This window comes from Silene latifolia, chromosome 5 (assembly GCF_048544455.1).
Source record: "Silene latifolia isolate original U9 population chromosome 5, ASM4854445v1, whole genome shotgun sequence".
Classification (NCBI taxonomy): domain Eukaryota; kingdom Viridiplantae; phylum Streptophyta; class Magnoliopsida; order Caryophyllales; family Caryophyllaceae; genus Silene; species Silene latifolia.
Window position 1 is genome coordinate 78,551,267 of NC_133530.1, and position 72,089 is coordinate 78,623,355.

Consider the following 72,089-nt stretch of genomic DNA (forward strand, 5'->3'; position numbering starts at 1 on the left):
ACAAAGGATAACAATCTTTGGGGCATGCTTTATTAAGATTGGTAAAATCTACACACATTCTCCATGCTCCCGATGATTTCCTTACCATCACAACATTGGCTAGCCACTCAGGATAAGTGCAAGGCATAATAAAACCCGCCGTAAGTAGTTTATCTACCTCGGCTTTGATGGCCTCATCTTTCTCGATTGAGGAGTTCCTCATCCTTTGCTTGACGGGGCGAGCGGTGGGAAGTACGTTTAGCTTGTGAGTAATTACCTCCCGGCTCACACCCGGCATCTCGGCCGCCGAATAGGCGAAGACGTCTTTATTTTCCCTTAGCAGTCCAGGAGTTCGGCCCCGAATTTTGGTTCCAGTTGACACCGACGGTTACGGTGCGGCTGGATCAATCTCCACCTCCTCTGTCTCTGCTCCTTCAACCATGCGATGGTTGGTCGTTCTCGGACCGGGAGTGTCAGATCTGGAAGGATTTTAATTTTGAAGCACGGCTCTCACCCTCTCTAGATACCTTGTCGTCCTATAGTCCCGAGCCTCGTACTCTCCTTTGATCTGGTTGGTCAATAAGAGCGAAACTGTTTTCACCACGACATGCTCCGCCGGCGGTTTCGGCTAGCTTGACTCCCGGTTATCACCGCCTCGTACTTGGATTCGTTGTTTGAGGTCAAGGAGGTAAGCTTCAAGGCGTGCTCAAACACGTCTCCGTTCGGGCTAAAAATAACGATCTTTGGCTTTCGAGCTATCCGTCGTGGAAGGGTCGTTAGTGTGTATCTCCCATACGCCGGGATCCTTCTCGTTCTTCGAGACGAGTTTATGTGCTTCCCCCCGGTCCGAGATGTATATCAATGTCGGGCCGGATGGATATCACGGCGTCGATTTCGCTCAAAGTGACCCGACCTATGAGAACGTTGTAGGCGGACGTGCCGTCGATGACTACGAATTCAGACATAACATTCTTGGCTCGCACCTCCCCGCCGAACCTCACGGCAACTGACCGACCCGTGGGTACCAGGACCGGCCCCAGAAAAGCGTACAACGGGTTGGTGCGGGGGCTCAAATCTTCAACCCTCGGACCGAGGCCGAGAAAGCATTCTTTGTACATAATGTTCGTGTAGGCGCTGTGTCAATCGGGCACCTCTTCACCAAGTGGTTGGCTATGTCCAGGTGGATTTGTAAGTGGGTGGGGTTGTGAAGAGCGATGACTCCCTCGTAGTCCTCCCGCCCGATGGTCATATCGGGGATGTTGGGAGCGGGGGTGGCTGTGTTGGGCACAAAGTTGATGGCCTGATATGGTTCATTCAGGTGCCGTTTGTGCCCATGAGCGGACCCATCGTTCCCGTTGCCCCTGATGACAACATGGATTACTCCTATCCGTTCAAAGACAGACTTGCTATTTGACCGCAAGATCGGTTTTGGCCTCCGGCAACATATTTGCCGAGGCTCCCCTTCCGGATCAGTTCTTCAATGGCATTCTTCAGATGTCGGCAGTCGTTGGTTAAGTGTCCGGTGTGGCCGTGGTACTCACAGTACTGGCTCGTGTCACCGTCACTTCTCGGCCTAGGGGGTCTTTCCCACTTCTGGCCCTCGTTCTTGCTCAAAGCGAAGACCTCGGCGGCCGATACGACTAGGGGGTGTGATCATCGCACCGTTTTTGTAGTACGTTCCCGAGCTCCCCGCATCCGCCGAGTTCTCATTTCTGGCAGACTTGTCCGACCGTGACCTATTATTCTCACGGCGTCTTTCATCGGACCGTGACCCGTTGTTGTCACGGCGTCTTTCATCCGGGTTGTCCTCCCGGCGGCTCTTCTTTTCTGAGTGCTCGGCCTCGCTGGGGCCTACCCAGGTTTTGTGATAGTCCTCTACCTTGATGGCCTGGTCGGCCATCTTCCTAGCGGCATCCAAGCTCAGGCCTCGGCACTTGATGAGCTCATTTTTTAGGTCTCCCCTTGGGAGGCCTTTCATCAGCGCGAAAGCCGCCAGTTCGGGATTAATTTCTCGAATCTGCTGGACCTTGCCGTCGAACCTCTTCACATAGCTTCGTAGAGACTCGCCCCCCTCCTGTTTGATAGTGAGGAGGTCCGACGTCTCCACGGCCCTCCTCTTATTGCAAGAGTACTGGGCTAGAAAGACGTCCCTTAGGTCGGCGTAATAGTATACCGAGCCGTCGGGAAGCCCCTTGTACCAACTTTGAGCCATCCCATGTAGAGTTGTTGGGAAAACTCGGCACCAGACCTCATCGGGCTGCTCCCATACCGACATGTAAGACTCGAAAGCCTCAGCGTGGTCGGCTGGATCACTATCTCCTTTGTATGATAGAGGTGGCAACTTGAGCTTAGTTGGCACCTGGACTTCTAGGACGTAGGCGCCGAGGGGTGTCCGACCACGTGTCGAACGACACGCGGCGATCGCTCCTCGCATTCCTAATCCGGCTCCTCTCCTCGTAGCGGGAAGGACTCCTTCTTCGACTCGGACTTCTCCTCCAACTCGCCGAGTCGGACTCCTCGGCTCCTTTGGGGTAAGCCTCGTTCGTGCTGCGGGGACGCTGTCCTCCCATGAGTGCGGGAAGGACTTAGGTCTACCACGCCCACTTTGGGCTCCCCCGGCGACTTGACTGGGTCAGCTTCTCCTAGTGCTCCGTTCAAATTTCTCGGAGTCACATTTTGGGCCCTGGTCTCCTGGGACGGTTTCGCCGCTCTTGTCGGCGTGATGTGTGAGCGGGCGTATTACTAATTAGGTCCAGGAGCATTTTCAGGTTTGCTACGTCAACCACATGTCCCATGATGGTGACCTGGTTGGTCGGCGTGGCGTGTCTGGTATTATTGGCATCCCGAACTCCGGTTGGATTACTCCGTAGGTGGTGGAGGGCCGCACGACTCGAATTGTTGAAGGTATCATCTTGGTAGAACGCGGTTTCGTCGGTCACGACTGCGTCTTGTTGTTTCGACATCTTCTTAGCTTTTTGGGTGGGTTTTTGTGTGTGTGTTTTTTTTTTTTTTTTTTTTTTTTTTTTTGGGAATGAATGTGACTAGCTTCTAGTAGCGATATCCCCACAGACGGCGCCAATTGTTCCGGGTGTAATTCCAGAGCAGATATTCGTTACCACTCGTAGCTTGTAGAATGTCGTCTTTGGTTGAATCCTTCTTTCCTTAATTGTTCCTCTCGGCCTTTCCTGCAACAATGAACGAACTGAGGGTTTGGCTTTGTGCCAAGCGTACTCACTCCGACGTTCAAGTCAGTAAACTTAAGGGATAAGTTGTTACTTGGCTGAATGTATATTATAGAGAGATAAGGAAGATTATACCAGATGAATAGTGTCTTTTAGGTTAAGTTCCGGATCTTTTCCTCAATGAAGGTTGAGGAGTATTTATAGACTTTCACCTTTTGTCACGTAGTGGCCAAGTGGCCAAGTGGTTAGCAGGTGGAAAGACTGATCTACCCCTCGGCCGAGGGACCTATGGCAAGCCGGCGGGCCCTGTTGACTCACCGCCGAGGGGTCTTGGATATGAGTACGCGGGTATGTGCCCTACCGGCAGCAGTTGTTGTCATGCCGAGACCAGCCGACAGCCGATGGGCTGCATCGGCTAGGCTGTCTAAGCCGTTGACTTGATGTGGATATCTTTGACCTTGCTCAATATGTTGACTTGGTCAGCGGTGCAGAATATGCCCCATCACTTCCCAAACAACTTCATCATAAAACATGGAAGCAGCTCATTCTTCTTCTCTTCTTTCTCATCAATTTTTTCTCATAAGCTTCTTTCTTTTCATATTTGCATCTTTTTCAATTCTTTTCTTTTCCATTTCTTTTACTTCAACATCCACCAAGAGATGGGAATCAACAATCCCATACAACAAACTTAGAAAAGTAACAAATTCTAGCATATCTCAAAAATAAGAGAGAATCCCAACACAAATAGAAAGTAACTAGCTGAACAAAGGTAGGCAATGTTATATGTAGCTAGAAAAGGGACAAGTGTTTTGGGCAAAAGAGTAAGCAAGTAAGTGAATGACTTCAAATGCAATCATGATAGCAAAACTCATACAAAATGGAACAAAACCATACTTGTGCATTTAGTGTAACGCACATCAAGAGGATAAACTACACACACCTAAATGAGACCGAACATAGATGCACCGTCACTTAGAGGCTCTACCTTACAATATATGTAGCTTATTATTTTTTGGTCTTCTTACATTATATTTTTCACCAACTACTGTATATAAAATAAAATGTGAAGACGATTATATTACAGAGGGAATGTAGTTTTCCTTGCTCTAATTAGGAAACAAGTAAGTATTCACACAACAAAAAAAGGCGAATTCGACTCCACATTGTTTGCAAAAATTTATGTCTTATTTTTTTCATTTTATCAATAATTTCTCTAAGTACGATACGCATTTTATCGACCAACTCTCACAGAATAACTTATCCTTTTCGGGTTTATTGGTTTTGTACTGAAACGCATATGATTTTATAACTTTTCCAACTTTATCTCTATTAGGCCGGATTTTGTTGGTCCGTAACTAATACTTTCTCTTATTCAATATAAATTTACCTATTTCCTTTTCCGTCTATTCACAATAACTTCCGTATTTCCATTTTTGGTAAATGTTTGTGTGGTTCAAATGTAATTGTATGGTGAGATAGTGTATTTGTATTGTCCAAATTTATTTACATGGCGGGGTATTGTGTTTTCTTAATTTTTGTGTCAAAATGAAATGAGAAGTTTGTGAATACAGAGAGTACAACGTAATTATTTAGGTGAAATTAACCCAATTTTAAGTTGTTGATGTTTATATTGATTGATTTATACTAGAAGACAAATAGTAATTATCTCGATAAGCTTTCACCCTCTTAGCCCGGAAGTTATTGTCATATATAAATAGATAATATTTTTTTCGAGCCAACGAACGTGGTTTTCAGACCAGGAACTGAAAAAATGAATCTGGAATATTGTCGGGGTTAGGTATTATCTCCTCAATGATTATAATACTAAGTATTTTCAAAACGAGTTAATATGATGACATGATTCATAAGTAGGCGTCTTTTTTTAAAATACACTTAGTTTTATCACAAATTCTCATTATAAACGGGCACTATCCGTCTATAAATATAGACGGACAATGTCCCTCTCACACATAAAAGTGGGTAGTGCAAGTGGTGGGAAATAGATACCCTCACTTGCCCTCCCACTTTATGTAATACTCCGTATTTATGGTCTTGGGGGTACTCTATCGAGTAGCCCTTACTCTGTCGAGTAAGGGTATGTTGCAGAATAAAATAGTTTCTGACCTGTTGGGCACTCGATCGAGTAGCTGGGGCACTCGATCGAGTAGGGGGGGTACTCGATCGAGTACCTTGGGTACTCGATCGAGTGTCCGGTTTACGGGGAGTTTTTCGCGGGTTTTGTTAATTATGCGATTAGGGTATTTAAACTAAATCGTCGTTGTTTTAATTCACTTTTACCAAAACCTAAAACCCTGTTTAAGAGAGAAACGATCATCATCTTCCTAATCGCATCCTTAACAATTCCCGGAGTTCAGACGGTCAGTTCGCATCGTAGTTCGTGTCGTTGGATTCCTTGCGTCGAGGGTAAGCTTTTAATATAATTTATATAATGTTTTGCTAGGTTTGGTCAAACCCTAATTTAGGATTTGGGGGTTTTATGAATAGTAAGTAATTGGTAGCCTTTATGTGTTATTTGTTAGGAGGAGAATTCATAGAAGAGGCGTTTTGAGACAACTGTAGATACCGTCTACGTGTTGTGCTTTCCAGGTAGGATTTCCTACTCAGTATTAGTCCCATAATGGGATCTTGGTGATGTGCGTTGTAGTTAGTTATTTGATATGTTGATTGTGATTGTGATTGTAATTGTGATTGGTTCCTATGGCTCTCGAGATGCGTTCTCGGCTGAGTGGGGTCACTTGCGGGAGTGATCTCACGCCCTAGTTTCGCCCTTCGTGGAACCCGCCACGAAAGGGGATGTGCACATTAATGGACGGGGTTATCGCTCAAACGATGAGCGGGGCTTAGGTGGGAACGGTGCGGTCCCCCATCGTGTGGTCGGGTCCGGTGGACGGTCGATTGAGATGATGGGAGTTGGTGGTGTATGTGTGTGTGTGATGATTGTTGTATGTTTGTCTTATTGTTGTTATCTATATTGATTGTGTGATTAATCGACCCGGTGTTGTTTTGTAAAACTGCGGTGATCCATTCGGGGATGGTGAGCAGATATTGAACAGGTAAAGAGATGATATCTTGGGATAGTGGGATGGCCACGACATGACGATAGAGTCTTCATTTCCGTAGTTTAGCATTTATTTACATTTGATTGAGAAAAGATAGTTTGGAATAATGTATTGTACTTTCAGTTTGGTTTCGAGGATTGTACTTATTCATTAAACTACTTATAATAAATGTTGTTTTCGTTTTGTCTATTTGATTATCATGCCTCGGAGCAACCGAGATGGTGATGTCTTCATACCCGAGTGGTCCTGGTAAGGCACTCGGAGTATGGGGGTGTTACAAATGGTATCGAGCGACGATCCCGAAACCGTAACCAATGAACTTAATGAACATAGGGAGTCAATTAAAATGAACCCGGGGTAAAAGTTGTAGGAGCTAGTGCAAAGGCTTGGGAGACGTCCTAAAGTCGCGGGGGTCGCCCTACAACTTTGAACCGGTCACATGGGGAAAGTGTTTGTCGAGTCATCTGTATGTTTGATTAACGTGTGCAACAAAGTGATGAAGTGTGTTGATTGTTTGGTGTTGAAATAGGAAGTTGAGCAAGTGAAAGGATATGATATGTTGAACATGTTAGTGAGATGATAGCATGTTGAATGATTTACAATGTGGCTTTAATAGCATGATGAATTGATCTTGTTGATAGTATAATAGATGCGTAGCATATGTATTCTGATAGCATGTGATTTTATAAAGTTAGCATGTTAGTATACGACGTAATATGCGGGTAGCTCTTACGTATTCAGTACATGATCGAGTGAGGCCGACTCGATCGGGTAGGTTTTTAGCGATTTTGAGTCCAGAATCGAGTTTTGGGGCACTCGATCGAGTAACTAGGGGTACTCGATCGAGTAGAAAATCACTCGATCGAGTAGCCTAGATACTCGATCGAGTGGGTTAGAGATCGAAGGTCCTGTTTGGTTTGGAGTTTGGGTACTCGATCGAGTACATGGGGGCACTCGATCGAGTAGGCCGTTACTCGATCGAGTGGGTTTGGATACTCGATCGAGTAGGTTAAGGCGCGCGTTTCGTGTTTTGAGGTTTAGTACGCGTGTTTATGTTTATTCCTTTCTTATATAGCTTCAAGATGCCGCCCAAGAGAAATGCTTTGTACGCGAGAGCTGAGGTTATGACTACGGATGACATCGTCAAGATGTTAGAGCACCGGACGCTCTTCGAGACCCGAAGAGAGTGAATGAGGACAAGGATAAGAGTAAGGAGAAGGAGGTTGACCATGCTAAAGTCAGCCTCTATATTGCGAGGTTCAACCCGAAGGAGTACAAGGGAGTTGAGGAGCCTAACCATCTTGATAGTTGGTTGAGGGAGATGGAGAACATCTTGGATTTAGTTATTTGTCCGATGAGATGAGAGTGGATCAGGCTGCATTCTATCCGAGGGAGGCACCGGCAAATGGTGGGATTCGGTAAAAGTGAGTGCCAAGGAGATATATACCAACCAGGGGTTACCCGCTATACCTTGGGAGGAGTTTCGTAGGGTTTGTGAGGAAGGAGTTCGTACGAGAACATGTGAGGAGTAAGTTGAGAGAGGAGTTCGACAAGTTTAAGATGACGGCCGAGATGTCCGTGGTCGAGTACTACTGGCGGTTCAATGAGAAATCCGGATATCCGAGGACATGGGTTTGAGTGAGGAGAATCGGCTTTGAGGTTTGAGAGAGGGCTAACCACGAAAATTATGGATAAGTTACCCGTGGGAGTCCTTGCGATGTGAAGGAAGCGTATGAGAGGGTGGGAGAGCCGAGAGGCTAGTGGAGATGGCTCGGGAGAGGTCGGGTGGAGAGAAGAGGAAGTCGGAGAGCGAGGGTGGTGGCCAATCTAATTTCAAGAAAGGCAACCACAATCAATCTAAGGGATTTTCTTCTGGGTCTGGGTTTAGTGCTGGAACTTCCTTTGGGCGAGGTCGTGGGAGTGTGAGCAACAGCTGGGGAGTGACCTGCTTTGGTTGTGGTGGCGTAGGCCACAAGAGACATGAGTGCACGAGCGCACCGGGATCTTTTCGAGACCCGCACGAGCTTTGCAAAAGCAGAGGACCGGTGGATCATGGCCAAACCGGGAGGTCGAGCTATCGAGTGGAGGCAACCGCAACGGCGGTAATTCTTATCGAAGACACCGATGAACAACAACAACAATCAAGGGTCGGGTGCTAAGCCGACCGCATCGCCTAGTCTTGTCCAGGGAGGTGGGCGGAAGACCGATGGCAAGTTGTTCATGATGGACAAGAAGGCGGTGAGGAGGATGCGCACGTTATCATAGGTACATTCCTTGTTAATGGTATTCCTACGTTTGTTTTGTTTGATTCGGGGGCTTCTCAATCGTTTGTGTCTTCGAGTCATGTAAAACAGTTGGGTTTGAGAGTATATGAGTCTGTTAGGGAGCAAGTTTTCATACCTTCAGGTGAGTCTGTATCGTGTGGGAGGTTGTTTAGAGATGTATCTTTGATAGTTGGGCAAGTCGATTTCCCTGTAGACTTGCTAGAGTTTCCTTTTAATGGTTTTGAGATGATAGTTGGGATGGATTGGTTAGGAAAGTATAAGGCTAAGATAGACTGTCATCAAAAGAGAGTGTCCCTAAGAGGTCCTAAGGGTGTAAGTGTGTCTTATCGTGGGTTTCTAGTCAAACCCAAAGTTAAGTTGATTGCAGCTGTCACTTTGAAGTCGTATCTGAGGAAGGGATGTCCTCTGATTTTGTGCCATGTGAGAGATGACCGGATAGAGAGCCCGACAGTTGACGAGATACCAGTGGTGGGAGAGTATGCAGATGTTTTTCCGAGAGGAGATTAGGGGTTGCCACCGAAGAGGGAGATAGATTTCACCGTTGAGTTGAAGCCGGGGACGGGGCCAATCTCTAAGGCACCGTACCGTATGGGTCCTAAGGAGATGGAGGAGCTTAGGAAGCAGTTGGATGATTTGATAGAGAAGGGATACATTAGACCAAGTGTATCGCCTTGGGGAGCACCGGTTCTTTTCGTGAAGAAGAAGGATGGAACTTTGAGGTTATGCATAGATTACGGGGAGCTGAACCGTGTGACGATAAAGAACAAGTATCCTTTGCCAAGGATAGATGACCTGTTTGATCAGTTGAGTGGTGCAACGGTCTTTTCTAAGATCGACTTGAGGTCGGGATACCATCAGGTGAAGATTAGAGATGTGGACATACCGAAGACAGCTTTCACGTCGAGATATGGCCATTATGAGTATGTGGTGATGCCATTTGGGCTGTCCAATGCGCCGGCAGTGTTTATGGATTTGATGAATAAGATCTTCAGACAGTTCTTGGATTAGTTTGTAGTGGTGTTTATCGATGACATCTTAGTCTACTCTAAGACTAAGGAGGAGCATGAGGAGCATCTGAGGATCGTGTTGCAGACTTTGAGAGATCATGAGTTGTATGCTAAGCTGTCCAAGTGTGAGTTCTGGTTAGAGAAAGTTGCTTTTCTGGGGCATGTAATCTCTAAAGATGGGGTAGCTGTGGATCCGGCGAAGATTGAGGCAGTGACAAAGTGGGAAGCACCGAAGAATGTTGCTGAGGTTAGGAGTTTCTTGGGTTTAGCTGGATACTACAGACGGTTCGTGAAAGATTTCTCCAAGATAGCTAGACCGATGACGGCGTTGATGAGGAAAGAAAACAGGTTTCGTTGGGATGAGAGTTGTGAGACGGCGTTCCAAACCTTAAAGGAGCGTTTGACCACAACTCCTGTCTTGGCATTGCCTGAAGGGAGCGAGAATTTTGAAGTTTATATAGATGCCTCGAAGAATGGGTTGGGATGTGTGTTGATGCAGAATGGTAAAGTGATCGCCTATGCTTCTAGGCAGTTGAAGCCTTATGAGGAGAATTACCCTACTCATGACCTGGAGTTGGGTGCAGTGGTGTTTGCTCTCAAGATTTGGAGACATTACCTTTATGGAGCAATCTTTAAGGTATTTTCTGATCATAAGAGTCTCAAGTACATCTTCACGCAGAAGGAGTTGAACATGAGACAGAGGAGGTGGATGGAGCTGATTGGTGATTACGACATGGAAATCATCTACCATGAAGGGAAGGCCAATGTTGTTGCTGATGCTTTGAGTAGAAAGAGTGTACATTCCTTGTGTACAGCTCTATCTTTGATGAGGCTGAGAGATGAAGTAGCGAGGTTCGGGATTCATATGATGCAGAAAGGAGATGCTATGGGTGATATGACAGTACACATGGAGTTTTATGATGATATTCGGGATAAGCAGGCTTTGGATCCTAAGATAGTGGAGTGGAGAGCTGGAGTAGAGAAAGGGACAGTGTCCCGGTTTTCCATTCATACAGATGGTAGCTTGAGGTTTGATGGTAGGTGGTGTGTTCCTAATGACGAGGAGTTGAAAAAGACAATCATGACAGAAGCGCATTGCACACCATATTCAGTTCATCCGGGTGGAGACAAGCTTTACAAAGATTTGAAGAAAACGTTTTGGTGGCACAGGATGAAGAAAGAGATATTTGAGTTTGTGTCCGTTGTTTGACATGCCGAGAGTTAAAGGGGAACAGAGAAGACCACAAGGTAAGGTTCGGTCTTTGGAGGTGCTCGAATGGAAGTGGGAATCCATTTCCATGGATTTCATTGTGGGTTTGCCTAAGAGTCAACAAGGTAACAACATGATTTGGGTGATAGTGGATCGTCGACCAAGTCGACTCACTTTGTTCAATGAAAGATACATGGACTAAGGCACAATTGGCTATGGCCTATCGAAAGAACGTGCTTAAGTTACATGGAGTCCCTAAGGACATAGTGTCCGGAGAGATGCGAGGTTTATATCAAGGTTTTGGAAGGAGTTGCAGGAATCGTTGGGAACGACCTTGAAGATGAGTACAAACATTTCATCCTGCGACAGAGGGCAGGCGGATCGAGAGAACAATCAAGACTCTTGAAGATATGTTGCGAGCTTGTGTGATGGATTTTGGTGGTAGCTGGGAGCAGAGGTTGGACTTGATAGAGTTTTCTTACAACAACAGCTATCACACTAGTATTGGTATGGCACCATTTGAGGCTTTGTATGGGAGGAGATGCAGGAGTCCGATCTGTTGGGACGATAGTCTTTGAGGCAAAGTGGTTTTAGGACCGAGAGATGGTACATGAGATGGTGGAACAGATTAAGATGATCAGAGAACGTATGAGAGCGACCCAGGATCGACGTAAGAGTTATGCGGATCTACATCGTCGAGACATAGAGTTTCGAGTTGGGGACAAGGTTCTTCGAAAGTGTCTCCTATGCGAGGAGTTATGAGATTTGGGAAGAAAGGCAAGCTAAGCCAGAAGTTTATAGGGCCTTATGAGATCTTAGAGCGAGTTGGGGAAGTGGCTTATCGTTTGGCTTTACCGGTACGCTTTGGAGAGAGTGCATAATGTGTTTCATGTATCGCAGTTGCGGAAGTATGTGAGTGACCCGTCACATGTGTTGGAGGCAGAGAGCTTAGAGTTGGATGAGTCTTTATCATACCTTGAGATGCCTAAGCGGATCCTAGACCGAAAAGTTAGAAAGACCAGGAGTGGTGAGACAGTTTTGCTTAAGATCCTTTGGTCTAACCATGAGACCGAGGAAGCTACATGGGAGGCGGAGGATATCATGAAAGAGCGTTACCCTTTCCTTTTTGATCAGGTATGTATGGTTACGGGGACGTAACCTTGTTTCTTTAGGGGGGTAGGAGATGATCGCGAGAGTTTTTAAGAGTTTTTACACCCTTTTTATATGTTGTGTCGGTATGTTTGTCGGGATAAGTTGGGTTAGTAGCATGTTTTACGTTGTGTTTATTTTGACCTTGGAGTCGGGAAGCTTATGGGAGTACCTTTGTTTGGTAGTGGTTTGAACTTCGGGGACGAAGTTCCTTTTAAGGAGGGAAGACTGTAATACTCCGTATTTATGGTCTTGGGGTACTCTATCAGTAGCCCTTACTCTGTCGAGTAAGGGTATGTTGCGAATAAAATAGTTTCGACTGTTGGGCACTCGATCGAGTAGTGGGGCACTCGATCGAGTAGGTACTCGATCGAGTACCTTGGGTACTCGATCGAGTGTCCGGTTCTGACGGGGAGTTTTTCGCGGGTTTTGTTAATTATGCGATTAGGGTATTTAAACTAAATCGTCGTTGTTTTAATTCACTTTTACCAAAACCTAAAACCTGTTTAAGAGAGAAAGCGATCGATCATCTTCCTAATCGCATCCTTAACAATTCCGGAGTTCGGACGGTCGGTTCGCATCGTAGTTCGTGTCGTTGGATTCCTTGCGTCGAGGGTAAGCTTTTAATATAATTTATATAATGTTTTGCTAGGTTTGGTCAAACCCTAATTTAGGATTTGGGGGTTTTATGAATAGTAAGTAATTGGTAGCCTTTATGTGTTATTTGTTAGGAGGAGAATTCATAGAAGAGGCGTTTTGAGACAACTGTAGATACCGTCTACGTGTTGTGCTTTCCAGGTAGGATTTCCTACTCAGTATTAGTCCCATAATGGGATCTTGGTGATGTGTTGTAGTTAGTTATTTGATATGTTGATTGTGATTGTGATTGTAATTGTGATTGGTTCCTATGGCTCTCGAGATGCGTTCTCGGCTGAGTGGGGTCACTATGGGAGTGATCTCACGCCCTAGTTTCGCCCTTCGTGGAACCCGCCACGAAAGGGGATGTGCACATTAATGGACGGGGTTATCGCTCGTACGATGAGCGGGGCTTAGGTGGGAACGGCCTGCGGTCCCCATGGTGGTGGGGGTCCAAAGTGGACGGTCAAGTATTGAGATGATGGGAGTTGGTGGTGTATGTGTGTGTGTGTGGTTCATTGTATGTTTGTCTTATTGTTGTTATCTATATTGATTGTGTGATTAGTAATCGACCGGTGTTGTTTTGTAAAAACTGCGGTGATCCATTCGGGGATGGTGAGCAGATATTGAACAGGTAAAGAGATGATATGGGATAGTGGGATGGCCACGACATGACGATAGAGTCTTCCATTTGTAGTTTAGCATTTATTTACATTTCAGTTGAGAACAGATAGTTTGGAATAATGTATTGTACTTTCAGTTTGGTTTCGAGGATTGTACTTATTCATTAAACTACTTATAATAAATGTTGTTTCTGTTTTGTCTATTTGAATATCATGCCTCGGGCAACCGAGATGGTGATGTCTTCATACCTGAGTGGTCCTGGTAAGGCACTCGGAGTATGGGGGTGTTACACTTTAATTTTGTGAGAGGGCCACTAGACAAATAGTGGTCGTCTATATTGAGATGGACCGTAGTTTTTATAGCCCAAATTTCCATTTATGCTAACGCTTTTTTTCCTTAATTTCCGTCTCCTCTAAACGGTTTTCGCATAAGAAGGACATAATGTCCACTAAAACATCCGTAGATTTTGTCATCAACTTTATAAATTAATTTCGATATACAAAGATATCATGTTATAATAGCAGGCTACTAAAAAGTATTTCATAATTTAATATTTTTGTTTTCTGATGGAGAAGTCGAACCTAAGACCTATTATTAATGATACATCAATCTTAATCACTAGACTAAGGCCCTGTTCTCTTGGACTTAATTTCAGTTCTAATAAGTTCGATTCGATTGATTCAATTCCATTAAGTTGATTTAGTTCGGATTCAACTTCATTCGATTCGATTCGATTCACCTTCGATTCGAGATCGATTCGATTGAGTTGAGTTCATATTAGTTTATTTCAACATTAATATTTTTATTTTATATTCCCATTATTATTACTATTATTATTATATTATTATTATTATTATTATTATTTACTATTGCTATTATTACTATTATATTATTTTTATTTATTATATTACTATTATATTTATTAATAATTAATTTGTATTGTTTATATATTATATTTATATTTAATATATTTATTATTATTATTATATTTTATTTATTATTATTAATATTATCCATAACATATTTATTATTATTATTATTATTATTATATTTAATATTATTATATTAATAAGTTATTATATTATATTAATTGTTTTATTAATATATTCATTATTATTAATATTATTAATCACATATTTATTATTATTATTATTATTATATTTAATTTTATTATATTAATAAGTTACTATATTATACCTATTATTTTTATTATTATATTATTTATTTATTAGTTATTATTATTAATATATTATATTATTATTATTATTATTTTTATCATTTTTATTAATAATATAGTATTATTAATAATATATTTATTATTATATTACTATTTTATTTTTTTATTTATCTTATTAGATTATTATTATTATTATTATTATTATTATTATATTATATTAATATATTAATATATTATTATTATTATTAACGAATATTATTATTATAATATTTATTATTATTATTATTGGTATTATTATTATTATTATTTCAATTCAGTTCAGTTTGGATCAGTTCAGTTCAATTCAGTTAAGCTGCATTAATTCAGTTCAATTCAGTTACATTCAGTTCAATTCAGTTCAGTTCAAGGCCTAAGACATTTCATTATGAATGCTAAACAATTGAAAACAAACAATACTCCTAAATAATCCAAAAATCTTAACAATTACAATTATTATGATTATACAAAATCAATCCTATAAGCATACCAAGTTGGCAAATCCATTAATTAATAACCCAAAAATCCTACTCTCAATTTGTCAACAAAAGAAAGCAATAATAAAACAATCAACACAAACCCTCCTTCTTTCCTTTTTTTTTTAATAAAAATAAATAAATTCAGAAAGCGGCACGCCAGCTAATAATGACGAAATCTCCCACGTCGATCAAACCTCTTCCTTACGTGTCATCCTGTCATTGGCCAGCACTTACCAAAGAACAACCTGGCTCCACACTTAAAATACCGAAACTACCCTTCCGAACCACACTTAGCCCACACCGAACCTAAAAAACAAACCTACTGGTTAGGATAACAAGAGGGAAAGAACAGCTGGAGACAGCCTGTCAACAACCTTTCTCTCTCCTATCTCTACCTCCTCCTTTCTCTCTCGTCCTACAGTTTTATGCGCTTCCACTCTCTCCCTTTCTCTCTCTACAACTTCGCACTTTCTCTCTCATCAACTGCGAACGACGAACGACGAACAAACTTCGATCGCTCGCCAGAAATCGCCGTCTCGGTATATATTTTTTGTGATTTTTTTTGTATATATTTTTTTTCAGATTTATGATCTTTAATTATGTAATTTCGTCAATATTTGTGTACTTTATTGTGTAATTTTTGCTTAAGAATGTCTAATTTTAGGTTTTTGTTAGTACTGATTGTAATATGCTGATCTGTGTCTGTTAGAACTGATTGCCGTTGATGTGTTAGTTTTTTTATATTTGTTTTATTGAGGTTTTGTTGTAGATTTGGATTTTTTATGGTTAATAATTTACATTACAAGTTGTAATGAAAATTTGGAGGAATTTTTGTGACATTGATGTAACATTGAAAGAGGCGTTAATTTGGAGTGATTTTATCGTCTCAGAGTTATGAGTGAGGAAGTATTTGTTGTTTTGAGTGAGATTAGATGTTTAGGTTTGTGAAGTCGTGTCGAAATTCGTGGTGTGCGACTAATTGCTCTTAAAATTGTTGATTTTAGACTTTTTGCTTCATGCTGCGGAGCTTAATGACTTTTGTGATATGGAAGTTTTTAGTTTTGGTGATGAGTAGGAGTGACTCACCAAGTAATGTAGCATAAGCGAGATTCATTCGAAACCAGTAAGCTTATTTAGTGCTTTCTTCAGGTTTTGGGGGAATAGGAGAGGTAGTTAATGTTTGGCTGGTAGTACGGCCTCAGCCTGGTTGTTTAGTTAAGGTAGGGAGTCTCATCTCTTAGTGGTTATCTGATGTGTACAAGAATTCACTTGCTAATGGCCTTCCGCATCGTTCATAGTACACCACATGGGTAAAAGCTCGAGTGTCTATAAGACTAAAGAAAAGACTTGAGAGTTTGATTAAACTAGCCTCGAGCCTTTTTGTGCTCGGAAAAGCTGTGTGTTCATTTATTTTGGGTAGGGTGACTATATATACTCTGCTGGTTTCTCACGTCCTTGCTTATGTATCAGCTCTTTATCATGATAGTATAATTTGAATGGTACTGGCTTCTAAGGGTGGCATGTGTTCTGTATAAGGCAAAACGTTTGTTTCAACAAAGTTTGTGGAAAGCCGAAAAGCATAGGATTTTGCTTATGAAACAAATCGGAACTATATTCAGGGGTCCCTGTCTCTAGTGTATGTGATGGCGTTATAATTAGCCTTTTAAATGTATTGATGTATATGTCTCAAGTTTCTTTACATTATAAGGAAATACTTTGTTGAACAACGATACAATACATCTGCCCACGGCCTCATTTACATGCTCCCCTTTCTTAGCCTGAAGGCTCTATACTTTAAGTGGAAGAGCAATGATATATTTTAATATTTCAAACTCAAGTATATTTATATTTTTTAATGTCTGCAGGAGTAATATTTGATTATTGAGAGCCTGTGTGATCAATCAAGTCTATTACAATTAGAAGTTGTCTGCAATTAACTTGTTTGTTGGTTAGGAAGATCCTTCTTTGTTGTTGCTGTATACAATCTGAGATCTGCAAATTCCGTTCATTACGTTGCTGGTGACCAAATAAAAAGGTTGTATGTCTCTTGATGCTGCCAGGGCTGCTCATTCTCATATTGGGAACAGAGCTTTGGCTTTATCATAGGCCCATTTTCTTTCTCCATGCTGGCAGAGAGCATGCTTGGAATTCTTTCTTCGGGTAATGCCCCTGACCAATCTATTCGTCGATGTGCTCGGTGTGGTGACAATCTCTTTGGTGGTTCTCTTGGTACTTATTGGCCTATTATGCATAATTTACACGCTGTATTTCTCTGCTCGTATTCGAAGTTCAGCCTACGCTCAACTTGGTTACTTTAACGGGCCTTGGGTTGTTCGAATCATTTTCATCTTGTTTGGAATATTTTGGGGTGCTGGTGAGGTGTTCAGATTAAAGTTTTTTAGGCAGGACGGTAAAGTGTTTCGATCCTTAGGTCAAGGATGGCAGGACGACATTTGCAAGATATACATCCTAACAAATCTGGGGTTCACAGAACCATGCTTGTTCCTCATCATGGCCTTTCTCTTACGTGCATCCCTGAAATGGCGGGAATCCGGGCTATTAAACCCCAAATGGAACTTCAGGACAATCAGCTACGTCTTGCTTTATTGCTTCCCCATTTTCGTGTTGAATCTTATTGTTGTGATGGTGGCCCCTAAACTAATCGGGAAGGGTAAATTGTTGAAAGTAACAGTTCTATTTGCTCAAACATATATGTCAACAACTTTATCAGGTCGGCGCGTGATTACTTGCACATACCCTTTGTTGAGTACAATACTTCATGGACTCTTCGCTGCTGTTTTAACTACTTACCTGTTGTTACTTATGAGGCGGATGGCCAAGTCAGTCATCAACAAAGGGTTGCAGAAAAGAGTTTACATATTGATGTCCCTTGTTTCCAGTTTCCTCCCTTTGAGGGTTCTTTTGCTGGGACTATCAGTTTTGACGAGGCCGCAGCATTTTCTTTTTGAAGTTCTTGTCTTTTGTGGTTTTCTTGTGCTTTTATCTTGTATTGTGGTGGGCATTCTTATACTTGTTTACTTACCGGTTGCTAATTCACTAGCCCTCAATCTGGATCGAGGGTTGCGAGATCTAGAGGCTGGTGGTCGGGGAAGTTTATATGCATCCGGTGAGGACATTACTGATTCTAGCTCTCTAATTGCTGACAACCAAAGCCATCTGGGGAGAGACTCGGATGCCTCGACTAAAGGGGGTTCTATTTCTTTCCGAACTATCATCAAAGATGAAGGCACTTCAACAAGCGTAAACGAGGAGGAAAAAAGCAGTTTCCCACAGGGTTTCAGGCGGTTGTCAGCCTCATCCCAGCTGCCTTCGTAATCAAATGCGATTTAATTGGTTGGGAAAGATTAAGGAGAAGAGAAGTTTGTTTTTTTCGTTAGTTCTCTTGTCTTGAAAATGTTTAAAAGGTGCAAATGTGGATCAATGTTTCGATCAATAAGGCTGTATCTGTTTATAGAACAAGGAAATGCTTACCCCGTTAGTGTTACCCACCACTTTCAACTTTCAACCTTGTGGTCATTGTTTTGATTCCTTGATTAAGTTGTTGAGCTCAACCAAAATTCTTAAGATCTTAAGCATGAAAAGTTTTTGTATGGAATGTTTTTATCGCAAAGTTTATAATGGTTTGTTTCAAATTCAGGTCTCGTAGAAGCGCTTTGAAAAACAGAAGATCTTGTGCATCAAAACAAAATTCGTTGAAGGACTATAATTTACAGTATGTTCTTGGAATGCACATGCTTTTAAAAAGAGAATTATTTGTAGAATCGAAATCAAGCTCCAAAGCACCAAACTCCCACTCCCTATTCACGTTGGTCATTGTTCATAGCACACTAAACAATCAAATACCTATCACCATAATAATGTGGCCATCCAATACGCTAATAGGATCTCTCATCTCTCATTTGGTCGCTCAATACAAAATCAAGTTGGAGATAGGCTCAAACAAAAAAGAAAAACAAATTCTCACTTTAGACGGACACTTCCGTCTAAAGTTGTAGATGGGTCAAATATTACACTACTTTCATAATAAGACAAACAACAAGTGAGATGTCACCACTTTGTCTTATTATGTAAGTGGTGACATATTTGACCTGTCTACACTTTAGACGGATATACCCGTCTAAAGTGAGACTAATTGGTTTCTAACTTCATCTTGACCCCCTAGAACCACATACATCCTTTTTCCCCAAATGTCAATTAGTGCGCCATGCTTTATTACATTTATATTTATGATGGCTTTAGAAATCAATAATGTAATTTGGAAATAATGAGGCGCCGCCCAAATTAAGAGGCCTTGTTCTCTGACTCAGCCGGCGAAGGGCTTGAGGTAACAAGCGATCCTTACAAAGACTCTCAATGATGGTGCTATAAAGGACGGCATTGGGCTTAAAAGGGCCTTTAGACTCCCATCCTATTTATTAAAAGAACAACCACAGAGCTGAGGTGTCGCTCTATGGTTGAAAGTCAGCAAGTCAAAATTCTTTTGCATTTGCTAAAAATCAGGGGCCACGATCAGAGTACCCTTTAATTAGATTGTAAGTCTATTTTGTTCTCTCAGTATTTAAGTTGGGTTATGCCCAACATATAATGGGCTCATTTTGTATTTTTAGATTGTTTTAAATTTAGTCGCCATTATAAGATACTATAAAATCCAGGTTATTTTTGTTGTCTTTAGTTTTGACAAAGATCAAAAAATGGTAGGATGTCAATTATTAAATGACAAGTGAAATAAATTGAGTATAAATGATCAAATTACTCATCAAATTCATTTTTAAAATAGAAATGACAACAAATGACTGAGACACCCCCAAAGTGGAAAATGACAACAAATGACCGGAACAGAGAAGTAGTTGATATGCCTTAGTATTAGTCATTTAATGATTTTAGTACAAAAATCAAGAAAATAGCTCCTATTATTATTATTATTAACAAGTAGATAATAAGTTATGCGGACTTAATTAACTTTTAAAAATATTCTCTATATAAAAAAGTAAGCATATGTATAAGACACTCATAAATGGAAAAGATAAATAAATGATTGAGACGGAGTAAGAACTTCGTATTAATTTGTGTTAACAAGTATTTTCTCTTATAAATTTTGCGTTAGGAGTTTTAACAAATTGATATAAGAGTGTAACACAATATTATTGAGTAACAATTTAATGTCACTTTTGATTAAATTATTTAATAGACAAATAACATAACGTTCTATTTTGATATCTTTTACAAAATATTTTATATTGGTAAACTATTATGTTAAAATATGTTAATTTTCATTATAAAATCGTTTTATATGATACTCCTTCCAAAAAAGGCAAATTGTAAATTGCTTAATTAAGATTTTTATTTATTTTGTTTTTAGTTTTAATGAACGAGTTTTACAACTAAATAGTGGTAAAAGTATTTAAATATACAAAATCAAACTTAAGCTTATATTCCCTTTATTTCGGTTGTTTGTTTGCCTTTGGTTTTGACACAAAGACTAAGGAAAGAGGATCAATTACTAGATGTAAGTGAACCAAATTGAGAGTGGATGATTTAGTTATCCATCATATGCATTCCTAAACTGGAAAGGCAAAAAAATGACTGAGCGAGCGGTGCGGATCCTATGTCCCATTTGGTGTCCCATTGTGTGTGTCACACCACTTAGCTTCTAACACCTCAATAAATTAGTATATATTGTAGTATTTTATTTTACCACAAGTGATGTGTCGAAATGTATGTGGTATGACACACACAATGAGACACAAAAGTGGGACAAAGGTTCATCACTGATGACTGAGTCATCCCAAAATAAAATAAGAAAACAAATTATTCAAGTCAAATCAAGTACCGAGTCAATTATACAACTAACTCCACCATAACTCTCAACTGAGTCGGGGAATCAAGTTGATCAGGTACCGGGTATGTTATACATATGTCAATATCATAATACTGGTAAAAAATTCAATGAAACGCCTTTTTTCCTTTGCCATTTTTTAAATTTAAATTTTATTTGAAAAAAAAAACATCAATGTTATATTGGGTTTTCTAACGTGTACCCTCAGGACACACATTAATAACGACCCATGTTATAATACTTATACGGTAAGTAGTACAAAAACTACATTATTTTAATAAGTTTTTCTTTTAAATGATACTCCATCAGATGTAACTCTTATTCCCTTCAATTCAATTGATTGGAAATATTACCTTTTATAAAACTTTTTAGGTGGAAGAAAAAGTAAAGAGTGAAATCATAAATTCTCATTTGTGAGGATTAATATTCGTCATAAAATTGTGACAGATCAAATAAAACCTACATGAGTAGATAAAGACAAGTCATTTGTGACTCCCTAATTAGTATTTTGATTTTTGTCGTATTTACCAATGATATTCGACCCGTCACAAGGGAGACTCATTGGGGTGAAATAGGTAAAACATGAAAGAAAATAATGGATAAATAAGTCAATTTTCTTACCAAATAAGAAATGTTACTTCGGTTTAAATTGTCTAAAAAATAATGGATAAATAAGTTAATTTTCGTATCAAATAAAAAATGTTACCTTTTATTTAAATTGTGTCAAAATGAAAGGTGCATGTACTAATCTATGAATTGCATTGAGTATAAAATTGACCCTAAAAAATGGATCAAATTTACGGAACGAGTCAATTTTGATGGTCGGTTAAAACTCTAATCTGTATGATGGATCAATTTACGGAACGGGTCAATTTTGATGGATCAAATTTACAGAACGGGTCAATTTCGTTTCAATTTTGACCATATTTGTATAGGCTAATTAACATCTTCATAGACGAATACATTTGTGGAAAAAGCACTGGTTAAAAGTTTTTGCGATTTAAAATTATATCACTGGTTCGTATATTAAATTTTGCATATTTGTATAATTATACGACGGATTTGTATATTTAACAATTCGACAAAATTGTTCTAAAATATGCACGGGTCACAATTTTCATTTTGTCCTATTTTCATTGGTTAATACTACATGATTTGTACTAGATGATAAACGGGCCAAAAGTTCTCATTTTAGTGCACCGGATCTCCAAACATGCACGTACAAGTTTGACTAAATTAAAAACGAGTATAACAATTTGCACGGGTGACTCGTGCAATTTGACTAATTATGTGTTTTTTTTTTTATCTAAGTACTTTTGTTTCATACGCCGCTTTATATCATATACGCTAATTGTAATTGAAATTTATAATCCAAATATAAAAACATAATATGACTATGCGAAACTCATCTATTACTTAGCTTTTTTTTTTGGTGAAATGTAAGAAATCTCATTAAGCACAAAGACTATTACAAGATAAATAATTAGGTTTTATAGGATCAAACTACATGAAAATTATACAGTGATAAGTGCATTGATCCAATTCAACTCTTGCTCATAATTCTTCACATTCAGTTTCACCCTTGCATGAGCCTGCATCAATCTGATTATTTGAGTAGTCAATGTAGCAGGTTTCAGTAGAACACCGTCTGTTCTGGCACTGTTGCGTTGCTGCCATATTGAATAGTACACTGCCATGAATGCAAGTGTACAGACATTCTTCTTATAAGCCGACCAATTCCTTCTCCCTATCCAAACAATACCATTCCCAGTTGGAACTAGTATTTGCAGGGATAAACATATAGCCTCTAACACCATTTTAGTATACCTGCAATCTTGAAAGAGATGACTGAAATCCTCCTTCCCATTGTCACAGATGCAGTACTGGTCATTAACAGTAACACCATACCTAAACAGTTTTTCTTTGACATTCTGAGCCTTCCGAGCATAAGCCAAATGAAGAAGAAGTGTGTTTAGGTACCATCCAGCTCTTCCAAATTAACCTTGCCCATCCAACTGTTGATTTTTTACGCCTTAGCCATTCATAACCTGAATCGATGTGTAACCTCTCATGTATGCATAAGCCAACACCCATTCTTTGTACCAGCAGAGAACACATCTCTAACTGAGCAAATGGTCTTCCAGTTTCCACCCATGTGAGTCCTAGGATTGTGATTAACCCACTCACTGCCTTTCATATAAATTTGGTGCACCCATTTAACCCACAAACTGTCAGGCTTGCTATATATCCACCATACCAACTTCCCCATTGTAGCTGTGTTCCAAGTAAAGCTATTTTTAAGTCCAAGTCCACCCTCCTTTTTAGGGGAACAAACCTGGTCCCAATTAACCAAGGGGGTTCTCACATATATACAAGATCCATCCCAAAGATAGTTCCTACAAATGCTATCAATCTTCCTCAGAACTCCTTTAGGAATTAAGAAAATACTAGTCCAGTAGGTGTAGAGAGAGGTAAGCACAGCTTGAACCATCACCAACCTTCCTGCATAAGATAATTTTCTAGCACCAAACGATCTAATCCTGTCCACAATTTTATCAACTAATATTTGACAGTCCTTCTTCCCCATTTTCCCTGCAACAATTGGAATGCCAAGATACTTAAAAGGAATGTTACCCTCCACACAACCAGAAGCACTAATGATATGATCCCTATCAGTCTTTGGGACTCCATTAAAGTAGATATTTGATTTGAGCTTGTTCATATGCAAACCAGAAGATTATGAAAAGGTGGCAAAAGATCTCAACAGCACCATTACAGACTGAGTATACCCTCTGGAGAATAACAACAAGTCGTCTGCAAACATAAGATGACTTAATTGCATTCTTCCACACAAAGGGTGGAACCTGAACTTCATGTTGGCAGTTGTAAAGTGCAGAATTCTAGAGAAATATTCCATGGCAATTGTAAACAAAAGGGGAGATAAGGGATCCCCTTGTCTCAATCCCTTCTTCCCTTTGAAAAACCCAAAAGGCTCACCATTCAGAACAAGTGAGTATGAAGCAGTAGTGATGCACTCCATAATCATTAGCACCAAATGAGGAGGAAAATTCAAAGCAGTTAGCATCTGTTGAATGAAGCTCCAATTAACTGAGTCATATGCTTTTTTGAGATCTACTTTGATGAGACATCTGGGAGATACAGAAGCTCTCTTGTATAACCTGATGAGATCTTGGCACACTAAGATATTCTCAATAATGTTCCTTCCTTTAATAAAGCCACCTTGATTGGGACTGATAATGTTGGGAAGGACAGTAGCCAACCTTGCACACAACAATTTAGAGATGACCTTATAGATCACATTACAGCATGAAATGGGTCTAAACTGTGTGACATTCTCAGGCATTTCAACTTTAGGAAGAAGAGAAACAATAGTATGGTTAGCTTGCTTTAAGAGCTTACCATTTTTAAAGAAATCTTTAACCACAGTGCAAACATCCTCTCCCACTATACTCCAGGCTGTCTTATAAAAACCACTAGAGAACCCATCTGGCCCAGGTGCTTTATGGTCAGGAATGGAGAAGACAACAGTTTTTATCTCCAAGTCAGATACAGGTGCCAACATGATATCCCAATGTTCAGCAGTACATACAGGGCCTTTTTGCACTACCTGAACATTAACCTGCTTCACAGAATCCTCCGTACCCAGTAAACCTTGATAGAATCTCAAGAAGGCTTGCTGAATCTGGCCAGGTTCAGTCCACACACCCTGATCATCAGCAACTTTGAAAATTTTGTTTCTAGCTTGTCTCCCTTTAATGCAACTGTGGAAATAACTAGAATTTGAGTCCCCTTCTTTCAACCAAGTTGCCTTTGATTTCTGAAGCAGGAAACTATCACAAGCTTTCTGAAGCTCCTGAAAATCTTTAGCAGCTTGCCTCTTAATGTCCATAAGATCAACATTACTATGATCCCTTCTCAACTGATCCTGAACATATTCAAGATGCTTGCGAGCTCTCATAGCATTATTCTCAACATCCTCAAAAAGAGCACTATTCAATTCCTTCAAGGGTTTCTTAAGCATTTTCAATCTCCTCACAAAACAAAACATGGGAGTACCATAGACAGGACAGTCCCAAACCTTACTAACACATGGGAGAAAATCATCCACCCCACTCCACATATTAAAAAATTTGAAGCTCTTCCTACTTCTAGAGCCAAATTTGGTATCCTGTATAATACAAGGAGTATGGTCAAAGTAGCCTTCCACATGGAAGTGGGCAGCATAATCAGGCTTCTTCATAACCCACTCATGATTGACTAAGGCCCTATCCAACCTGCTATAAACTCTAGTATTTGCTTCCTCCTTGTTATTCCAAGTAAAGTAAGATCCAATAGCAGGCATATCAAGAACATTGCAATGATCCACACAATGTTGAAAGTCCTCCATTTCTTCATCTGTTGTTTGCCCCCCAAGCCTTTCAGAAGGTCTTAACACTGTATTAAAATCTCCACACAGCAGCCAAGGACCCCTGATTTGGTTTGAGAACTGCTCAAGTTTTAACCACAGAATTTTCCTTTCCTGAACTCCATTAAAAGCATAGATCATGGTGAGGTGATAAGACTCACCAGTAGCTAGCTCATCAACACAAACATGGATAAATTGAGCATTATACTCAATGAAGTTAATTTGATACATATGAGGTTTCCATAATAACCATACTCTTCCTCCTTTATGGCAATGAGAATTAGTAGAAATACACCAGCCATCACATATATTCTGCCTGATTTGATTTAGAGACGAAGGTTTTACCTTCGTCTCAAGGAGACCAAATAGTCCAATGTCATGATGGTGCAGGAACCACTTGATGTGTTTCTGTTTTGTTGGACTATTGAGCCCCCTAACATTCCAGAAGCCTATCATTGACCCTTGCCCCCCTCTGGGGGCAAGATGGGAGTTCTAGTACCAATTCTTACTTTGGGAGTAGCATTGTTTAGGGCATCAAGGAAGGAATGATTCCCAAATCTAGTCGAGCTACATCCACGGTCCAGAAGTTCTGCCTGCTCAATCTTATGATGCCCTTCTTGCCGGAGTAGCAATATGGTGAGTCCCTTTCTGAGTCCATGTCACCTGAGATGGATTAGGCAACACAGCAGGAGTTTTATCAATTGGTATTGGTGGTGACCCAGCAGTAGTCTTAGGGGTGGGATTAGGAGTGGGCACCTTTGGTGTAGACACCCTAGGACTGATCTTAAGGCTAGGTCCAGGAACCTGAGGGGCCTGCACTTTAGGTTGCCATTTCTGAAACACCTTTTTTCTCTGCTGAACTTTTCCTTTAGATTTCTTACAAGCTTGATCGATATGTCCAACTCCACCACACATTTTACACAGGATGGGGTTCCACTCAAACTCTACAGAGATCACAACAAGTTTCCCATCCTCATCAAGGAACTGAACCTCTTTAGGCGTAGCTTTGCCAAAGGGGACATCAATGAGCACTCTAGCATAGGCTAGCCTAGTTCTATCCTCTGTTGCTCCATCACATCTAATAAAATCACCCATCAATGCAGCAATTCGGGGAATACACTTGCCCCAGAATTTGAGAGGGAGATTAAGCAGCTTAGCCCAAACTGGGACAACTGTCACATCAGCTTTAGTAAGGGGTTCAGAGGCAGACCATGGTCGCACAATCAAAGGTTTGTTTTCAAATAAAAAATGTCCCTGTTTTAACACAGCCTCTTGATCTTTTTGTCGACCAAATCTAACCAAAAACACCCCAGAAGGTAGGAAAGAAACCCTATCCACCCCATAATCCGCCCATAACCTTTGAATAAAACCCTCCACCACATCCCATGGAGGATTCGCACCAAGTATGAAACAAATTACAGAGTTTTTCCAGAAGTTTAATTCCGCCTTAACATCAGCATCAGAAAATTGAAGCAAACCTGTGGGCTCTTCCAAGATAGTATCCAACTTCTTCTTGCCTTTATCACGAGTCTGCACAAGCCATTCTTCCGTCTCATCATCCACAAGGTCATCCAAGTCTAACGGCTCCACGTCGACAGGAACCGCAGTCAATTTAACGGAAGAAGATGGACCTGCAACAGTGAAATCTAAAGGGGAGAAACGATTTTTATTTGAGTTTTTGTTATTTTTATGCGAAGAAATTGATAAAGTTCGTTGCTTTTTTGCAGCCGTCATTGTAGAAAGCTAGGGATCTGCACAAACTTTTTTGTTGATTTTTTTGGATTTTTTTAGGTTTTTTCTCTCTCTAGCTCTAACATCTCTCTAAACAAGTTTTATTACTTAGCTTTTGTTATATAAAATTTTCTAAAAAAAAGGCAAAGAGCTATTATTGCTTTATTTTTAAATTTTATTTCTAAAGATAATTAACTTTAACGGAAAGATTATTAATCAATGTAAGACGCAGCTTAAAAATTCACATTTTTGTATAGTAACAAATTTAAAAGAGCATACCCGTGCATTTTGCATGGGTTTAAGATTAATATAATTAATATTAATATTGCACGGATTATACAACAATTCACATTGCTACAACATTTACTTTTGTTATGCTTTGATATATGACTATATAAATTGTAACTTTATTATTGCCATATTTTAGATACCCTCGATAGATACAATTTTGGTAATTGCAAACGAAATTAAGATACACATTGAGAACATGAAATATGAGTTCAGTTAAAGACCAACCACTATTAACACATCTTGCTATAACATTCTAAATAACAAACCCGTGCAATTTGCACGGGTTTAAGACTAGTCTTTCTCAGCAAGCGAAGAGCACCAGCATTGTCACTAGACCGGCAGAGGCCTTTGAACATAGAACCGTATGTAACAAGGGTTGGTTGTATCCCAAGCTTGACGATTTTATCCAGCAATTATTCATTCTTAACTTGTCTTGGTTGTTTAAGTTTTATACGGAGTATTTTCTTTTTCTACGAGTATCTTGGATTTGTAAGATTAATTATAAAGTGGACCAGTATGATTGTGATGCCTCCACAGTTCACTCGTATGAAGAATTATCAAGGAGCCTTAACTGTTTTTGGCGAAATGATCGTTCTAGAAGGCATTTTGCCTAATGAAGTACGTATCATTACTAACAATTAATTTGAGTGCAATTGCAAATCTCGGAGATCTTAAGAACTGTCAGGTGCTGAGGTGCTTCACGCCTACAGTGAGAAATGCGGTTTCAACCTGAGATACGGAGTATGTTGGTGTCACAAACTGTTTTATTGACACGTATGCCAAGTCTGGTTGCATTGAGACTTGAGAGTGCATCAGGATTATTCGAAGGGACGATCCCGACAAAAAGAAGAAAATAAGCTAAAAAGAGATTTGAAGAAATGCAAAAATTGGGCATTAGACCAAATCGAATTACTATCTCAAGTGTTCTTAATGCTTATAGCCATTGCGGTTTAGCTCAAGAAGGGGTCAAATTATTTGAAAGAATGGTAAATGAGGGTTCTATCAGTCCTCCGGACTTGAAACATTATGGAGCTGTGGTTGATATGTTGAGCCGAGCAGGGAGATTGAAAGATGCAGAAGAAGCCGCATTCGAAATCACAGAGATGGTGTTGTAATTTGGCAGACAATGTTCATGGTCAAGCAGAGGTAACTACTCAAAAGAAAACGACATAAATTCAATACAGGTTAATTTCAGAGGCAACACATTTTCATCCCCAAAAAAGAAAAACTGATACAGTACTATAAGAGTAGAATACATGGTATATACATGAATGATCTTTCTCACCGAACCTGAGTAACATAGATAGATGTTACATGCACCTGAAGTAACTACTCAAAAGAAAAAAAAAAAAAAAAAAAAAACAATTTACAACTGGTATAATGGCAAAATTGGCAGTTTCTAAGAACCCGAGGTAAGTATAAAGATTAATAAAAAAAGATTAAGAAATTGTGCAAAACAAAGTATAATGGCCTAAACATCTACTCTATAACTGATGAGTACGTCCATCACCGGTTTCAAAGTTGTTCCCATTGGAATGACATATTCTGGGCAATAACAGCTCACCAATTTTGCAGTTGAGAAGTTACGCTTTTCACTACCGGGTGATATTGTGTGTGGACGTACCGCTTAGCATTCTCTGAACCAGGTTGGCCAAGCCACTCAGCATATAGCCCTTTCACTATTGGGTTTTGGAAAGGATCAGCTACTATAACCTGTAACACAGTAAAGAACATTCAATCAGATAATTACCGAGTTTCTTCTAACTGCAGTATCACAATGATGAAACTCAAATCAAATGCTCAAGAAATTCTCGTAACGTGCCCCTACTTTTCCACGCATAGGAGGTACGTGACTCTAAACAATTCCCAGGCTACAAGGGGAAGCCATAAAGCCAACCAATAAACTCATGTAGAGTCAAAAAAAGATCGGAAAAACAAAGTGCCCTGATAATCTAACCAAGACTCAGACTCAACCGAGTTACCGAACACAACAAAAAAAACAATTTTAGGACAATTCTAAAAGAGAGCAAATAAGTTCCAAAACCAACACGAAGATACAGGACCAAATTCAGTATGTCAACTGAATCTTAAGCATAAAAGATGGCATTTCCCTTCCTCTTATTAAAACCTTTACAAATGCCTTCTAAGATCAGGATGAGTTTGCCCATATCTATTCTCAAATCTCACCCTTTCTTGGAATGCACATACCCTTCTAAAGATATACGGAGTATTAATTATTTGTAGAATCAAAATCAAGCCCCAAAGTACCAAGCACCCATTCCCTATTCATGTTAGCCATTGTTCACAAAGACTATAGCACACTGCACAATCAAAGACCTATCACCATAATAATTTGGCAATCCAATACGCTAATAGGATCTCCTCTCACTTGGTCGCTCAATACATTCATCAGCAGAAAATTAAGTTGGAGATAGGCTTAACAAAGAAAAGTGGGTTGTTTTGAGTTCATACCATCAGAACATAATAACAACAAATAAAATCCCTTGAAGAAGCTGACTCTATGCAACATTAACGGAGTTATTTTGAAATGGATTTGGGATCCATTCCATTGTTTAGTCAGACTATTTTGAAATGGAGTTTCTAACTTCATCTTAACCCTCTAAAACCTCATACATCCTTTTCCCCCAAGTTTCTAACTCAACCTCTCTAACGCTAGCATTATCAAACCAAACAGGTCGAACAAGGTATGGGGTTCTAAATACATAACTTCATGGTATCATATTCCAATTCATTTCATTTCAACACCGTGAATTTAATGATCCGTTGAAAAACTTGATAAGCAATCAAAGCGCGTTATTTAGCTCTATGAAAAAAGAACGTGCGCAGGAACTTTTTCACTAACATAGTTTATCATATATTCATATGGCATAACGACAGATCAACGCAGTTAATAAAACTTTCACCATTGCAATTAAATCCTCACATTGCTCATGGAGACATTTTCTAAATGCTGAATCAAATCCTTTGCAGACTGTCCAGCCTTTGGCTTAATTTGTCCACCACCATTTAAGCAGCCTGCATGACAACATTCCACTAATAAACAATCCATCTTTAAGTTTGAATAATAATATAAATATGAGATGACTAAGAGACACCGTTTTAACCTGAAGGGCATGCCATAATTTCGAGAAAATGATAATCACAGTTTCCATTTTTTATTTTCCTTACAACGTTCTGCAAATTCCGAAATCCATAACATAAGGCAAACCGCAAGACAGTTTTACCCTCAACCTGCAATAGGAAACATATATCAGGTTTTTTCTTTTCATCTGAAAAGTTAACATCCAAAATAATCGATCTAAATCTAATAGAACTTAATCTCATCAGCAAGTACAAGAGTGAAAAACATTGATTGAATAGTTGAAAAGGCTAGACAATGAAATAGCAATAAGGCAATATATGTTCCAGGGTGAGAGATAGAAGAACTGGTTGATGTCAAACTACTACAAATTTTACTCTGTGTCCCATTTCTATTGTCCCCATTTGACTTCGGCAGTCAATGATAATGTTTCTTACAATATACAATTGTTGAAAATTTTGACAAATATTATGTGAGAATAGTTGACTTCATAAATCAAACGTGACAAATTTCCTGGTATCTATGCTTATATTTGGAATCAGGAGATACTAATGTTCAGAGTTGATATCAGTAGACGACCAGAATCAAATGGCAATGAAATAATTCGCAAGGAGGTACTAAATTTTTGTTACTATACCCAGGAAGTTGGAAATTTTGAGCAAGAACTCGGAGGGGTCACTTCCACAGGCAGTCCGATGTACTACATGTATTGCACCAGAAGCTAAAAAACTTGCAATCCATTTTATCATTCCGAAGCAAATATTTTCCGCCTACTTCAAACAACTTATATAAAGACTATACAAAGAAAGAAAAAAAAGCAAGCACTTACTTCCAAACTGACTTCGCGGAAGTCTGAATTTCTTAAAGTTCTAAAGTCGACAGGTCCTTCTATGTCCCTGCCATAAAGGGATTTAGCAGCATGCCTGAAAACAGTTTCAGCATACCCTCCAGAACTTCCACTAACCCCATAAAGATGTCCATCATCTGTAGCATTAGTCAACCTGAGGTTTGCAGAGCAGATTGTCAGTCAACATTCAAATAAATTCAAATACCAGGCACTAGAGTTAATTTTCTTACAGTTTATCTAAAGGAGATTCGTCCAAGGTACTAAAATCAACTGACTGAGACTGCAAAACAACCAATAAGTGATTTGGTGATTGATTTACTAGGCTGAAAAACACAGTTACATGCAATGAGCACTCGTTAGTTACCTGTATTAGTTCTAAAACCTCCCCAGATGTCAACACAGAATCCACCTCAGTAACCTGTAAATCGCCATTTACGACATCTCCATCTTGATATTCCATTTCAAATACGAAATCGTCTCTAGCGGCCTCAAGCTTCTTGTCATAACAAGGCATCACAGTGACATGATACACTTCATCCGGCCTGTTAAATCATTAATGACAGAGAAAATGACTAAGGAAACCAATTCACCAAGTCTCATATAATATACGTCTAAGAACCACAAGTGTTTGTGACTGTAGTCTGAAAACTTCAATCAGACAGTGTGGTGCTATCAATATTACCTGAGAGACATTTTCTTGCAAAGGTAGTGCTTTATTACAGCCCCAATAGTTTGCTGAGGACTTTTTACAGATGAAATATATGGCAAGATGTAGGATCCAAGAGTCTTTTCTGCGTAGCAGATCCACCCTAACATAAACAAGGAAAGGAAAAGGAAGTGAGTTAATTAGTAATTTTCTGAAGGAGAGAGAGGAACGCGTCCAAAACTAGGTAGAAAAAGGAGCTAACAAATTTATACCTGGACACGCAGATGAAATCATGGGTAATGCAGTTTTGCATATTGCGCCACTGAGAGGCTGATTTTGCTTGTACTGTGCAATAAATTCATTACATGCTTCAATAAGTGCCAAATCTCTACTACAGCTTGTGTCAAAAACAGCCTTCACTCCCAGTGACTTAAAAAATGTCGTGAGCTTTCTCAAAACCTGAAGGAAATATGATATTCAATCCCAGTCAGAAAGAGAACAAAGAAGGGTCTATGCAGAATAGGACCATTTACCTTAATCACACGCCTAGCATAACAGACAAAGCAATATCAGAAGCATGACTAGACAGACTCATAGTCAACTTCAAATTATAAGGTAATTTGCATTCCATGTGTGTCTCAGCCGACCAAATGCATTCCCGAACTCATGATAGATGTACAGAGCCATGTGCATTTACCTTGCCGTGAACCCATACTAGTTAGTTCTCAAATCTTTACCTATCTCACATATGACATGGCCACATCTAAAATCTTCAATCAAAATTCCGTATCTATGTTTATAATAACATTTCACCTAAACTAGGACTATAATCATCAAATTAATCTTTATCGTCTTCTCTTGCAAAGTCACAAGCTATGTTACTTCGACACTTCACCTAATCTGTGTGTCGGTGTCCGTGTCTGGCATTCATCTTGTGCCAACATGTCTATATGAGGCACTAGCCAAAACTCCCAATTGCAATTTAGGTGCGCCTTATAAATAAGAGTCACCCAATGAGGCTCACTAAAATTGACACAATTTAGGTGCCCCCCATTGCAATTTAGTACGCACTTTCCTTTTAAAACATTACTTAAACTCTAAAACTAAAATCTTCTTCCTATAATAATCAACCTTGATTTAACAAACCCCAATCAATTGATACAAATGGCAATTCCTTCAACATAACCTTCTTGTTTGTAATAGACCACCTCCTTTTTCAAAACCCTAGTTCTAGGAACACATCTAATCAGAAAAGCTAGCTCTTAGGACTTAATCAATTGATTAAAACATAGTTCTTGTAGCATGCCAAACACCAACAACCATATTATCAACAATATAAAGCATCAAGAGAACAGAGAAATTTGAGATTATTCCCATACTACAAACAAGAGATGTGCCCAGACGACTATGTAGCCCTTAGATATTTGATCCTTGTGACCTGGTCTAAGTTGTTATGCATAAATGTGGCCTATATTAGAGCTACAATGGAGCTCACTTTATGTCATGAAAGCTAAAATCAACAACTCAAAGTTCAGATACCTCTACGACAAAATTTTCGGTATTCTGTCAGAGCATATAGCTAAAGGCTTGAGAAACCTAATTCCTGTAACTAACATTTAATAAAACCATTTTCTACATAGCGAAACGCCGAAACCATGGTAATTTGTTTGAACATAAACCCTTTACAAACTGTAAAACATGGTGCCTACAAGGTTTAGAGTTCTCAACTGGTCATGGATTATGGATGACTACCTTTCATACAACTTACAAAGTTTTAAAAAAATAATCAATTATATAAGCACGATGTCACACCTGAACAGGAGAGAGGCCAAAGTGAGCAGCAAGAGACGCCCTGGACTGTGGAGAGACAGAAACTATTACAGCCTTGCCTTTGTTGATATTGGATAGGAACTCATCTAAACTTTGCTTCTCAAGCATCACAGTTTCTGCTGAAGTGATGCAACCGCTGCATAAGCACAGAGCCAACAAGGAAAACGATTAACAGATCTGAGAAAAGTCTGGAAAATGATAGAAAGTCATCAATATCCTGCAGTCATGAAACACGGTCAAACAACAGATGTAGAGTGGAGACTGGAGAGTGACAGTATTAAGATTATTCTAAGTGTAGCGTTTAGAAAGAAAAAGAAAGAGTGAACCATCAGACCTCAATTATTTTCCACACTTCTTCATTGCCTCAAACAGAAGTTAAAATCCCCATCCGACATTCACATTGATCAGTCATGGTTAGAATTATAAGGCCTTGTTTGGATAGAAGAATTTGGAAGGAAAGGGAGGGGAGGGATTTGAAGGGAGACAATTTCCATTGTTTGGATAGCAAAATGGAGGTGGAGGAAATTGGAAGGGAGGGATAATGAATCCCTCTTGTTCCCTCCTCCAAGCCAAAATGTTTCCCCTCCAACATAGGAAAGATTTGGAGGGAAAACTCTCACCCACCATTCCACTCCCCTTCCCTTCCCTCTTTCTTTCCCCTTTTCCTCCATTTTTTTTTTTTTTTTTTTTTTTTTTTTTTTTTTGTGACAAGGGGTTTAATCCCCCTGGCCCAGGCATTCCGGCGTCACCACCTGGACCATGTAAACCACCCCAATTGGAGCCGCCGAGATAACCGCATGCAATTGCTCATCCGTGGGTTCGAACACGGGACCTCGCAATTCTTGCCTTTGCAAGCTTTGAGGTTATCCAAGTCTACCACTAGACTGCAAGCCTCCATTTTTGGTATCCAAACAAGGCGTAAATCTAAGGCTTGAAACATTCACCATTCAACCATTAAGCGAGCACAGACGCATGACACATGGCAGATGGCAGGGGACAAGCCTAGTTTCCATCTAGGCTATAATCCTCGACTGAATTTGATGGTAAAACCTAATAGGCAATCGTCGTCAGAACCTATGTTACTCTCCAATTCAACTAAAAAACCTCAGCAAGATTCTCGAACATGATTATACATACACACTTGACACTTGATTCAAGTCCAACAACATAAAAACAAGTCTAATAATAGTGGCGCTGCAAAGACGCATACCTCCGTCTAATGAATTAAAAAAGGTAAACAAATGATTGGGACGGAATGAGTATGAAGAGTAGTAACCTAACCTGCAAGCAAGGCAGTCCTTGAGGGATATTTTAACCGGTTTCGCTTCAACTGGACGTTCAATCTTGACCTCATTCTAACCTCAACAAAAACACAATTCTAATTAATTGACCTAATAATCAATTACTCCCTCCGTTCCGATCGCTTTGATTAAAACAGTCGTAACAAAAACAGGGATAATAAAGAAGATGAAATCGAAAAAATAGAAAACAAACCCTGGGATTAGGAGGTGAAGGTTTAACTTGACCGATAATACAAGCTTGAGAAGGTGCAATGAAATCGTTCAAGTCGCTTATCCTCAACGTCGCCGAAAACCGTTCTGACATTTTTCTTACTTTTATTTACTCTAATGCTGATCCAGCTGCTCGATTCTACTAATTTCCGAGCATATATTTATTTCTTAATATTTCTTAATTAAATTGTTCACTTCTTTAACAACTAGTCCGTACTCCTCTCTTCTGATCATTTATTTGTTTCCTTACTAAGTTTTTCTAGGGAAACCGTTTAGATAGACTTTTTTTTTTTTTTTTTTTAAAAAAAAAAAAAAAAAACCATAAAGGCTTTACCTTACAACCACAAAAAACAACACAACTACGGCCTACCTTACACTCCCCGCTACCTACATACCAATTTTCAGACCAAACAAAGCAGCATAACCTCTTTAAAAGACCCACTAAAAATCCCAGACCACTTGCTAATCTCTCCGACCAGCCTTATTTTACACAACAATAGACCCCACATAAGTCCGCCTTTGACCATCGTATTGATAACCCCTGGAAAGCTTGTATTTCCACCTTTCCAACGAGTCCAAAAACGCCTCAAACCGACATCGTTTGCTATCTCAAACATCGACTGAAAGTTACCCCATTACAAAATGTTAAGTCCTTCGGCCAAAAAGTCGTGTTTGACAACAAAAAATTTATTAAAGGTTGTGTTTTACAAACTTTTTTTTTAAAGGCGGTGTTTGGAAGAATTTTTTTTTTAAAGGTTGTGTTTGACAAAAAACCCTAAATTATATTACTAATATCAGTGACAGCTACAACACCAAACTCTGCCGGCAAATCAGTCGTCCAAAATCGCCTACCATGAGACCATGACATAGCATGTGCTAACTTATGTGCTAACTTATTTAAATTCCTACTAATATGCTTAAAAACAATCGACTCAAAAAATAAACTAATCTGTTTAATTTCCTCATAAATCGCAAATAATTCACTTCTACCATTTCTATTCTTCGTCAAGTCTTCAACCACGATCAGACAATCGCTCTCAATAACGACTTTCCTTGATTCCATCCTTCTTGCTTCTCGCAGACTCAACAATATCGCTTCAGCTTCCGCCATTGCTACTTCACACCCCGTGCCTCGCTGCAACACCACAGCCCACTCAATCTCACCATTCGAGTTCCGACAAACCGCACCCAACCCCACTCCTACCCCCTCCATGACCCCTGCATCCGTGTTGACCTTACACACACCCAAATCCGGCGGCTCCCAGCTCCCCTGTCGAATCCCCTCCACACTACTCGTCATCTTTTCTTCCTGCACCGACTCCATCTCCCAGACAATACCCCAAATTCTTTTAGTTATACGGGAAAGTTGGGATTTTAAGCCTATTGATCTACCCAAATTCTGGTTTTTCAAAATTTAACTAGTTCGAGTATCACTAAACTTGACAAACATATCGAACATGCAGATTATGGGTAGGGTTGTTTAGGGTTCGTTAAAAAAGGATCGGGTGAAGACTATACAGGTTTCGGGTAAAAAAAAGGGTTGATCAATAACCTTTTCTAATACGGTGAGAGTGATGGCATTGCACGCACTTCGAGATGATTAGATGGCATATGGTTCGAGGTGATGACATGACATAAATACTTATTTTTCTTTAAAATGTTACTCTATATAAATCAATACCCTCTCCCTCCTATTCTCAATAACTCTCCCTATTTCCTTTTTTGTCTATTCACAATACTCTCCATATTTCCTTATTTTGCAAACTTTTATACTTATTTTAATCACCCCACCCCACAACAATACCCCTACTTTATCTTATTTTAATCACTTTACCCCACAACAATACTTATTTTAATCACCTCACCTCAGCTCACAATAATATCACATAATACCTTCTCTCTCTCCAATCTCCTACCCCACTACAATACTTTACCATATAATACTCCTTCCCTTAATTCTCGTGCCTCCATAAAATAGGGAGAATTATTGAGAATAGGAGAGAGTATTTAACATAAATTGTTTTAAGAAAGATATATTGTCTTTGACTTAACGGTCAACCTTCTACGGATAGTGTTTGGGCCATTATTTACGGATCAAAATAGGTTCAAGTATCTTTCGGATTTGGGTTGAAAAAATCGGATTATTTGCGGGTTATTTACAGGTCAGATTAGGGTCGGTTTTCGAGAAGGAACATGTTTCGTCATTTTGACAGGCCTAGGTGTCATTCTAGTTCGATTTTTGGCCATTTCATATTTACTTTTCTCATTCCACCATCATATTTACTCTCTCTTCGTCCTGGTTATTTGTTCACCATTCCATTTAAGAACGTCTCATCAGTTATTTACCTTTCTATTTTGGGAATGTCTTTGATGTGCAATTTGATCATCCATTCATCCATACTCAGTTTGATCAACTTGTCCTCCAATAATTGGTCCTCTAATCTTTCCTTGGTCTTTGTCTAAAATTAAAGGTAAACAAATGACCAACACCGAGGGAGAAATAAATATTCACCTTGAAGTTGTTACTTTCTTAGGTCAATTTTTGAGACAATGTTAGATCTATCATATTTTAGACCTATTGTCATTCAAGACGGATATAGTCTTAAACTTAAGACGGGTCAAACATGTTCATATGGAGGGAATAAGACAAATGCACTCATATAAGATAATATTTGATCATATTTTATTTTCATCACCCTTCTCAAAATTTTAAGGTAATAATTGGCAACTAAGATTTCATTTTGATTACATGATTCTAACTCAAAAAATTGAAACAGAGATATTCAGTTCTAACTTCAATTCTTTGGTGTAGTTGCATTATCCACTATATGCTCTCTCTAGAAAATCCTATGTTATTCACTCTCTAGGATATGCTCTCTCTAGAAAATCCTTCACAATCATCTGTTGCAGAAGACGACCAAATTAAACGTTCCACAAAAAAATTCAAAATGAATCAAATCCCTAATACAGGGATAACTGACTCACAGAGCACACCTCCTGTTCGTCATGAAACTAGTATCAATGTCAACCAAATGGGGGTACCTCGGTTATCATACAAAGAATTACTTAATAGGGGCGGTTCTCCATCTTTTGCTCTTAACCAAGGATTGGGGTTCAACATTACTAACAATGAAGTTTATGAAGATGAGTCAGATGATGATACAGAGGAAAGTGAGTTTGCTAATGACTCGACTTGTCCAACCATCCTTCTGACTAAGGAGGAGAAAATCAAGATTAGAAGGCACTGGAAAGATACTCTTATCATCAAAATGTTTGATAAGAATATTGGGTATTTTACTTTGTTGCGACCGGTTAAGAAGAAGTGGGCAATCAAAGGGGGTTTAACCCTAATGGACGTTGGTCATTCATTTTGTTCCGGGTGTAATTCCAGAGTAAGTATGGTTACCACCCGTGGCTTGTAGAATGATGTCTTGAGTTGAATCCTTCTTGTCTTTATCGTTCCTCTCGGCCTCTCCTGCAACAATGAACGAACTGAGGGCTTGGCTTTGTGCCAAGCGTACTCACTCCGACGCCCAAGTCAGTAACTTAGAGAGGTAAGTTGTTACTTGACTGAATGTATATTGTAGAGAGATAAGGAAGATAATACCAGATGAATAGTGTTTCTTAGGTTAAGTTCTGGATCCTTTCCTCAATGAGGGTTGAGGAGTATTTATAGACTTTCGCCTTTTGTCACGTAGTGGCCAAGTGGCTAACAGGCGGAAAGACCGTTCTACCCTCGGCCGATGGACCTATGGCAGGCCGACCGAGGGGTCTTGGATATGAGTACGCGGATATGTGCCCTACTGGTTGGTTGCCCGGCGGAGACCCAGAGACAGCCGATGGGTCATCGGCTAGGTGTCCGATATGTCGAATTGTTGTGGATGTCTTTGACCTTGGTCAATATGTTGACTTGGTCACGGTGCGAGAATATGCCCCATCAATTTGCCCCAGCCGTAGTCTATGCCGTGGTATGGGCTCCGATGTATGTTGAGCGTATATTCGCGCAAGTAAAAATTTTCTCGCCTCGGCTTGGTTCTCGCTTAGGCCGCACCCTATCCCCCTCCACATGGATGTGTAATGGACATCCGATGTGGAAAAGAGAGAGACGTTGGCCGAGACCAGGGTTGAGAGTGGACCGTTTGGCAAGTAGATACCAAGGAGCGTGTTGAAGAAGATACGTCGATTGGCATTCTGTCAAGGAGCGTGTCCCAACCGCCGCTGTAAACATGTTAGCGTATCGGTCGTTGTGGCCCCGCTGCTTCCCGGCCTTGGCCGAGGGAATCGGGGTTACGGCGCAACAGCGTTCGTATCTATAGACCATTATTGATTGCGTCCTCGTTCACGCTCGGTCTTAATTTGCCGAGGTGTCAGATTTGTGTCTCAACGGTACTTATACATTCTTAAGCTCGGTCTTAATTAGCCGAGGGCAAGTCGTGGTTCCCTCGTCACTCTCGGTCTTAGTTAGCCGAGGTGATCGAGTTTACGCTCCGACCGCCGTTGTAAATATCTAGGCATATCGGCTCGTTCCCCCGTCGCCCTCGGTTTTAATTAGCCGAGGTGATCGAGGTTTTGGCTTGATTGCATTTACCGGCTCGTTCCCCCGTCACTCCCGGCTTTGGCCGAGGTGATCGAGGTTTTGGCTCGATTGCATCTTTCGGCTCGTTCCTCCGTCACTCCCGGCTTTAGCCGAGGTGATCGAGGTTTTGGCTCGATTGCATCTTTCGGCTCGTTCCCCCGTCACTCCCGGCTTTGGCCGAGGTGATCGAGGTTTTGGCTCGATTGCATCTTTCGGCTCGTTCCCCCCGTCACTCCCGGCTTCGGCCGAGGTGATCGAGGTTTTGCTCGATTGCATTCTGGCTCGTTCCCCGTCACTCCCGGCTTTAGCTGATCGAGGTTTTGGCTCGATTGCATTTCTAAACTCGTTCCCCGTCACTCCCGGCTTTAGCCGAGGTGATCGAGGTTTTGGCTCGATTGCATTTACGGCTCGTTCCCGTCACTCCGGCCGGCCGAGGTGATCGAGTTTTGGCTCGATTGCATCTTTCGGCTCGTTCCCCGTCACTCCGGCTTGGCCGAGGTGATCGAGGTTTTGGCTCGATTGCATTTACGGCTCGTTCCCCGTCACTCCGGCTTTAGCCGAGGTGATCGAGGTTTTGGCTCGATTGCATTTACCGGCTCGTTCCCCCGTCACTCCCGGCTTTGGCCGAGGTGATCGAGGTTTTGGCTCGATTGCAACTTTCGGCTCGTTCCCCCGTCACTCCCGGCTTCGGCCGAGGTGATCGAGGTTTTGGCTCGATTGCATTTACCGGCTCGTTCCCCCGTCACTCCCGGCTTTGGCCGAGGTGATCGAGGTTTTGGCTCGATTGCATCTTTCGGCTCGTTCCCCCGTCACTCCCGGCTTGGGTGGCCTCTCCCACTTCTGACCCTCGTTCTTGCTCAGGGCGAAAACCTCAGCGGCAGACACGGCCAGTGGGGTGTGATCATTGTACCGCTTCTGGCGGTTCGTTCCCGAACTCCACCCGGCGTCCGCCGAGTTCGTCTCCGGGTGGACTGTCGGACCGTGACCTATTATCGTCACGGCGTCTTTCATCCGGGTTGTCCTCCCGGCTTTTTATTTCGAGTGCTCGGCCTCGCTGGGCTCCGCCCGGGTTTTGTGGTAGTCCTCCACCTTAATGGCTTGATCGGCCATTTTCCTGGTGAGTCTAATCTTTGGCCGCCGCACTTGATGAGCTCATTCTTTAGGTCTCCTCTCGGGAGACCTTTCATCGCCGCGAAGGTCGCCGGTTCATTGTTCACTCACGAATCTGCCTTGAACCTTGGCGTCGAACCTCTTCACATAACTTCGGAGAGATTCGCCTCCTTCCTGTCGATAGTCGGAGGTCCGAGGTCTCCACGGCCCTCCTCTTGTTGCGGGAAGAATACGGGCTAGGAACGTGCCCTTTAGGTCGGCGTAAAAGATACCGACCCATCGGGTAGCCCCTTGTACCAACTTTGTGCCATCCCATGCAAAGTGTCGTTGGGAAGATTCGGCACCAAACTTCATCAGTTGCTCCCATACCGACATGTGAGACTCGTAAGCCTCGACGTGGTCGGTTGGGTCGCCTTCTCCTTTGTATGCTATAGGTGGCAACTTCAGATTAGTCGGCACCGGGGTATCTAGGACGAGGCGCGAGGGGTGTCGACCACGTGCCGAACGACACGCGGCGATCGGCTCCTCACATCCCTAGTCCGGCTCCTCTCCCCGTGGCGGGAAGGGCTTCTTCTCCGACTCTGGTGAGTCGGGCTTCTTCTCCGACTCTGGCGAGTCGGACTTCTTTCACTCCTCTGGGGGGTGCCTCGTCGGCGCTGCGGCGACGCTGTCCTCCCTCGAGTGCGGGAAGGACTAAGGTCTGCCACTAGCGCTCCGGGGCTCCCCGGCGTCTTGACAGGGCCGGCCTCTTCCGGTGCTCCATTCAAGTCTCTTGGAGTCACATTTTGGGCCCCGGTCTCTGGACGAGTTCCGCCGCTCTTGTCGATGTGACGGTGTGAGCCGGCGTACTAGCAATTATGTCCAGGAGTAGCTTCAGCTTTGCTGCATCAACCACATGCCCCAGGACGGTGACTTGGTCGGCGGGCAGCGGCATATCTTGTTCCTTTGGCGTCCCGTTCATCGTATCAGTGATACGGCCGGTGGGGGACTGCCCGATTTCTGAGTTGTGGAATGTGTCGTCTTGGTAGAATTTGTTCTCCACCAACACCTTCTCTGGTTGTTTCGACATCTTCTTAGCTTTTTGGGTGGGTTTTTGTTTTGTTTTGTTTTTTTTTTGTTTGGGAATGAATGTGACTAGCTTCTAGTATCTTTCCCCACAGACGGCGCCAATTGTTCCGGGTGTAATTCCAGAGTAAGTATGGTTACCACCCGTGGCTTGTAGAATGATGTCTTGAGTTGAATCCTTCTTGTCTTTATCGTTCCTCTCGGCCTCTCCTGCAACAATGAACGAACTGAGGGCTTGGTTTTGTGCCAAGCGTACTCACTCCGACGCCCAAGTCAGTAACTTAGAGAGGTAAGTTGTTACTTGACTGAATGTATATTGTAGAGAGATAAGGAAGATAATACCAGATGAATAGTGTTTATTAGGTTAAGTTCTGGATCCTTTCCTCAATGAGGGTTGAGGAGTATTTATAGACTTTCGCCTTTTGTCACGTAGTGGCCAAGTGGCCAAGTGGCTAACAGGCGGAAAGACCGTTCTACCCTCGGTCGATGGACCTATGGCAGGCCGGCCGAGGGGCCTTGGATATGAGTACGCGAATATGTGCCCCCCGGTCAAGGTGGTTGCCGGCGGAGACCCAAGAGACAGGCCGATGGGCTGCATCGGCTAGGCTGTCTGATATGTCGAATTGTTGTGGATGTCTTTGACCTTGGTCAATATGTTGACTTGGTCAGCGGGTGCAGAATATGCCCCATCACATTTTATGTGGCTAGATTTACGAATAAGGAAGACTATGACCATGTTCTGACTCAGGGGCCCTGGATGATAGGAGATCACTATCTCACAATTCGCAAGTGGGTACCTAATTTTATTGCTACGGATGAACCGATACGTTATTTAACTACGTGGATTCGTATCCCTCGCCTATCAGTCGAGTACTATTACGAGGACATTCTGCGCAAAATTGGTGATAAGGTTGGAAAAGTCATTCGCATTGATGAACCTACTGCTTTAATTAGCTGAGCGGGGTCAGTTTATACGAATGAGCGTGGAGGTTGACCTTACGAAGCCACTTCTTTCGAAATTCCGTTTGAATGGAAAAGTATGGATAATCCAATATGAGGGTCTTCGTTTGATATGTTACAAATGTGGGAGGTTGGGGCATACTAATTTGAATTGTCCTCTTTTCAATGATAATGTAACAGTTGATAATCAGAATGGAGACACTGATGGGGTCGGTTTGAGAGGAAAAGCTCATGAAGGGGGCGCTGTGGAAGAGTTGGTCCAGTATGAAGCTTATGGGTCTTGGATGCATGTTAAGAAACCGGTTCGTCATAAGACCACTCGTACTGAGAAAGCTAAGGGCACGGAGGAAAGGGTCCAACATAAGTCGACTGGGCAAGGTACAAAGATAACAAAGCAATCCGGGTCCATATTTGATGCACTAGAGTTTGACACTAGTGTGGCCAATGGACTAGAGTCTCTGCAAATCCTCTCGAATCCTATGGTAGGGGAGCAACAGGCTAATAGTCCGGCAACGGGCAGTCCGGCTGTGATGGCCACTGATGGAAGTTTGGGTAATAAGGAAAGTTCTAAGATTCCTACAGTTTTGGAAATTGGAAAATCTGTTACTCAAAATAAAAATGTAATTAAGGGAATTATTGAGGGGAAGGAAAATCCCATTTTGGTAGAGAGTAATCCCTTAAAATCAGCAATTAAGAAAGATAGTTTCCCTCTGAGAGCGTCAAGTTTTAAGGAAAAAAAGTCTAATACCTCAACTCCTCTGGGGTCCCCGAATCAGCGTATTTTTGTTAATACGGAAAGTTCCTTAGGTGGGAAAGATTTAGACAGAGTCCAATCAATTCCTGAAGATTCTACTCCAATAATTCCTCCTAATTTTCAGGAAAAGATCTCTAATGCCACAATTACTTGTGATTCCTCTGTAGCAGAAAGTTGTCAGATCATTTATGATATTCCCTCGTCTTTGATTTTGCCAGCTGCAAATATTCATCAAAAAAAAGCAATATCTTAAAAGTTCCAAAAATACACAAATTCTACCAGTAGGTAAAGAGAATCAAATAAAAGCGGCTTTAGCTTGCAAAATCCCTCGGAATAGTCACAAAAAAATCTGCTCGTTCTCCTTTCATCCCCACACACTCCCAATATGACCTCAACCTCCTTCCCTTACCTGATCCCCGTCATCAAACAAATAGCAATCCCCCCAACTCTTCACCTCTCCTTAACATCTCAAATGGACGTCCCAATTCTGGGAGCAGTGGTACCGTTAGCCAATTCGGTACTTCTATCCCTATGGAAACGACGGTTTCGAACAATGAATCCAGAACTTTATTTGGAAATGACGATTCATCCGCAGGAGTTGAACGTGTTAATGAGACTCTCTGAGGCGTTTCTGTCCTCGTTATCTTACTATCCTGATAATTTTATGGATCGTTTTCCTAACCAACTAACTCGTCAATCAGCCTTGAGGTTGCTGACGTGGAATGTGCAGGGTACGGGAAGTAATGAATTTCTTTCGACGCTTAAGGAATTAATTCGAATCAATAAACCTCAGGTTGTTGTGCTAGTTGAGACACACATTAGTGGAGCTACTGCACAACGTGTTTGTGATAGAATTAATTTCAGAGGTAGGACTCGAGTTGATGCAGCTGGTTTCAGTGGTGGAATTTGGTTGTTCTGGCATCCTGAAGAGGTCACGATTACTCCCATTATCCATCATTCTCAACATGTCACGGTTGAAATCTCCAGGAATGGGGAAATCCCTTGGTATTATTCGGTTATTTATGCAAGTCCTGTGTATGCTAAGAAAGAGGAATTATGGCGGGAGCTTGAAGCATTTGCTAGGACGCATGACAGACCTTGGTTAATCATGGGTGATTTCAATGATACTCGCTACTTACATGAGCGTAATGGAAATAGCGAGGGTATGAGAAGGCGGTGCAATAAGTTTAATGCTTGGTGCGAAAGTAATAATTGGATTGATCTTGACTATTCGGGGCCGGATTATACTTGGTCACGTGGGTCTTCTTGGAGCACAAGGCAATGGGATATATTAGACAGAGCTATGTGTAACCAAGATTGGAGAATGATGTTTTCGGAAGGATCGCTTCGACACCTTTTTCAGAACCAATCTGACCATTGCCCGATAATTGTAAGTATTAATGGTTTTGCCCCAATTCCAAAAGTTCTTAGACCTTTTCGATTTCAAGCTGCGTGGATGTGTCATAGTCGGTTCTCGGAATTTGTTGAATCTAATTGGTGCAATAATCAGCCTTTCTTCCCTTTTGTCCATAATTTCGCTGATAAACTTCAAGAATGGAATAAAAATGTTTTTCATAATATTTTTGCAAATAAGAGGAGTTTGGAGCGAAGACTTTTGGGAGTACAACAAAAGCTCTCGAATCATGGAGCGGATTATCTTTTTAGATATGAGCTGAAATTAAAAAAAACAGCTCGATGAGGTGTTACGTGAGGAGGAACTTATGTGGTTTCAAAAGTCACGTATGGAGGTTATATGTGATGGAGATCGGAACACTCGCTTCTTTCATCTAAGTACAATAATCCGGAGGAAATTCAATAGGATTGAAGGTCTCCAAGACCCGTCGGGAACGTGGGTTTGGGATGCTGACTGTATCAAAAATATGGTGCTTGAATATTTCCATGGTCTGTTTGCAGGCCCGAATACTGTAATTAATCTTGAAGGGCTCACGTATGGTCTGTTCCCTCAATTAACAGGTTAGGAACGTGAGAAACTCGATCGGGATTATGTTATTGCTGATATACAATGCGCTCTTAATCAAATGTCCCCGTTTAAGGCCCCAGGACCGGATGGATTTCAAGCCTTATTCTATCAAACTCAGTGGGAAACGGTTTCTCCAAGTTTATGCCGAATGATTCTTGGAGTGCTTCATGATAATGTATTACCGGAAGGGTTGGGTGAAACATTTATCTCTTTAATTCCGAAGGTGGATCATCCCCATCAGGTTTCACAATTCCGACCTATAGGATTGTGTAATGTGGCCTATAAAATCATCACTAAAATGATTGTGAATCGGTTAAAGCCAGTCCTGCCTATTCTCATCAATCCGGTGCAGAGTAGTTTTGTCCCGAAACGCCAAATCACTGATAATATTATTATCGTTCAGGAGGCATTACATTCTATGAGGGGGAAGAAAGGAAAAACGGGTATCATGGCGTTGAAACTTGACCTCGAGAAGGCGTATGACAAATTGGAATGGCTCTTTATCCAATTTACTTTACGCGATATGGGACTTCCGGATAGGATGGTTCGGACCATTATGTCTTGTATAACGGCTGCAAAACTCAGTGTGTTGTGGAATGGGGAGAGGACGGAGTCTTTTGCCCCAACTCGAGGTATTCGGCAAGGGGATCCTCTTTCTCCTTACATTTTTACGATTTGTATGGAGAAATTAAGCCAGTTAATTGAAGAGCATAGCCGTGGAGATCAATGGAAGGGGTTCAATATATGTCGTGGAGGGCCTACCTTAACTCACTTGTTTTTCGCCGACGATATAATCCTCTTTGGTGAAGCAACTTTGGCGCAGGCGCGGACTATCAATAAATGTCTGGAAGCGTTTTACACGACGTCAGGTCAGAGAGTAAGTAGAGCGAAATCGAAGGTTTTCTTCTCACCGAATGTGGATGGTGAGGTTATGGCAAACATTTCGAATGAGCTACAAATTGAAAGCACTGATGATTTGGGAATGTATCTGGGTATGCCAACCTTAAATGGTCGGGTGACAAGAGAATCCTTCGAGTTCATAACACAAAAGGTCGATAAAAGATTAACGGGCTGGAAGTCGAAAAATTTATCCTTGGCTGGCCGTGCTACGTTAGTCCAAGCCACTCTATCTTCAATCCCATCTTATGCTATGCAATCAGCCAAGTTGCCAAGATCGCTGTGTGATGATCTTGATAAAAAATCAAGACGATTTTTATGGGGTGGAGATGAAGACAACCGTGCTACTAGCCTAGTTTCCTGGGAGACGGTAACTAAGGAGAAAGGTAATGGTGGCCTTGGACTTAGATCGATGCGACAAGTGAACACCGCTTTCATGGCTAAACTTGGATAGCGATTATTGTCGGAACCGAATGCGCTGTGGGCACGGGTCCTTCGTCACAAATACTGCAAGGGTAGATGTGATGTTGATATGTTTAAAAATAAGCCTGTATGCTCTAATGTGTGGAAAGGAGTAGTCGAGGGGTTCAATACTTTAAAATCGGGTTTTAGTTCATCTATTGGTAATGGGAAGAAGACTCTGTTTTGGAAACATTCTTGGGCCATGAATGTCCCTCTGGAGTCGCTAACACCGCTGCCTATTCTTACTAATTTGGAAAATGCATCCGTGGAAGATATGTGGGATCCTTTGTTGGGTTGGAGATGGGAATTGTTCGCCGATTTTTTCACGTCTGAAGTACTCCAAACCATAGCTGCCTATGAGGTTTATCCAGGGGAGGAGAACGAGGATAAAGTTTTCTGGGCAGCTACACCGTCAGGCTTCTTCTCGGTCAAATCTGCCATCAATATTATTCGGAATGAACAACAGGTGGAGGGTTCTTCGATCTGGCACTTGCCTTGGAAAACCTGGGTTCCACAGCGAATAAGGATTTTCTTATGGCTAGTTTTACATGACAGAGTTATGTCAAATTCGAACCGTGTTAGACGCGGGATGACGGAGGATCCTTGTTGTGGTGTATGTAATGGCGTTGAGGAATCTACGTTACATGCCCTACGAGATTGTTCGATGGCAAGGAAGGTATGAAGCCTCTTCTCAATTTTATTACCCCCAACGTTTTATGCTACTGCAAAGGTGAAAAATTGGGTGTCGGAAAATCTGTTGAAAGGAAGGGTGCAGGGGGCAGACGGGTGGCCAACTATGTTCTCGGTTATTGTGTGGTGGATTTGGAGGTGGCGGAACTGCCGAGTGTTCAATAAGGCAGAGGACATACCGGGGAATTGCTACTCGTTCTTGATGCAACGAGTATGGGATATCCGTAATGCAAAAGAGAGCACTGATGTTTGCATTAAGGCTCGAGGGAATTCGTATCATGAAATTTTTGTACGATGGGTAGCACCACCAGCAGGATGGATAGTTCTTAACATAGATGGGGCATTCAAGGGTAACCCGGGATTAGCGGGTGCAGGCGGGATTTTTAGAGACTTGGCTGGGCAGGTCCGCAAAGCTTTCTCTGAGAGACTTGGAATTGCGACGGTAACACGGGCAGAAATTATGGCTTTACGGAGGGGGTTAATTCTGGCGTTGGAGCTTGGGTTTACTCATCTTATCATTCAGACGGATTCTAAGGTGGTTAGAACCTTAATGGGGAAGGAGGTCGAGTTCACCACGGCTCATTCGCATATGATTCAGATATGTCAGGCTTTCATACGTGACAATCCATGGAGGGTGGAGATGCAGCATATTTATCGGGAAGCAAATGCGTGTTCCGACTGGTTGGCTAATCAAGGAGTGGTGCAAGGACAACAATTGATCACCTATGATTACAACACGATTCCGGATCCTTTATTCCAGCTGATGGAGCAGGACATTGGAGGCGTGTCGTGGCCGCGAGTGGTCCCTTTTTACTCGTCCTAGTCTTTGTTTTTATGGTTCAGTAGTGTAGTGTGTCTTTTTTGTTTTGCTGTTCTTCTTTTGCTCTGTTTTGTTCTTTGTTTTCAAGGGTAATCACCTTGCTTTTCCACACCAAAAAACTTCAATCCTTTGGTAAACCCATGGAATTCATTTATAAATTTCAAATTTCATACTAGTGTTTGGAAAACTCTTGGAATTCATTTGTTTTTCGAAAATGCAAACATTAATCTCAAACTTCAAAATTAATCATCCGATCAATCCCAATGACTGATCTATTAAGTGAAACTTTGAAATTTCTAATTACATAGTCGGAAATTGACAAGTCTAATTTAAAATTTCTATCTCGCTTTTGCTTCTTAGACCTCATGGTAGATATTGACTTGTTTGAACTAGCCCCTTCACTCTCAAGTTCAAATAACCAGATAAAATCAGATGATAATAAGTTAAAAAAATGATAATAAAACACAGGAACGAAAACAATCTAGCAAAATATCTTTCAACCATTCAAATAGAATTCAATGAACCCTAATTTACGAAAAAAGAGTCTACATTTGACGGAGATTGTTGACCGAAATGTACCGTGATTAAAAATCGAGAGAAAATCCGAACTATTGAACTATCGATTGAAGGATTTTTGGCCGAAATTTAAAACCTTAGGATTTATGAGCAATATCCATGAAAATGGGGAGGTATCGTGAAACGAGAGAGGGGGGTGGAAATCAAATGACTATTGTGTAGAAGACATTTGAGTGTGTTACTTTTTACCTGTCATGGAATTGGTTTGGATTTAGGCTAATTCCATGTCTAAATTCTTTGGGTTGCCAAACATAAGAATTAGGCTAATTTTAGAATTCGTTTCCAAATCAGCGTTGTCAAACAGGACATTACATAATTTGAGAAATGAGAACAAATAAATACTTTCAGTTTGATAATTTCCGTTTCATCAGTTCCCATTATCAATGAAGGGCAAGGAAACCAAAGTTGACTGATGAGAGTGGTAAGAACTCTCATCCCTTAAACAAGTGGTTAGGGGTTCGATTTCTGACTCTTACGAATGAAAAAGCCAAACTTGGGAGGGATTACTGGTCAACACCCAAAAAAAAATGAAAGGCAAGGAAGAATAATATTCACACAAAAAATGACTAATATTTTCAGTTTGATAACTTTAATACCACTTCTAAAACAAAAATAAAGAGCTAAATCGCTTTTGTTGAACTTGGTTTCGTACTGAAGGTCCATGCAAGCAAGGCAGCGAGTCAGCGACTACTATTGTATTACAGTCTAGAGAGATTTGGCAGGTAAGCTTCCTTCTACTCTCATTGTTTCACAAGCTGTTAGGAAGTCTAAAGTTGCACTAAAACGAACACGGACACGTAATACGTTAATCTATGATCTTTAGCACACGGGATACGTTATTTAAATTTAATAAAATATATATTTTATAGTTATAATTAACTCATCATTTTACTTTTTAAATGTATTTGATATTAAATTTAAGTAATTGAAGATAAAATTTGACTTTGATTACAACTTATTCTCATTTCCCGCTCAAATCCGACTTTGATTAATGTCTTTCAGTGTTTCGACATCTTATTCCTCGTTTATAGATATTCAACGCATTTAGGTGTGTCCGACGAGTGTCATACTTCTTGCATAAAACTCGAATCATTTGAACATTTTCTATGCCAAGCAGGTTAAAAGAAATAGTATAGGAACCATACTCCTTCCTCCTATATACTAAGAGAATAAAAGTCTCCTATATCAATTCAATAGAAGAGGCAACTTCTTTAAACTCCCATATCAATTCAACAGTGGCTAACGACCTCCAAATATCAATTCACAAGTAGCTCTTCATGTGAGCAAGATATATTACTCATGCAAGCCAAGCCCCGAGGGCGAAAGCTTGATCTAGAAACATCTTATAGCACCTGATACTATTATGGTAAGGTCAGGCACCTGATACTCCTATATCAATTCAACAGTGGCACCTGATACTATTATGGTAAGATCTAAAAATAAGGAGTACTTGAACGAAGAATTGTATCAAGTGAGTCTCACTGTCAATAGCAAAATACAGTTTTCTCTTAACACTAATTCATCCAACTTTCGTGAAGTTGCTGCAAAATCGGAACAATGCCAAAGTTAATCTCACTACAACATTAAATACAGAACAAACATAGGCACCAAAATTGTGAGTTCTTGCACTAACAAGTTTCAGCCTCGCCTCTCCATTTATACTTCTGGTCAGAATTATAGAATGAATCAGTCATGGGAATCATCTCTGTCGTTCTCTTTATGATTGGACCACTGAATGTATTTCTCCCTTTCTAAACTATTCGTAGCAATAATTTGAAAACTGAGCACCGAGTAACCGTTTGTTGTCATGTTCCTTGACGAGTTATTCTTCGCTTGAACATGAAACATCTGAGTTACCTTGTACTACTTCCTTGAGTTCCTTCACTTGGCTATACTTGACAGAAAAACTCTATAATCAATCAGCGACTCAACTATGCCTATGTTTCAGAGAGCTGTATAGGCACTTAGATTCAATTCATATACATGAAAAAAAATAATACCATTTTTATTGCCCATAATATCCACCAAAACTATACATACACACTACAAAGGTATCCCAAGATAATGACATCGCAAAAAATCAAAGAAAAAAACTACCTGTGCTCTAAATTCAGTATAGGGTTGTTAGTTGTTACATCAAAGGCCTAATGCCTAGTGCCTCAAGGATTCCGGGATTTCTACAAATTGCAGCGGGGGATATCGGTTGCTTTAGTGTTGGCAACCGAAAAAGGTAGTTTCTGAAACCTCAAACACAAAACTACCCATGTAGTGAGTTCACCATATACTCCCAAAAATCAATACTCAGTGTCAGGTTACAAATATATTACGTATGCTACGACCATTGCCGCTTCTGCCCTCCGATTTCTCTCCTAGCGCCTCATGATGCACATGATTTTCTTCCACATTTAGCAAATTTTCGGGTAAAGTAATGAATTCACACATTTTCACTGAAAAATTAGTGACAGTAAAACCCAGAAAACATTGACCTTTTATCTAAATACAATAAATGAAGCATCTTCACAATCAAAATTATGGACCAAGTGTTAATCTCCCTAAGTCACGCCGGAGTTACCCTCTTAAGCAACAAAATACGGGGCGGTTGGTTTGAGGGGTAGGAATAGAATTGAATGTCATACTAGTAAGGTATGAGGTATAAATTTAGAACCCGATACCTATCTGTATTTATTTGGTTTGATCTTGGAAAAAGAAATGTAATAATAGTAAGGAATGGAGTTTCAATATTGGGATAAAGGTTGGATATGAGATTCTATGGGGTTGGGAGGGATTTAGCGTCCGTCTAGTTTCTAACTTCATTCCAAATTGGTTTAACCAAACACCCCCACCTTCTTTATCAAAATGTTTATATCTTGGACAATTAGCCAAATAAATCAAAGCAAGCAGTTAAGGAAGAAGAAAGATCAAAGAATTTAAGATTTATTGAGAACGGGAAAAAGCACAGTTGTATGAGCACAAGAGGAAACTTGAGGAAAGTATAACCCTTGCAAAATTAGTTTAGCAGCACAAAAGCACTTAAAAAAGTAAATTTTATAGATTAGTTTAAAAGCACTAAAACAAAGAGCACCAACCAAACCAAAGACCGGTGGACTATAAACCTTTAAAGTATAAATAGCTACAGATGTAAAACAAAGGAATGAACAATTGTCCCTAAACTGGTTGAAACTCTCACAACTATTGATGAGCTCCCATTTCTACTACTTATTGGCACTATTTTGAGCTCATTTGGTAACATTTAGGGGTGGTTTGTGACGATTTTTACATTGTTTGACCAATTCCGAGTGCTTTGCCATTTAGCATGGTTCAAGTGAAGATCAAGAAGCCAATAGATAGAAGAGGAATGTCCGAGGAAGAGCCAAGGATAGGCTTGAAGAAACGCACCAAGGAGGCCTTCCAAAGGAGCAAAGGAATCAAGAAAGAAAGGCGGACTACGAGAGTAAACTCGCACCGTGCGAGTTTTTTTCCTGACTCGAACTCGCACGGTGCGATTTTTCTGGGTTTGACAGTTTTTGATTAGCGTTTGTATTACGGGCCTGTCTTTTGTTAAGCCCATAAGTTTTAGGTTACGGGATGTTATAAATACAATGTTTTGCAATTAGGTTTGGATCATCTTGTCACTTTTATTAATCAAGTTTGTAATTTGGGAATTTCATCTTTAACTTGGGTATTAGATCTAATTATGGAGAACTAATCTCCAATCTTAATCCGGCTCAAGGCTTAAACTTTGGTTGTAAGATCCTTTAATCCTTCTTTAATTTTAATTATCATTGTTAATCCTTTTGTGTTTATTGATTGAATTTTGGAATCCTTGTTTATGTTGAGTAATTAAGTGTGATTTCCTTGTTGCTTAATTAATCAAGTTCCTTAATTTATTGTTGTTGAGATTATTAAGTGTGATTTCCTTGTAATCTCATCTTAGCAACACCTTGTTATTAAGTTAATGAATGTGATTTCTTCTTGGCTTAATTAGCAAGCAAAGGATTAACTTGTAATTGGGCATTAATTGTGATTTCATTGTGTCTAATTACCCCTATTGAATCTCTTATGCTCACATCTTCTTATTAATTTGTCCAATGTATGTGATTTCTACTTGGTAGAATTGATAAGTTGGGTTATTTGATTAAGTGTGATTTCCTTGTCATTTGGCCATTTTTAAGGAGATTTAGAAGATTTATCTTCACAATAGGGTGATAATATATAATTGAAGGATTAATTGAAGGATTTTGTCAACTAAAGTGCCTAGCTTTGAGTCGGGTTAAGTCTTCCCTAATATTGATTAATTTCCATCTTAAATTCTTGGTTGTTTGCTTGTTCTACACTCTTGTTTGAATTCCCTTGCTTTGGTTACAATTGAAAACTCAACCCAAAACCCCCCTTTTTATTTACTTGTTATTGTTGTCACAATTGTTCTAAATACTCTTTTAATTTCACTTTGGCAAAACCCATCTTCTCTTGGGTTCGATCCCTAGCTTGCTATTATACTAGTTTATAATTAGTGCTAATTAGTGTGTTTAGTGGTATATAAATTGTTAATTTGGCCGTCTTTAAGTGCGACATTTTAGGCGTGTCAAATTTTGGCGCCGTTGCCGGGGAAGGTAACGGTTTTGCTAGTGTTTGTTATTTGTGTTTTTAGGATAGTTGTGTTAGTTAGTCTTTGTTTCTTGTTGATAGTGTCTTGTTCGTTACTTTTGTGAACCTTTTGATTGTGTGCACTTGTGTAGAATTGTTTATGGTCAATACTAGGAATTCAAGAGAACCACTTTTTCCTTTCGACCCGGAGATTCAAAGATCACTTGCTTGGATAGGAGGAGGTATTAGAAGAGACAACCCGGTTTTTGAAGAAATTGATCCCGGTTTTCAACAAGACCAGAGAGAAGATAACAACATCCCTTTTGAACAACCCATACCCATTCAAATCATCATGGAGGAACAACCAAATGGTGATGGAGAGAGGCCACCGAGGCCTAGAACCATTAAGGAACTTACCGCCCCGGATCTCACACAAGTGCCCTTGTGTATCTCCTTTCCGGCCTTGGCGGAAAATGCCACCTTTGAGTTGAAGTCCGGGCTAATTCACCAATTGCCCCAATTCCATGGGCTTAGCACGGAAGATCCCAACAAGCATCTCAACAAATTTCATGTTGTTTGCTCAAGCATGAAGCCTAATGGGGTTACCGATGAACAACTTCAACTAAGGGCCTTCCCTTTCTCACTCAAGGACGCGGCAAATGATTGGCTTTATTATCTCCCTACCGGGAGCATCACCACTTGGAATCAAATGAAGAGGGCTTTCTTAGAAAAGTATTTTCCCGCTAGTCTCTCATCTCAATTGAAGAAAGAAATAAGTAATGTTGAGCAATTGGATGGAGAGAACTTGTATGAGTATTGGGAGAGGTTTAAACAACTTCTTGCTAGTTGCCCATACCATGGGTATACCGACCACGACCTTCTCTTGAACTTTTGTGGTGGTTTACTTGAGGATGATGCTAGGATGATTAAAGCCGCCACCCAAGGTGGAATTGAATACATGTCGGTCCAAGAAGCAAATGAGTTGATTGAAAGGTTGGTAGGAAGCTCTAGGAATTTTGGGAGGAGAATTAAGAAGACAAGTGGAACATTCTCTTCAAGGCAAGGTTCAAACCATATGGAGGAGAAAGTTGACTTTCTCACTAATTTGGTGAAGGAACTTACAAAAGGTGGTGGGAGTACTTCTCATGTGAAATTTTGTGGTCTTTGTAATGACCCAACTCATCCCACCGATGGGTGTCCATCTTTGCAAACGGAGGAAGCAATTGAAGCGGTGAAGGCTATTGGTTTTAGGAAGTTTGACCCCTATTCTAACACTTACAATGAAGGTTGGAAATCTCATCCAAATATGGGGTGGGGTGGAAACCAAAATCAAAACCAAAATCAAAGTCAAAAAGGGGCTTCAAACTCTTCATTTCAAAAGCCAAATCAAAGCCAAAACCAATCTCAAAATTCCTTGGAAGAAATGATGAAAACACTTACTATGAATCAAATGGCAATGCAAAACAATACCAAGGAATTTCAAAACGCCGTGCTTCAACAAAACCGACTCACCGACTCTAGGTTTGTTAACCTTGAGACCCAAGTTGGTCAAATCCTCACTACACTCAATTCCCAACCCAACCAAGGAGGGAGTCTCCCTTCTCACACCATTCCTCCACCGAACAAGGAACAAGCAAAAGCGGTCTCTTTGAGGAATGGTAGAGAGTTGGAAGAGGCACCCAAAGCTCCTAAGAAGACAAGACCACTTCCTATTGTTCATGAAGTGGAAGATGTGGTTGAAGATGAAATTGAAGTGGTAGTGGAACAAGGGGAAGCATCTTCACCCCCAACAAGTAAGGGTACATGAACTCTTCTTAGGAATATGAGCCACAAGCTCCATTTCCAAGTGCTTTGAATGATACAAGGATAGTTGACAAGAAGACTTCAAGCCTTTATGATATCTTTCGTAAAGTAGAGGTAAACATTCCTCTTCTTGATCTTCTTAGTAGTGTACCCAAGCATGCAAAATTTTTGAAAGAGTTGTGCACTACTAAGAGGACCAACAAGGCTAAGAGCATGAAAAAGGTAAGGGCTAGTGAACATGTGTCGGCAATGTTTCAAAAACGGTTGCCACAAAAATGTAGTGACCCGGGCATGTTCACCATCCCTTGTAAAATTGGTGATTTGGATTGTCAACATGCTATGCTTGATTTAGGTGCATCCATTAATGTCTTGCCCAACTACCTTTATGAGTCACTTAAGTTAGGACCTTTGAAACCGACTCGTACGGTCATTTCTTTGGCCGATAGGTCCAATATCTATCCTAAAGGGGTTGTGGAGGATGTCTTGGTGAAGGTGGGGGGAATGCTTTTCCCCGCCGACTTCTATGTGATTGAAATGGAACCCGAGAAAGGCTCCACTCCCATTCTATTGGGAAGGCCTTTCATGAGAACTTCTAACACCAAGATTGATGTATCTAGTGGCCGCCTCACAATGGAATTTGAGGGGGAAAAGATTGAGTATAGCATACATGAGGCCATGAAATACCCATCCGAGACTTCATCTTTGTGTTTTCTTGAAATTTTTGAGCCAATTGTGCAAACCGTGTATGAATTGTGCAAAGTTGATCCATTAAATGTTGTTTTGACTAATGGATTGGTTGGAGAGGATACGGGGTATGCTTTGTCTTGTGATTTGCAGGAAACAATCAAGGACCTAGAGGAAAATCCCCCAATGGAAGAATGGGAAGAAAAGGAAGAAAACAGGAAAACAAAGCAGGGAACTCGCACCGTGCGAGTTTCCCAGAGCCAGAACTCGCACCGTGCGAGTTTTCCTCTGTCCACGAACTTTTCTTCCTTTCTTCCAAATTGTTAGAAGAGCTACCAAAGGAGAAACCTGTTCCCTCTATTGTCAAGCCTCCTACTGTTGAATTGAAGCCCTTACCAAGCCACTTGAAGTATGCATTTCTAGGAAATGAAGAAACTTTACCGGTAATTATTTCAAGCAAGCTTACTAAGGAGCAAGAAGAGGCTCTCATCCGAGTTCTTAAGCAACACAAGGAAGCAATTGGGTGGACAATGGCCGACATCAAAGGCATTAGTCCCACCTTATGCATGCACCGAATTCTTCTTGAAGATGAAGCAAAGCCCGTTAGACAACCACAAAGACGTTTGAATCCTCCAATGATGGATGTTGTGAAGAAAGAGGTACTCAAGCTCCTTCATGTAGGTATGATCTATCCTATATCCGATAGTCAATGGGTTAGTCCAACCCAAGTTGTCCCAAAGAAATCCGGGCTAACGGTAGTCGAGAATGATGAAGGTGTTTTGACCCCCACTCGAGTTCAAAATGGGTGGAGGGTATGTATCGACTACCGTAGGCTCAATGCCGTGACCTGAAAAGATCATTTCCCGCTTCCCTTCATGGATCAAATGTTGGAGAGGTTAGCGGGAAAGGCCTTTTATTGCTTTTTGGATGGCTACTCGGGGTATTTTCAAATCCCAATCGCACCCGAGGACCAAACAAAAACAACCTTCACATGCCCCTTTGGAACGTTTGCCTATAGAAAGATGCCCTTTGGCCTTTGCAATGCCCCGGGGACGTTCCAAAGGTGTATGATGAGTATCTTTTCGGACCATGTTGAGGACTTTATTGAGGTATTCATGGATGATTTCACCGTCCATGGTCAATCTTTTGAGGATTGTTTGAGTCATCTTACTTGGGTCTTAAAGAGGTGTATTGATACCAACCTCGTTCTCAACCATGAGAAATGTCATTTCATGGTTGATGAAGGAATAGTCTTGGGACATGTTGTTTCCTCTAGGGGAATTGAGGTTGATAAGGCAAAGGTCGATACCATTCGCACCTTGCCTTATCCTACTAATGTGCGTGAAGTGAGGTCTTTCTAGGTCATGCGGGTTCTACGGCGTTTCATTAAGGATTTCTCCAAGATCGCCGCTCCTCTATGCAAGCTACTTCAAAAGGATTGTGAATTTGTCATGAGTAAAGAATGCAAGGGAGCTTTTGATATGCTCAAGGAGAAGCTTATTTCGGCACCTATAATTCAACCTCCCAATTGGAATGAACCGTTTGAGATCATGTCGGATGCAAGCAATTATGCCCTTGGCGCGGTACTTGGCCAAAGGGTGGGAAGAGCACCTCATGTTATTCAATATGCATCGACAATGATGAATGAAGCTCAAAGGAACTATACAACTACCGAGAAAGAATTTCTTGCGGTGGTGTTTGCCTTAGAGAAATTCCGATCTTATATTCTTGGAGCCAAGGTCATCATCTTCACGGATCATGCCGCTTTGAGGCACCTTGTCTCTAAGAAAGATTCCAAGCCCCGTTTGATGAGATGGGTACTACTCTTGAGTGAGTTTGACGTTGAACTCAAGGACAAGAAAGGCTCCACCAACACGGTGGCGGATCATCTTAGTAGAATCATCCAAGAAGACTCCTTGGTACCACAAAGCTCAATAAAGGAGACCTTCCCGGATGAAGCCCTTCTTGCCTTGATGTCTACCGAACCTTGGTATGCACATATCGTGAATTACTTGGTCTTGGGCAAATTTCCACCGGGTTTGACTCGACATCAAAGAGACAAAATCAAGAGTGATTCCAAGTACTATGTGTGGGATGATCCTTATTTGTGGAAATTTTGTGCCGATCAAGTGATAAGGAGGTGTGTGCCGGACACCGAAATCATGTCAATTCTCCGGTTTAGTCACGAATATGCTTGTGGCGGGCATTTTGGAGCCAAGAAAACGGCTAGAAAGGTGCTGGAAAGCGGTTTCTTTTGGCCCACATTATTCCGAGATGCTCATGCCATGGTGAAGACATGCGATAGATGCCAAAGAGTTGGTAATATTTCAAAAAGAGGAGAAATGCCCCAAACACCCCTGATCTATTGTGAAATATTTGATGTGTGGGGTATTGACTTCATGGGACCCTTTCCCGCCTCTTGTGGGAATGTTTATATACTTTTGGCGGTGGATTATGTCTCCAAGTGGGTGGAGGCTAAGGCCACCAAGACCGATGATGCAAAGGTGGTTGGAGAATTCATCAAAACCAACATCTTTTCTCGATTTGGTTTTCCAAAAGCTTTGATAAGCGACCGGGGTACTCACTTTTGCAACAAAGCCATTGGAGCTCTTCTCAAAAAGTATGGGGTACTTCATAAAGTCTCAACCGCCTATCACCCTCAAACCAACGGTCAAGCCGAGGTTTCTAATAGGGAGATTAAGGCTATCCTTGAGAAGACGGTGAATCCCGACCGCAAGGATTGGAGCTTGAGGTTAGATGATGCCTTGTGGGCCTATCGCACGGCTTACAAAACGCCAATCGGGATGTCACCTTACCGCTTACTTTTTGGGAAATCATGTCATCTACCCGTGGAGGTTGAGCATCGAGCCTATTGGGCGGTTAAATCCTTCAATTTGCAATTGGATGAAGCGGGACTTCATAGGAAACTTCAACTACAAGAGTTAGAAGAAATCCGGAATGATGCTTATGAGAATGCTTCCATTTACAAGGCAAGAACAAGAGCATGGCATGATAATATGATTTCAAGAAGAGTGTTCCAAGTGGGAGAGAAAGTCTTACTTTTCCAAAATCGACTTAGACTTTTCTCGGGGAAATTGAGGTCTAGGTGGATGGGACCATATGAAGTGGTGAAAGTTTTTCAACATGGAGCAATTGAAATCAAATGCTTGAAATCCGGAAAAGTTTTGAAAGTGAATGAGCAAAGGCTAAAGCATTATCATGAAGGAATTGAAGTGGGTGAAGTGGAAACACTCCATCTTGTTGATCCAATCTACTCAAATTGATGAAAGTGCAACTTTGTCGAGCCATCGACGTTAAATAAACGGCAAAAGTTTGTAAATATTTCTTTCCCTTGCATATTTAAAATTCCGCATTGCATTGTTTATATTGCATTTGTCATTTTGCATTGTTCATATTGAATTTCTCATGTTTCAATTCCTTACATCCTTTACTTCTTGCATAATAAATTAAATCATTTGCACTTTCATTAATGTTTTTGGCATATTAGAATGGTTTAATGTGTGTTTTAGTGTTAGGATATCAACTCAAGGGCATATGTGAAGAAAGGAAGGAAGAATAATGGGTAAAAGGATTGGCTAAAGTGAAGAATTAAGCAACAAAAAATCAACATACAGCAGCAAAGTCGCACGGTGCGACTTTCTTGAAGCCATAACTCGCACCGTGCGAGTTTCGAGAAGTGCGGTTTTCGGCTCAAATTCGCACGACATATTCACTTGTTCTTTCCCAATTCATTCAACATTCAACCTCTCTCTTCCTCACTAACCCTAAACCCCTAAATTCCACCATCAAAATCCTTCTCAAATCACCCAAATCAATCAATTTACCTTCAAGTTTCATCAACTTTCATCGCCCAACATCAATTTGGGTAAGGTAAATTGCAAAAATCCGAGGAATCATCATCAATTTCGAGCCTAGGGTTTGAACGAATTGAAGAAGTTGAAGATTTGGGTTTGCAAATCAGTTTTAAGGGACGACTTTGAGCAATTTGGGTTAGCATTCTTCACCAAACAACCCGAACAAGGATCAAAGGGAGGTATAACACCTTATTCTTCTCCTTGTCATTTCTAGTAACTAAAATTCGAATTAGGGTACTTCAAATTCGAAAGTTAGTTGTTTATTTGTGTTGAATTCGTCCTTAAAACAACCTTTTAATTTGTGAGGTGTTTCTTTTCTAGCAAATAACTAATTAGCACAACAATTCTTGTAGTGCATATTAGGTGTTTGATCAATTGCCTCACCCAAAATTTTGTTCAAAAATTGTGTTTTTCTGAGATTCTACTTGTTCTATAATGGGAAAAGGAAAAGAAACTGCGGCTTCCTCCTCGAAAGGATCCAAGGGAGCCGCGGATTATGATGAAAGTGAGTATTCGGGAAAGGAGGGCCTCCGAGACAAGGCCCTCTCAAATTGGAGAAAGTTTGCCGCGGTGTCTACCGTGGCACAAACCAAATTTCTTGATGAGAACCTTCTTATCGAGTTGGGAATGCTTCCCATAACTCGTATGCTACTAGAAAAAGTTGGGCTTGAAGCCTACATTCATGTTGCCGCACCCACCCGAAGGGGTGTCACCTATGAGTTTTTGTCATCGTTGGAAAAAGTAAAATTGGGGAGGGACAAGGTCCCGGGAATCAAATTCCGGGCATGCCGCCTCACCCATACATTGTCATATGATGAGGTTCGTGAGGCCTTACATATCACCAAGGCCCCCGTGAAGGAAAAACTTGATAAAGCATTGATGAGTACTTTTTGGAACGAAATGACGGGTGACTTACGCCACGGGAACTCAAAGAATACCACCATCCCCAACCCGGTCCTACGCCTCCTTAGCCATCACATCAACACAAATTTCTTGGTCATGACCGAACCCACCAAAATGCAATACCAACAAATACAAATTCTTTGGTCAATGACCCCGGAAGGGAGGGGAGTGCCGGATTGGGTGGAATTGTTTATAAGTGGGTGCCTTGAACTTCAAAAGAACCCCAAGGGTACCCTTTTTATTGGTGGTATGATCGACTTAATCGTGCAAAAGACGGGTGTGTCATTTCCACCCAATGCTTACCCTCTTGATGGTAGTGGTCTCATAGACTACCATTACTTGAAGCACTCAAAAGTGATTGAGGTGGTTGACAAGACCGCTCCCTTGGTCATTTGGTGCATGGGTGGACTAAATTCCAAGCACTACATGTATCTACCCCGTCCCTCCGACTCACCACCTTTGGGTTGGGGGAGTGCGAAAGATTTCTTCATGCCCCCCGATGATGATTTTGTGTACCTTTGGGTTGATAGAGCCCAAGTAGTTGAGCCGGAAGAGGATGAGGGAGGAGAGCAACCGCAAGTGGGGGGGGGGGGGGGCTTTAACTTTTGGTGACATGCCTCATAGTGATGCACCATTTGATGAACCCATGCCTAATGCCCCCTATGATGAGCCACATTTCACTCCTCCCCATATGCAACAACAACAACAACAACAACCACAATATCCTTTTAGGGCCATCAATTCGACTACCCGGGTTTTCAATCATGGCAAACCAACATTACCAACCGAGTTTCAAGCATTGAATCTACCCTCTCCCAAATGCAATTAACGGAGAATGCTCGGTGGGGAATCACTGAAAACCGCTACCACCATTATCAGGAAGATTTGGATGAGTTGCGTTATACTTCAAATGCAACTTTTGATATGGTGGCCGCGATGAACGCTCAATTCATGCAACAATTCCCCACCCAATACCAAGGGTATAGTGCGACTCGGGTTGCGGAAACAAGAGCCGAAAGGGCTAGGATGAGAAGTAGAAGAGAAGCAAGAAGAAGAGGAGGACCTCCCGACTTTGGAGGTGCCTCAAGCTCACACTCTTGAGTGAGTTTAGGTGTAGTGTTTACCTCACACTTTGGGGACAAAGTGAAGATTTAAGTGTGGGGTGGACATGAGTTGATATCATGTAAATTTTGTGATATATTTCAATTCCATGCATTGTATTTCAATTCAAAAAAAAAAAAAAAAAAAAAAAAAAAAAAAAAAAAAAAAAAAAAAAAACGAAAAGAAAAAGAAAGAAAAGAAAACCCGGCTAGGATGAAAACCCGAAAGGGCATCCTAGGCAAAAATGGGAAAGTGGCCGAGGTCGGAGTGAAAACCCGAAAGGGCGCTCCGGGCAAAATGAAGAAAAGAGTGCGAGCCACGAGAGTAGAGGTGAGGAAAAGAGCTAAACCGAAAACCCGAAAGGGCGGTTTAGGCAAAATGAGAGAATTAGGAAAAATTAAAAAATCATGTGACCTCTTTGAAGCCTTGAAATCATGTCACATACTTGACTATTTCCATTGAAGTTGGTGACATAAGTGGTGGAGCTCTAGAAGGCCGGAAGGGTAGGATAGTGATATGCCAAGACTAGGAGGGGGATTTGGAAGCTTACTTTGTTACTAGTGCTTGGTATACTTGAAGCATGGGATTGTGTTGACTTGTATTGTACTTTGTTGGGAAGTTGTGTTTTGATTGATGAGTTGTGGAGTTGTTGTGAATTGTTGAAGAATGGAGGTGTTTTGAGGTTGCCAAATTGGTTGAAAGGAGATGCTTTAGTGACCATGGTGGCCTAGTTTTACCAAGTGGAGTGATAAGGGGGAGTAATAAGGAGGAAGTGTTGAGTTTTGGGAATGATGTATTGGTGAAATTGGTGGACTTAGGACCATCTTAGTTGAGGGATGACATAAGGAAGGGGCGTGAGAGAAGAGAGGTTCATATTGGTGGTTTTTGGGTCACTTAGTCATTTATTGGAGCTATGAAGGAAAGTGACCATGAGCTTAGTTGAGGGATGATATAAGAAGGAAGAAGTGAGGTGAAGAGAGGGGATTAGGAGTGCCCATACTTCTTGGCCTAGGTGGTGAGTAGTTTTATTCTAGTTTGCTCGGGACGAGCAAAGGGCTAAGTGTGGGGTGTTTGATGAGCTCCCATTTCTACTACTTATTGGCACTATCATTTGGTAACATTTAGGGGTGGTTTGTGACGATTTTTACATTGTTTGACCAATTCCGAGTGCTTTGCCATTTAGCATGGTTCAAGTGAAGATCAAGAAGCCAATAGATAGAAGAGGAATGTCCGAGGAAGAGCCAATGATAGGCTTGAAGAAACGCACCAAGGAGGCCTTCCAAAGGAGCAAAGGAATCAAGAAAGAAAGGCGGACTACAGGAGTAAACTCGCACCGTGCGAGTTTTCCAGACTCAGAACTCGCACGGTGCGATTTTTCTGGGTTTGACAGTTTTTGATTAGCATTTGTATTACGGGCCTGTCTTTTGTTAAGCCCATAAGTTTTAGGTTACGGGATGTTATAAATACAATGTTTTGCAATTAGGTTTGGATCATCTTGTCACTTTTATTAATCAAGTTTGTAATTTGGGAATTTCATCTTTAACTTGGGTATTAGATCTAATTATGGAGAACTAATCTCCAATCTTAATCCGGCTCAAGGCTTAAACTTTGGTTGTAAGATCCTTTAATCCTTCTTTAATTTTAATTATCATTGTTAATCCTTTTGTGTTTATTGATTGAATTTTGGAATCCTTGTTTATGTTGAGTAATTAAGTGTGATTTCCTTGTTGCTTAATTAATCAAGTTCCTTAATTTATTGTTGTTGAGATTATTAAGTGTGATTTACTTGTAATCTCATCTTAGCAACACCTTGTTATTAAGTTAATGAATGTGATTTCTTCTTGGCTTAATTAGCAAGCAAAGGATTAACTTGTAATTGGGCATTAATTGTGATTTCATTGTGTCTAATTACCCCTATTGAATCTCTTATGCTCACATCTTCTTATTAATTTGTCCAATGTATGTGATTTCTACTTGGTAGAATTGATAAGTTGGGTTATTTGATTAAGTGTGATTTCCTTGTCATTTGGCCATTTTTAAGGAGATTTAGAAGATTTATCTTCACAATAGGGTGATAATATATAATTGAAGGATTAATTGAAGGATTTTGTCAACTAAAGTGCCTAGCTTTGAGTCGGGTTAAGTCTTCCCTAATATTGATTAATTTCCATCTTAAATTCTTGGTTGTTTGCTTGTTCTACACTCTTGTTTGAATTCTCTTGCTTTGGTTACAATTGAAAACTCAACCCAAAACCCCCCTTTTTATTTACTTGTTGTTATTGTTGTCACAATTGTTCTAAATACTCTTTTAATTTCACTTTGGCAAAACCCATCTTCTCTTGGGTTCGATCCCTAGCTTGCTATTATACTAGTTTATAATTAGTGCTAATTAGTGTGTTTAGTGGTATATAAATTGTTAATTTGGCCGTCTTTAAGTGCGACATTTTAGGCGTGTCAACTATCATATGTCATGAAGCTCGGATGAGAATACGAGGAAACTATTAACACACGACAACTGCGATATATGACGGTCTCGGATAACCTTTAACACGAATGAGGAACAAATTCGTAATTTTTGAAACAATCAAGAGAAGATTATAGTTATACACTTATACCATTGAAGAAAGATAAGTATATGCTAAGCCAACTGTCAAAAATCAGCAGTGGGCTTACCAATTTTTAAACCTTTCAGACGGAATATGGTAGTACCGTTTGCCTGATAAACCTTCAAAATTAGGCATAATAAGATATAGTCTCCAAATCAGCATTAGACAATATCTCAGAAAATATTAGGCATAATAAGAAATAGTCTGCAAATCAGAACAACCAATCTATGGACCTCTAATCAGAAAACCAGAAGTTACAGGAAAGCCTTGTTTACATCTCTTACAAAATACAATACGAGTTAACCCATTAGTGTGATCACCAGCTCCAAAGCATTTGTTTTTCATGACAATTAGATACATTGAAGCCTTTCTCATTTCATTAGCATTAGAAAATCAACTCATGTTCCCCATTTTTAAATGTAGCTCAAGGACATTGATTTGTGTTAACACAATCGTAACGAGCTTACCTGCTTACCCATGTTTTCTTGGCAATCACACACACAGCAATTTGCTACATTCATCCTGTTTTCTTCCCTGATAATTTAGATAAGTAAAATGATCAGATTAACTTCACCAACTGATGCTCACAAGTTCATCATCAAAGCTTCAATGCACAAACAATTTGACAACAAAAGATAAGTTCAGAAAGCACAAGAGAATGCTAAGGCTTCGTGAAACGCATCAGACATTAATCCATTATCAAAACATTGATATCAAAATAGCAAAGAGGCACATACCATCATACTCCAAAAAATACTTTTGAACTAAAGCTTTGTCTTTATCATTAACATCACGAGCAGTGAGCAAGCCGAGAAATAAAGAGGCAGTCTTGTCATCAACAGCAAACCTTAGGCTTCTCATAATACGAAGATGATCCAAAGCCATGGTGATATCATTAGCATTTAGAAATCCTTTGATAATAGTATTATAAGTGCATCCATTTGGAGGACATCCATTCTCCGCCATCTCCTTTAATAGTTTTGTTGCATCACCTAACAGCCCTTGCCTACATAGAACTTTAACCATTGTAGTGTAGGTCGTTACATTTGGCCGCAACCGCTTCACTACAAGAAAAGAGAACACCTTTGCTGCTTCAACTAGTCGCCCAGCTTCACAAAGACCATTAATTAAAATACTATATGTAACAATGTCAGGGGCCATTCCATTATTCTCCATCTCTTTAAGTAAGGAGATCGCTGCATCAATCTATGCATTTCTTAAAAGGCCATCAAGCAATGTATTGTAAGCGAACACATTGGGCGACACACCTCGATCTTGCATATCTTTAAAAAGCTCGAGTGCAAGCTGGAGTCTCCCATCCTTGCACAAGGCATCTATAATGGTGTTATAAGTGAACACATTTGGGGTTATACGGGTTCCTTTAAGATGCATGTCCTGGAGCATCTCCAATGCTTTGTCAAGCTTTTTAGACTTGCAATATCCATTGATTAAGCTACTGAAAGTCACTACATTAGGAACGACACTATCTTTCAACATAATATCAAGGAGCTTTTCTGCCGTATCCATCTCTCTGCGCAAACAGTACCCATCCAACAAAGCACTGTAAGTGATAATGTTAGCGTGCACACCTCTCTTAGACATGGCATTAAACAACTGATTAAAGACGATAATAGAAGGGCGAGGACGAAGAGAGTTCAATTGATGAAATATCGAAACCGGAATATCAACACTAGAAAACCCAAATTGGCATTGTTCTCTAACGGAATCGATAAATAATCGGGGATCATCATTAACAATAAGATGATTAACAAATCGAGATTGAGAATGAGAATGAGAAGAGTAAATCCGAACAAAATGATTACCTGTTACGAATCGCACCATCATTGTCATTCTTGTTTAAGTTAAAACATTATTATATTTATATATTTTGAAAGTATATTTTCGAAATCAGATTGAGTAATGAGCGGGTTGGGTTTGGGAGTCGCGTTAGGTTAAAACAAGGTGTGAATCAAATTATTGTGCGGGTCAAATGGGTTGTATGTTTAATAGACTTATACTTGTTGGTTTGGGTCAAGTAACGAGTCTAGTAAGTTTTCATAGCATTTCTGGTCCTATTGGTTATCGGTTAGTTTTCTGGTCGGGTCAGATAGGTTTCGATTCATAGCATTTCGGGTTCTATAGGTGATTGATTAGCCTTTGGTTTGAGTCAGTTCAATTTTGGTTCATAGCATTTCAGGTTCTATCGAGTCGGTTTGCGGGCGATTAGAGTCGACTGGGTAGGGTCAACTTGTGCCTCCTCGAAAATAGTCTTCTTATATTGTTAACACAAGAATAAAATTGTACGTCCGACTTCTCTTACAAATTCGCAAGACAATTGAGATATAGGGGTAAGGTAATTGTTTCTTTGACTTTACCTCGTCCTGCTGCTTGTGAAATTTCACTATGCTCAATGATTTACAACGTCGTACAACTCAACTCCATTTTTATTTCTCCTTAAAAATTCACAAGAATGCCAATAATAAATATCTTCACAACAATACTCGTCAAATAGTTTCGCACCGATTATTTCGTAGTATGGATGAATCTTGTATTGGATACATCTTGGATGTATTTGAATTAACTTTGAAAAAAGTAAAAGACAAGGCTCGTAAGTTATATGGTCGCCGAGGTGAGATGGATAGTCAGAGTCAGCCTCGGCCTATGCGAGGCCACAGCCTGTCCCCTTGTACCTAGGAGTCGACCGTCACCAGCCTGGTCAGTTTGTTCCATCTCGACTTCCATGGCCACGTGCAGTCGGTCACCTTCTGCCAATCTGCCTATCAGCCTCCATCAGATCAGAGTCGACTACATATCAGATCATAACAGTAAAATCGCATACTAACAATTGTCTAAAGGTACAAACTGAAAGCATCAGAACATGAGTGGAGAATCACATACCATATACCTTGCCAATTACCTTCTAGCGGATGATAATAGAAGAGGCAACTTATTGAGTTTATATGTATTATTTTTCTTGATCACCCTAGGGCCTACTCCTAACAATAACCCTTTTGTGCTAAACCCTTATTGAGTTTATATGTATTATTTTTAGTTGCAATAATAAATTTTTGATTAAAATGTTTAAGCGAGGGAGTTCAGAAACTTAACATTAAAACTCATAAACTTTAAAACAAAGTCGAAAACTTTATTATAAAACTCAGAAACTATACATTAGTTGTATGAGACTATGAGTACAGATGTATGAGCACAAGAGGAAACTTGACGAAAGTATAACAAAGAGCACAAAAGCACTTAAAACAAGTAATTTGTGTTAACATAGTCACAACCAGCTTACCTGCCTAGCCATTGTTTTCTTGGCAATCACACACACAACTTCTCGATTACCTATCACAATTTGCTTCATTCATCCTCTTTTCTTCCCCTGATAATTAGTCGATGAGTAAAATGATCAGATTAACTTCACCAATTATTGCTCAAAAGTTTATTATCAGAACTTCAATGCACAAATAATTTGACAACAAAAGATGATCCATATTCCATTATCAAAACATTGATATCATAATAGAAAAGAGGCACATACCATCATACTCCAGAAAATACTTTTGAAGCAAAGCTTTGTCTTTATCACTAACATCACGAGCAGTGAGCAAGCCAAGAAATAAAGAGGCAGTCTTGTCATCAACAACAAACCTTAGGCTCCTCATAATACGAAGATGATCCAAAGCCATGGCGATATCATTAGCATTAAGAAATCCTTTGATAATAGTATTATAAGTGCGTGCATTTGGAGGACATCCATTGTCCGCCATCTCCTTTAGTAGTTTTGTTGCATCACCTAAAAGCCCTTGCCTACATAGCACTTTAACCATTGTAGTGTAGGTAGCTACATCTGGCCGCAACTGCTTTGCTACAAGAAAAGAGAACACCTTTGCTGCTTCAACCAGTCTTTGAGCCTCACAAAGGCCATTAATCATGATATTATATGTAATAATATCAGGGGCCACACCATTATTCTCCATCTCTTTACGTAAGGAGTTCGCTGCATCAATCTGTGCATTTCTTAAAAGGCCATCAAGCAATGAATTGTACGTGACCACATTGGGTTTCACTCCTCGATCTTGCATATCTTTAAAAAGCTCGAGTGCAAGCTGGAGTTTCTCATCCTTGCACAAGGCATCTATAATGGTGCCATAAGTGAACACATTTGGAGTTATATGGGTTCCTTTAAGATACATGTCCTGGAGCATCTCCAATGCTTTGTCAAACTTTTTAGACTTGCAATATCCATTGATTAAGCTACTGAAAGTCATAACATTAGGCACGACACTATCTTTCAGCATAATATCAAGGAGCTTTTCTGCCGCATCCATCTCTCCTCGCAAACAGTACCCCTCCAACAAAGTATTGTATGTAATAATATTAGGGTGCACACCTCTCTTAGTCATGACTCCAAAAATAGCCCTTGCTTCATCGACATTTCCTTTTTTGCAGTACATATTGACTAAGGTGCTGTAGGTATCTACGCCAGGAGCAATGTCGCTGTCCAACATCTCAGTCCACAATACCTTAGCATCATTCCAGCTCCCTACACTACATAGTCCTCGAATTAAGGTATTATAGGTAACAACATTGGGCAAAAGGCTCTTGGCTTTCATGACCTTGAAAAGGCTAAGTGCTTGAGGTAACAATTGGTCTTTACTAAGAGTATCAATGATGGTGCTATAAATGACAACATTGGGCTTAAAAGAGGTTGTAGACTCCATATTGTGAAGCAAACGGAGAGCTCCAGCATAGTCGCGAGATTGGCAAAGACCTTTGAAGATAGAACCGAAAGTAACAAGGTCGGGTTGTATCCCAAGTTTGACGGTTTTATCAAATAAGTTAACAGCTTGGTCCAACTTTTGAGAATCAATTAGGCCATTAAGTAAGGTATTGATAACGACAGTATTAGGTGGATAACCAAGCTTAAGAATCTTACCAAGAAGAGAGAAGGCAAAATCAAGACGGCCTAAGGAGCAATAACATTTGACGAGAATGCCAATTGAATGGGAAGTGGGGTGGAGACCAGATAATTCAAGGCGATTAGAAAGATTAACAACAGTGGAGAAAGGGGGGTTGGGTTTAATCTTAGACATAGCAGTAAACAGCTGAGTGAAGACGATAATAGAAGGATGAGGACGAAGAAAGTACAATTGATGAAATATCGAAACTGGAACATCGACTCTAGAAAATCCTAATCGGCATTGTTCTCTAACAGACTTGAGAAACAATTGGGGATCATCAATAACAACATGATGAGCAGAATTAACAAAAGTGGAGTGAAACAGAGATTGAGAATGAGAATGAAAAAGAGAATGAGAAGAGTAATTCCGAACAAGATGAATACCTGTTCTTATGAATCGCAGCATTATGAATCGTCGATGCTAAAACAATTGGGGATGAATCGATTAGATCAGAGAGAGAATACAGAGAAGAGTAGGTATGCGATGCAAATGTTTGGTTTTAGTTACTCAGATCAATAAACGGATATGTTCCAAGTTCGGGCTGGTCATTCAATTGGTCAGGTTACGTCGAATCCAAATGTTTGATCATGTATGGTTCGGTTCAGTTCGGTTCAATTCGGTTTTTCGGTCATTCACGGGTCGAGTTAATAGAGTTATCGTATTTACATATTGGTCCCGATCCGCAAAATAAGGCCTACGAGTAGAGACGACAGTTATTGACACGACTTGAACCTGATACGAAGTTAGCGGGTTAGGTTTAACTTTTAAGACGTTGTGACCCATTTAAGTAATTGGGTTGACACGAACACGACATAAAATTTAATTGGGTCACTACTAATTTTGAAACTGGTCTTTCAATTCCTAAGCTGGATTTTTTTTAGCTCTATGCCTATGTTTTTCAAAATTTAACTACTTCGGGTTTCATCCTAGTTTAATTATATCCTTCTTATGGATTGAATATTACCTAGTAATGTTTCTTTTTGTCCATTTTAAATTTATTTTTCTAGTTCAACCATCGTAACTAACAAATATTCGCTTTGAAATTGCTACTTCATCGGTCAATTGTTGAGACAAGAAATATTTAAATAATGGAATTAATAACAACATTTCAACAATAAACTTCATAAATCGACCAAAGGATTGTTGATTTCGTCAGACCTAAATTTTATCTTACTCCGTATGATGAATGTACATGGAAGTTCTAAATCCTTTGGATCCCCTATATACTAAATGAATAGGAAAAGTTTCACATTTTCCCGCCTAAAAACACCTTTCCTATTTTGATATAATTAACTCTTATTTACTTTCTTATTTTGATATAATTTCCCATCTACAAAGATTTCTCGTATAGAGGATTTGTTTCTAGGTTTTTCTGATAAAAATTTCGTTGACTTTGTAAGATAAGTCATAGCTAAAATATATGTTATTAAAAAAAATCAATAGGTCTTGGTATAGACGGGCGGGGCGAACAGACGGGTAAAGACCTCTAATAAAATGGGTAGGGGGGACAAGGTGGGGCACCCTCCATGTGCTTCCCACTTTATGGCAAATGGGTATTTTGTGAGGGGAAATGGTATCCGTCTATACGTATAGACGGATGGTGTCCGTCTATAATGAGAATTTGTGAAAAAAAATATCCCCTCCATTTTTGGTCTTTCTATTTATTTTCTCTTGATCTCCTAGACAATATTTTGACCACTCTTTTCGACACACATATATAACTTCTTTTTTGCTTAAAAATGATATTTTGTGAAAGAAAAGAAATTTTGATAAATGAGAAGATATAAAAAAAATTGGAGTATACAATAATATCACTAATTTCGCGTAAAAGAAATATTTTTATTGAAATACACATTTCATGTCACTACATAAATCTCTTCATTAAGTTTGTTGTTTTAATTTATTTTCTCAACTCAAATAAAATAATGAGAAACGTTACAAAAGTAATGAATTGTCCATTTATAATCTATAAATAATATACTAAAAACTAGAACTCTATAAATACCGTGCATGCAATGCACGGGGTCTATACTAGTTCAGTAACAAATCTAAGTTTTTGATATCCTCGGTAGTTTGACCTTTTGTTCCCATTGTTATCTGTGTAGAATTTATATGGTTTTTTCTAAGTTTTTTTTATTATTCTAATGAATTTATTTTTTAATTTTTTTTATGAGATATTTTAAGTGACATCCTTTTCGGGAAGAGTCTCTTCTTTGTATCCTTTTATCTTGTTACTTCCAGCTTGTAAATTGAAATTTTCCGAATTTCGTTTATACTTATCCGCAAGGATAGTATATGTTGATTTATAATCATCTTAGTTTTCTTACCTTATATAAAAATAAATGTTGAGACAATAATGAATCTATCTATTTTATAGTTTATACTATGGAGTATTTTTGTTTTCTTTTTTATCTAATTTCTTTTTACATAATTTGAGAAGTGGGACGACCAAAAAAATAGAGATTTTGTATTAGATAAATAATTTTGTATTCTCACGTTTATTTTAAAAATAAATACAGTGTACTTATAATGTGAAATAAAAAGTTGGGTTCTAACTTAGGTAAGTACGCAAAACTCGTCGAGACAAGCAATTTG

At 40.2% G+C, this 72,089-nt stretch overlaps 5 protein-coding genes across 5 annotated transcripts; 2 read left to right on the forward strand and 3 right to left on the reverse strand.

Moving 5' to 3' along the window:
• Positions 1–14,864: 14,864 nt before the first annotated feature.
• On the forward strand, positions 14,865–18,453 carry LOC141657602 (uncharacterized). The gene is made up of 2 exons (XM_074464886.1): positions 14,865–15,383; positions 16,710–18,453. Exon 2 carries the CDS (start codon positions 17,008–17,010, stop codon positions 18,178–18,180), a length of 1,173 nt encoding a protein of 390 aa, XP_074320987.1. The 5' UTR covers positions 14,865–15,383; positions 16,710–17,007; the 3' UTR covers positions 18,181–18,453.
• A 9,881-nt stretch (positions 18,454–28,334) lies between these two features.
• On the reverse strand, positions 28,335–35,331 carry LOC141657603 (protein NAR1-like). Its single transcript, XM_074464887.1, has 11 exons — positions 35,067–35,331; positions 34,854–34,927; positions 33,555–33,708; positions 32,015–32,201; positions 31,779–31,905; positions 31,461–31,638; positions 31,327–31,376; positions 31,079–31,250; positions 30,275–30,401; positions 30,094–30,185; positions 28,335–28,862 (listed from the first exon to the last, which is right to left on the reverse strand). The coding sequence occupies exons 1-11, from the start codon at positions 35,175–35,177 to the stop codon at positions 28,710–28,712; spliced, it is 1,425 nt and encodes a 474-aa protein (XP_074320988.1). The 5' UTR covers positions 35,178–35,331; the 3' UTR covers positions 28,335–28,709.
• A 527-nt stretch (positions 35,332–35,858) lies between these two features.
• LOC141655590 (uncharacterized) lies at positions 35,859–36,407 on the reverse strand. Its single transcript, XM_074462662.1, has one exon. The coding sequence runs from the start codon at positions 36,405–36,407 to the stop codon at positions 35,859–35,861; it is 549 nt and encodes a 182-aa protein (XP_074318763.1).
• Positions 36,408–44,101: 7,694 nt separating this feature from the next.
• On the forward strand, positions 44,102–45,247 carry LOC141655591 (uncharacterized). Its single transcript, XM_074462663.1, has one exon. It carries the CDS (start codon positions 44,102–44,104, stop codon positions 45,245–45,247), a length of 1,146 nt encoding a protein of 381 aa, XP_074318764.1.
• Positions 45,248–64,385: 19,138 nt separating this feature from the next.
• Positions 64,386–66,381, reverse strand: LOC141655592 (uncharacterized). Its single transcript, XM_074462664.1, has 3 exons — positions 65,757–66,381; positions 65,268–65,726; positions 64,386–65,064 (listed from the first exon to the last, which is right to left on the reverse strand). The coding sequence occupies exons 1-3, from the start codon at positions 66,379–66,381 to the stop codon at positions 65,048–65,050; spliced, it is 1,101 nt and encodes a 366-aa protein (XP_074318765.1). The 3' UTR covers positions 64,386–65,047.
• Positions 66,382–72,089: the final 5,708 nt, after the last annotated feature.

Coding starts and splice junctions, on each gene's coding strand:
- LOC141655592 (XM_074462664.1), bottom strand. CDS start 66,381: ATGACAATGATGGTGCGATTCGTAACAGGTAATCATTTTGTTCGGATT. Junction 65,727..65,756: donor TTACAATACATTGCTTGATG/GCCTTTTAAGAA, acceptor AGATTGATGCAG/CGATCTCCTTACTTAAAGAG.
- LOC141655590 (XM_074462662.1), bottom strand. CDS start 36,407: ATGGAGTCGGTGCAGGAAGAAAAGATGACGAGTAGTGTGGAGGGGATT.
- LOC141657602 (XM_074464886.1), top strand. CDS start 17,008: ATGCCCCTGACCAATCTATTCGTCGATGTGCTCGGTGTGGTGACAATC.
- LOC141655591 (XM_074462663.1), top strand. CDS start 44,102: ATGAATCCAGAACTTTATTTGGAAATGACGATTCATCCGCAGGAGTTG.
- LOC141657603 (XM_074464887.1), bottom strand. CDS start 35,177: ATGTCAGAACGGTTTTCGGCGACGTTGAGGATAAGCGACTTGAACGAT. Junction 34,928..35,066: donor CTTCACCTCCTAATCCCAGG/GTTTGTTTTCTA, acceptor TGTTGAGGTTAG/AATGAGGTCAAGATTGAACG. Junction 28,863..30,093: donor AAAATGTCTCCATGAGCAAT/GTGAGGATTTAA, acceptor ACTGTGTTACAG/GTTATAGTAGCTGATCCTTT.